General features: G+C 41.6%; 1 long non-coding RNA gene across 1 annotated transcript; it reads left to right on the top strand.

Moving 5' to 3' along the window:
* The first annotated feature begins 26,813 nt into the window (after positions 1-26,813).
* Positions 26,814-31,541, top strand: LOC307030008. The gene is made up of 2 exons (XR_013805473.1): positions 26,814-30,840; positions 31,253-31,541. It is a non-coding gene; the product is annotated as an uncharacterized lncRNA (long non-coding RNA).
* The last annotated feature ends 40,548 nt before the right edge of the window (positions 31,542-72,089 follow it).

The following is a 72,089-nucleotide window of genomic DNA, read 5'->3' as shown; positions in this document are numbered from 1 at the left end:
CAGAAAACACAGAAACACAAAAACACAAAAACACTGAAACACAGAAACACAGAAACACCGAAACACAGAGAGACAGAACCACAGAAACACAGAAACACAGAAACACAAAAACACAGAAACACAGAAAACACAGAAACACAAAAACACAAAAACTCAAAAACACTGAAACACAGACACACAGAAACACCGAAACACCGAGACACAGAACCACAGAAACACAAAGACACAGAAACACAGAAACACAGAAATACAAAATCACAAAAACACTGAAACACAGAAACACAAAAACACTGAAAAACACTGAAACACTGAAACAACACAGAAACACTGAAAAACACTGAAACACTGAAACAACACAGAAACACTGAACAAAACAGAAACATTGAAACACAGACACACAGAAACACCGAAACACAGGGAGACACCGAACCACAGAAACACAGAAACACAGAAATACAGAAACACGGAAACACAGAGACACAAAAACACTGAAACACTGAAAAACACAGAAACACTGAAACACAGAAACACAGAAATACAAAAACACTGAAACACTGAAAAACACAGAAATACAGAAACACGGACACACAAACACAGAACCACAGAAACACAGAAACACAAAAACACAAAAACACTGAAACACAGAAACACAGAAAGACACTGAAACACTGAAACAACACAGAAACACTGAAAAACACAGAAACACTGAAACACCGACACACAGAAACACCGAAACACAGAGAGACAGAACCACAGAAACACAGAAACACAGAAACACAAAAACACAGAAACACAGAAAACACAGAAACACAAAAACACAAAAACTCAAAAACACTGAAACACAGACACACAGAAACACCGAAACACCGAGACACAGAACCACAGAAACACAAAGACACAGAAACACAGAAATACAAAAACACAAAAACACTGAAAAAAACTGAAACACTGAAACAACACAGAAACACTGAAAAACACTGAAACAATGAAACAACACAGAAACAACACAGAAACACTGAAAAACACAAAAACACAAAAACTCAAAAACACTGAAACACCGACACACCGAGACACAGAACCACAGAAACACAAAAACACAGAAACACAGAAACACAGAAACACAGAAAAACACTGAAACACTGAAACAACACAGAAACACTGAAACACAGAAACACAGAAATACAAAAACACTGAAACACTGAAAAACACAGAAATACAGAAACACGGAAACACAGAAACACAAAAACACTGAAACACTGAAACAACACAGAAACACTGAAACACAGAAAAACACAGAAATACAGAAACACGGAAACACAGAAACACAAAAACACTGAAACACTGAAAAACACAGAAACACAGAACCACAGAAACACAGAAACACAAAAACACAGAAACAAAGAAAACATATAAACACAGAAAGACAAAAACACAAAAACACTGAAACACAGAAACACAGAAAAACACTGAAACACTGAAACAACACAGAAACACTGAAAAACACAGAAACACTGTAACACAGAGACACAGAACCACAGAAACACAAAAACAAAGAAACACAGAAAACACAGAAACACAGAAACACAAAATCACAAAAACACTGAAACACAGAAACACAAAAACACTGAAAAACACTGAAACACTGAAACAACACAGAAACACTGAAAAACACTGAAACACTGAAACAACACAGAAACACTGAAAAAAACAGAAACATTGAAACACAGACACACAGAAACACCGAAACACAGAGACACCGAACCACAGAAACACAGAAACACAGAAATACAGAAACACGGAAACACAGAGACACAAAAACACTGAAAGAATGAAAAACACAGAAACACTGAAACACAGAAACACAGAAATACAAAAACACTGAAACACTGAAAAACACAGAAATACAGAAACAAGGACACACAGAAACACAAAAACACTGAAACACTGAAAAACACAGAAACACAGAACCACAGAAACACAGAAACACAAAAACACAAAAACACTGAAACACAGAAACACAGAAAGACACTGAAACACTGAAACAACACAGAAACACTGAAAAACACAGAAACACTGAAACACCGACACACAGAAACACCGAAACACAGAGAGACAGAACCACAGAAACACAGAAACACAGAAACACAAAAACACAGAAACACAGAAAACACAGAAACACAAAAACACAAAAACACAAAAACACTGAAACACAGAAACACACTGAAACACTGAAAAACACAAAAACACAAAAACTCAAAAACACTGAAACACCGAGACACAGAACCAGAGAAACACAGAAACACAAAAACGCAGAAACACAGAAACACAGAAACACAAAAACACTGAAACACAGAAACACAGAAAAACACTGAAACACTGAAACAACACAGAAACACTGAAAAACACAGAAACACTGTAACACCGAGACACAGAACCACAGAAACACAAAAACAAAGAAACACAGAAAACACAGAAACACAGAAACACAAAATCACAAAAACACTGAAACACAGAAACACAAAAACACTGAAAAACACTGAAACACTGAAATAATACAGAAACACTGAAAAACACTGAAACACTGAAACAACACAGAAACACTGAAAAACACTGAAACACTGAAACAACACAGAAACACTGAAAAACACAGAAACATTGAAACACAGACACACAGAAACAGCGAAACACAGAGACACAGAACCACAGAAACACAGAAACACAGAAATACAGAAACACGGAAACACAGAGACACAAAAACAATGAAACACTGAAAAACACAGAAACACTGAAACACAGAAACACAGAAACACAAAAACACTGAAACACTGAAAAACACAGAAACACATTAAACGCTGAAACAACACAGAAACACTGAAAAACACAGAAACACTGAAACACCGACACACAGAAACACCGAAACACAGAGAGACAGAACCACAGAAACACAGAAACACAGAAACACAAAAACACAGAAACACAGAAAACACAGAAACACAAAAACACAAAAACTCAAAAACACTGAAACACCGACACACCGAGACACAGAACCACAGAAACACAGAAACACAGAAAAACAACAACACAGAAACACAGAAACACAAAAACACAAAAACCACTGAAACACAGAAACACTGAAAAACACTCAAACACTGAAACAACACAGAAACACTGAAAAACAGAAACACAGAAACACAAAAACACAGAAACACAGAAAACACAGAAACACAAAAACACAAAAACACTGAAACACAGAAACACAAAAACACAGAAATACACTGAAACACTGAAACAACACAGAAACACTGAAAAACACTGAAACACTGAAACAACACAGAACCACAGAAACACAGAAACACAAAAACGCAGAAACACAGAAACACAGAAACACAAAAACACTGAAACACAGAAAAACACCGAAACACTGAAACAACACAGAAACACTGAAAAACACAGAAACACTGTAACACCGAGACACAGAACCACAGAAACACAAAAACAAAGAAACACAAAAAACACAGAAACACAGAAACACAAAATCGCAAAAACACTGAAACACAGAAACACAAAAACACTGAAAAACACTGAAACACTGAAACAACACAGAAACACTGAACAAAACTGAAACACTGAAACAACACAGAAACACTGAAAAAAACAGAAACATTGAAACAGAGACACACAGAAACACCGAAACACAGAGACACAGAACCACAGAAACACAGAAACACAGAAATACAGAAACACGGAAACACTGAAAAACACAGAAATACAGAAACACGGAAACACAGAAACACAAAAACACTGAAACACTGAAAAACACAGAAACACAGAACCACAGAAACACAGAAACACAAAAACACAAAAACCACTGAAACACAGAAACACTGAAAAACACTGAAACACTGAAACAACACAGAAACACTGAAAAACAGAAACACAAACACATAAACACAGAAAACACAGAAACACAAAAACACAAAAACACTGAAACACAGAAACACAGAAACACCGAAACACAGAGAGACAGAACCACAGAAACACAGAAACACAGAAACACAAAAACACAGAAACACAGAAAACACAGAAACACAAAAACACAAAAACTCAAAAACACTGAAACACAGACACACAGAAACACCGAAACACCGAGACACAGAACCACAGAAACACAAAGACACAGAAACACAGAAACACAGAAATACAAAAACACAAAAACACTGAAAAAAACTGAAACACTGAAACAACACAGAAACACTGAAAAACACTGAAACAATGAAACAACACAGAAACACTGAAAAACAGAAACACAGAAACACATAAACACAGAAAACACAGAAACACAAAAACACAAAAACACTGAAACACAGAAACACAAAAACACGGAAATACACTGAAACACTGAAACAACACAGAAACACTGAAAAACACAGAAACACTGAAACACCGACACACAGAAACACCGAAACACCGAGACACAGAACCACAGAAACACAAAGACACAGAAACACAGAAAACACAGAAACACAGAAACACAAAAACACAAAAACACTGAAACACAGAAACACAAAAACACTGAAAAACACTGAAAGACTGAAACAACACAGAAACACTGAAAAACACTGAAACACTGAAACAACACAGAACCACAGAAACACAGAAACACAAAAACGCAGAAACACAGAAACACAGAAACACAAAAACACTGAAACACAGAAACACAGAAAAACACTGAAACACTGAAACAACACAGAAACACTGAAAAACACAGAAACACCGTAACACCGAGACACAGAACCACAGAAACACAAAAACAAAGAAACACAGAAAACACAGAAACACAGAAACACAAAATCACAAAAACACTGAAACACAGAAACACAAAAACACTGAAAAACACTGAAACACTGAAACAACACAGAAACACTGAAAAACACTGAAACACTGAAACAACACAGAAACACTGAACAAAACAGAAACATTGAAACACAGACACACAGAAACACCGAAACACAGGGAGACACCGAACCACAGAAACACAGAAACACAGAAATACAGAAACACGGAAACACAGAGACACAAAAACACTGAAACACTGAAAAACACAGAAACACTGAAACACAGAAACACAGAAATACAAAAACACTGAAACACTGAAAAACACAGAAATACAGAAACACGGACACACAAACACAGAACCACAGAAACACAGAAACACAAAAACACAAAAACACTGAAACACAGAAACACAGAAAGACACTGAAACACTGAAACAACACAGAAACACTGAAAAACACAGAAACACTGAAACACCGACACACAGAAACACCGAAACACAGAGAGACAGAACCACAGAAACACAGAAACACAGAAACACAAAAACACAGAAACACAGAAAACACAGAAACACAAAAACACAAAAACTCAAAAACACTGAAACACAGACACACAGAAACACCGAAACACCGAGACACAGAACCACAGAAACACAAAGACACAGAAACACAGAAATACAAAAACACAAAAACACTGAAAAAAACTGAAACACTGAAACAACACAGAAACACTGAAAAACACTGAAACAATGAAACAACACAGAAACAACACAGAAACACTGAAAAACACAAAAACACAAAAACTCAAAAACACTGAAACACCGACACACCGAGACACAGAACCACAGAAACACAAAAACACAGAAACACAGAAACACAGAAACACAGAAAAACACTGAAACACTGAAACAACACAGAAACACTGAAACACAGAAACACAGAAATACAAAAACACTGAAACACTGAAAAACACAGAAATACAGAAACACGGAAACACAGAAACACAAAAACACTGAAACACTGAAACAACACAGAAACACTGAAACACAGAAAAACACAGAAATACAGAAACACGGAAACACAGAAACACAAAAACACTGAAACACTGAAAAACACAGAAACACAGAACCACAGAAACACAGAAACACAAAAACACAGAAACAAAGAAAACATATAAACACAGAAAGACAAAAACACAAAAACACTGAAACACAGAAACACAGAAAAACACTGAAACACTGAAACAACACAGAAACACTGAAAAACACAGAAACACTGTAACACAGAGACACAGAACCACAGAAACACAAAAACAAAGAAACACAGAAAACACAGAAACACAGAAACACAAAATCACAAAAACACTGAAACACAGAAACACAAAAACACTGAAAAACACTGAAACACTGAAACAACACAGAAACACTGAAAAACACTGAAACACTGAAACAACACAGAAACACTGAAAAAAACAGAAACATTGAAACACAGACACACAGAAACACCGAAACACAGAGACACCGAACCACAGAAACACAGAAACACAGAAATACAGAAACACGGAAACACAGAGACACAAAAACACTGAAAGAATGAAAAACACAGAAACACTGAAACACAGAAACACAGAAATACAAAAACACTGAAACACTGAAAAACACAGAAATACAGAAACAAGGACACACAGAAACACAAAAACACTGAAACACTGAAAAACACAGAAACACAGAACCACAGAAACACAGAAACACAAAAACACAAAAACACTGAAACACAGAAACACAGAAAGACACTGAAACACTGAAACAACACAGAAACACTGAAAAACACAGAAACACTGAAACACCGACACACAGAAACACCGAAACACAGAGAGACAGAACCACAGAAACACAGAAACACAGAAACACAAAAACACAGAAACACAGAAAACACAGAAACACAAAAACACAAAAACTCAAAAACACTGAAACACAGACACACAGAAACACCGAAACACCGAGACACAGAACCACAGAAACACAAAGACACAGAAACACAGAAATACAAAAACACAAAAACACTGAAAAAAAACTGAAACACTGAAACAACACAGAAACACTGAAAAACACTGAAACAATGAAACAACACAGAAACAACACAGAAACACTGAAAAACACAAAAACACAAAAACTCAAAAACACTGAAATACAGAAACACAGAAAAACACTGAAACACTGAAACAACACAGAAACACTGAAACACAGAAACACAGAAACACAGAAATACAAAAACACTGAAACACTGAAAAACACAGAAATACAGAAACACGGAAACACAGAAACACAAAAACACTGAAACACTGAAACAACACAGAAACACTGAAACACAGAAAAACACAGAAATACAGAAACACGGAAACACAGAAACACAAAAACACTGAAACACTGAAAAACACAGAAACACAGAACCACAGAAACACAGAAACACAAAAACACAGAAACAAAGAAAACATAGAAACACAGAAAGACAAAAACACAAAAACACTGAAACACAGAAACACAGAAAAACACTGAAACACTGAAACAACACAGAAACACTGAAAAACACAGAAACACCGTAACACAGAGACACAGAACCACAGAAACACAAAAACAAAGAAACACAGAAAACACAGAAACACAGAAACACAAAATCACAAAAACACTGAAACACAGAAACACAAAAACACTGAAAAACACTGAAACACTGAAACAACACAGAAACACTGAAAAACACTGAAACACTGAAACAACACAGAAACACTGAAAAAAACAGAAACATTGAAACACAGACACACAGAAACACCGAAACACAGAGACACCAAACCACAGAAACACAGAAACACAGAAATACAGAAACACGGAAACACAGAGACACAAAAACACTGAAACACTGAAAAACACAGAAACACTGAAACACAGAAACACAGAAATACAAAAACACTGAAACACTGAAAAACACAGAAATACAGAAACACGGACACACAGAAACACAAAAACACTGAAACACTGAAAAACACAGAAACACAGAACCACAGAAACACAGAAACACAAAAACACAAAAACACTGAAACACAGAAACACAGAAAGACACTGAAACACTGAAACAACACAGAAACACTGAAAAACACAGAAACACTGAAACACCGACACACAGAGAGACAGAACCACAGAAACACAGAAACACAGAAACACAAAAACACAGAAACACAGAAAACACAGAAACACAAAAACACAAAAACTCAAAAACACTGAAACACAGACACACAGAAACACCGAAACACCGAGACACAGAACCACAGAAACACAAAGACACAGAAACACAGAAATACAAAAACACAAAAACACTGAAAAAAACTGAAACACTGAAACAACACAGAAACACTGAAAAACACTGAAACAATGAAACAACACAGAAACAACACAGAAACACTGAAAAACACAAAAACACAAAAACTCAAAAACACTGAAACACCGACACACCGAGACACAGAACCACAGAAACACAAAAACACAGAAACACAGAAACACAGAAACACAGAAAAACACTGAACCACTGAAACAACACAGAAACACTGAAACACAGAAACACAGAAATACAAAAACACTGAAACACTGAAAAACACAGAAATACAGAAACACGGAAACACAGAAACACAAAAACACTGAAACACTGAAAAACACAGAAACACAGAACCACAGAATCACAGAAACACAAAAACACAGAAACACAGAAAACATAGAAACACAGAAAGACAAAAACACAAAAACACTGAAATACAGAAACACAGAAAAACACTGAAACACTGAAACAACACAGAAACACTGAAAAACACAGGAACACCGTAACACCGAGACACAGAACCACAGAAACACAAAAACAAAGAAACACAGAAAACACAGAAACACAGAAACACAAAATCACAAAAACACTGAAAAACACTGAAACACTGAAAAACACTGAAACAACACAGAAACACTGAAAAACACAGAAACATTGAAACACAGACACACAGAAACACCGAAACACTGACACAGAACCACAGAAACACAGAAACACAGAAATACAGAAACACGGAAACACAGAGACACTGAAAAACACTGAAACACTGAAACAACACAGAAACACTGAAAAACACTGAAACACGGAAACAACACAGAACCACAGAAACACAGAAACACAAAAGTGCAGAAACACAGAAACACAGAAACACAAAAACACTGAAACACAGAAACACAGAAAAACACTGAAACACTGAAACAACACAGAAACACTGAAAAACACAGAAACACCGTAACACCGAGACATAGAACCACAGAAACACAAAAACAAAGAAACACAGAAAACACAGAAAGACAGAAACACAAAATCACAAAAACACTGAAACACAGAAACACAAAAACACTGAAAAACACTGAAACACTGAAACAACACAGAAACACTGAAAAACACTGAAACACTGAAACAACACAGAAACAGTGAAAAAAACAGAAACATTGAAACACAGACACACAGAAACACCGAAACACAGAGACACAGAACCACAGAAACACAGAAACACAGAAATACAGAAACACGGAAACACAGAGACACAAAAACACTGAAACACTGAAAAACACAGAAACACTGAAACACAGAAACACTGAAAAACAGAAACACAGAAACACAAAAACACAGAAACACAGAAAACACAGAAACACAAAAACACAAAAACACTGAAACACAGAAACACAAAAACACAGAAATACACTGAAACACTGAAACAACACAGAAACACTGAAAAACACTGAAACACTGAAACAACACAGAACCACAGAAACACAGAAACACAAAAACGCAGAAACACAGAAACACAAAAACACTGAAACACAGAAAAACACCGAAACACTGAAACAACACAGAAACACTGAAAAACACAGAAACACTGTAACACCGAGACACAGAACCACAGAAACACAAAAACAAAGAAACACAAAAAACACAGAAACACAGAAACACAAAATCGCAAAAACACTGAAACACAGAAACACAAAAACACTGAAAAACACTGAAACACTGAAACAACACAGAAACACTGAACAAAACTGAAACACTGAAACAACACAGAAACACTGAAAAAAACAGAAACATTGAAACAGAGACACACAGAAACACCGAAACACAGAGACACAGAACCACAGAAACACAGAACCACAGAAACACAGAAACACAGAAATACAGAAACACGGAAACACTGAAAAACACAGAAATACAGAAACACGGAAACACAGAAACACAAAAACACTGAAACACTGAAAAACACAGAAACACAGAACCACAGAAACACAGAAACACAAAAACACAAAAACCACTGAAACACAGAAACACTGAAAAACACTGAAACACTGAAACAACACAGAAACACTGAAAAACAGAAACACAAACACATAAACACAGAAAACACAGAAACACAAAAACACAAAAACACTGAAACACAGAAACACAGAAACACCGAAACACAGAGAGACAGAACCACATAAACACAGAAACACAGAAACACAAAAACACAGAAACACAGAAAACACAGAAACACAAAAACACAAAAACTCAAAAACACTGAAACACAGACACACAGAAACACCGAAACACCGAGACACAGAACCACAGAAACACAAAGACACAGAAACACAGAAACACAGAAATACAAAAACACAAAAACACTGAAAAAAACTGAAACACTGAAACAACACAGAAACACTGAAAAACACTGAAACAATGAAACAACACAGAAACACTGAAAAACAGAAACACAGAAACACATAAACACAGAAAACACAGAAACACAAAAACACAAAAACACTGAAACACAGAAACACAAAAACACGGAAATACACTGAAACACTGAAACAACACAGAAACACTGAACAACACAGAAACACTGAAACACCGACACACAGAAACACCGAAACACCGAGACACAGAACCACAGAAACACAAAGACACAGAAACACAGAAAACACAGAAACACAGAAACACAAAAACACAAAAACACTGAAACACAGAAACACAAAAACACTGAAAAACACTGAAAGACTGAAACAACACAGAAACACTGAAAAACACTGAAACACTGAAACAACACAGAACCACAGAAACACAGAAACACAAAAACGCAGAAACACAGAAACACAGAAACACAAAAACACTGAAACACAGAAACACAGAAAAACACTGAAACACTGAAACAACACAGAAACACTGAAAAACACAGAAACACCGTAACACCGAGACACAGAACCACAGAAACACAAAAACAAAGAAACACAGAAAACACAGAAACACAGAAACACAAAATCACAAAAACACTGAAACACAGAAACACAAAAACACTGAAAAACACTGAAACACTGAAACAACACAGAAACACTGAAAAACACTGAAACACTGAAACAACACAGAAACACTGAACAAAACAGAAACATTGAAACACAGACACACAGAAACACCGAAACACAGGGAGACACCGAACCACAGAAACACAGAAACACAGAAATACAGAAACACGGAAACACAGAGACACAAAAACACTGAAACACTGAAAAACACAGAAACACTGAAACACAGAAACACAGAAATACAAAAACACTGAAACACTGAAAAACACAGAAATACAGAAACACGGACACACAAACACAGAACCACAGAAACACAGAAACACAAAAACACAAAAACACTGAAACACAGAAACACAGAAAGACACTGAAACACTGAAACAACACAGAAACACTGAAAAACACAGAAACACTGAAACACCGACACACAGAAACACCGAAACACAGAGAGACAGAACCACAGAAACACAGAAACACAGAAACACAAAAACACAGAAACACAGAAAACACAGAAACACAAAAACACAAAAACTCAAAAACACTGAAACACAGACACACAGAAACACCGAAACACCGAGACACAGAACCACAGAAACACAAAGACACAGAAACACAGAAATACAAAAACACAAAAACACTGAAAAAAACTGAAACACTGAAACAACACAGAAACACTGAAAAACACTGAAACAATGAAACAACACAGAAACAACACAGAAACACTGAAAAACACAAAAACACAAAAACTCAAAAACACTGAAACACCGACACACCGAGACACAGAACCACAGAAACACAAAAACACAGAAACACAGAAACACAGAAACACAGAAAAACACTGAAACACTGAAACAACACAGAAACACTGAAACACAGAAACACAGAAATACAAAAACACTGAAACACTGAAAAACACAGAAATACAGAAACACGGAAACACAGAAACACAAAAACACTGAAACACTGAAACAACACAGAAACACTGAAACACAGAAAAACACAGAAATACAGAAACACGGAAACACAGAAACACAAAAACACTGAAACACTGAAAAACACAGAAACACAGAACCACAGAAACACAGAAACACAAAAACACAGAAACAAAGAAAACATATAAACACAGAAAGACAAAAACACAAAAACACTGAAACACAGAAACACAGAAAAACACTGAAACACTGAAACAACACAGAAACACTGAAAAACACAGAAACACTGTAACACAGAGACACAGAACCACAGAAACACAAAAACAAAGAAACACAGAAAACACAGAAACACAGAAACACAAAATCACAAAAACACTGAAACACAGAAACACAAAAACACTGAAAAACACTGAAACACTGAAACAACACAGAAACACTGAAAAACACTGAAACACTGAAACAACACAGAAACACTGAAAAAAACAGAAACATTGAAACACAGACACACAGAAACACCGAAACACAGAGACACCGAACCACAGAAACACAGAAACACAGAAATACAGAAACACGGAAACACAGAGACACAAAAACACTGAAAGAATGAAAAACACAGAAACACTGAAACACAGAAACACAGAAATACAAAAACACTGAAACACTGAAAAACACAGAAATACAGAAACAAGGACACACAGAAACACAAAAACACTGAAACACTGAAAAACACAGAAACACAGAACCACAGAAACACAGAAACACAAAAACACAAAAACACTGAAACACAGAAACACAGAAAGACACTGAAACACTGAAACAACACAGAAACACTGAAAAACACAGAAACACTGAAACACCGACACACAGAAACACCGAAACACAGAGAGACAGAACCACAGAAACACAGAAACACAGAAACACAAAAACACAGAAACACAGAAAACACAGAAACACAAAAACACAAAAACTCAAAAACACTGAAACACAGACACACAGAAACACCGAAACACCGAGACACAGAACCACAGAAACACAAAGACACAGAAACACAGAAATACAAAAACACAAAAACACTGAAAAAAAACTGAAACACTGAAACAACACAGAAACACTGAAAAACACTGAAACAATGAAACAACACAGAAACAACACAGAAACACTGAAAAACACAAATACACAAAAACTCAAAAACACTGAAATACAGAAACACAGAAAAACACTGAAACACTGAAACAACACAAAAACACTGAAACACTGAAACAACACAGAAACACTGAAACACAGAAAAACACAGAAATACAGAAACACGGAAACACAGAAACACAAAAACACTGAAACACTGGAAAACACAGAAACACAGAACCACAGAAACACAGAAACACAAAAACACAGAAACAAAGAAAACATAGAAACACAGAAAGACAAAAACACAAAAACACTGAAACACAGAAACACAGAAAAACACTGAAACACTGAAACAACACAGAAACACTGAAAAACACAGAAACACCGTAACACAGAGACACAGAACCACAGAAACACAAAAACAAAGAAACACAGAAAACACAGAAACACAGAAACACAAAATCACAAAAACACTGAAACACAGAAACACAAAAACACTGAAAAACACTGAAACACTGAAACAACACAGAAACACTGAAAAACACTGAAACACTGAAACAACACAGAAACACTGAAAAAAACAGAAACATTGAAACACAGACACACAGAAACACCGAAACACAGAGACACCGAACCACAGAAACACAGAAACACAGAAATACAGAAACACGGAAACACAGAGACACAAAAACACTGAAACACTGAAAAACACAGAAACACTGAAACACAGAAACACAGAAATACAAAAACACTGAAACACTGAAAAACACAGAAATACAGAAACACGGACACACAGAAACACAAAAACACTGAAACACTGAAAAACACAGAAACACAGAACCACAGAAACACAGAAACACAAAAACACAAAAACACTGAAACACAGAAACACAGAAAGACACTGAAACACTGAAACAACACAGAAACACTGAAAAACACAGAAACACTGAAACACCGACACACAGAGAGACAGAACCACAGAAACACAGAAACACAGAAACACAAAAACACAGAAACACAGAAAACACAGAAACACAAAAACACAAAAACTCAAAAACACTGAAACACAGACACACAGAAACACCGAAACACCGAGACACAGAACCACAGAAACACAAAGACACAGAAACACAGAAATACAAAAACACAAAAACACTGAAAAAAACTGAAACACTGAAACAACACAGAAACACTGAAAAACACTGAAACAATGAAACAACACAGAAACAACACAGAAACACTGAAAAACACAAAAACACAAAAACTCAAAAACACTGAAACACCGACACACCGAGACACAGAACCACAGAAACACAAAAACACAGAAACACAGAAACACAGAAACACAGAAAAACACTGAACCACTGAAACAACACAGAAACACTGAAACACAGAAACACAGAAATACAAAAACACTGAAACACTGAAAAACACAGAAATACAGAAACACGGAAACACAGAAACACAAAAACACTGAAACACTGAAAAACACAGAAACACAGAACCACAGAATCACAGAAACACAAAAACACAGAAACACAGAAAACATAGAAACACAGAAAGACAAAAACACAAAAACACTGAAATACAGAAACACAGAAAAACACTGAAACACTGAAACAACACAGAAACACTGAAAAACACAGGAACACCGTAACACCGAGACACAGAACCACAGAAACACAAAAACAAAGAAACACAGAAAACACAGAAACACAGAAACACAAAATCACAAAAACACTGAAAAACACTGAAACACTGAAAAACACTGAAACAACACAGAAACACTGAAAAACACAGAAACATTGAAACACAGACACACAGAAACACCGAAACACTGACACAGAACCACAGAAACACAGAAACACAGAAATACAGAAACACGGAAACACAGAGACACTGAAAAACACTGAAACACTGAAACAACACAGAAACACTGAAAAACACTGAAACACGGAAACAACACAGAACCACAGAAACACAGAAACACAAAAGTGCAGAAACACAGAAACACAGAAACACAAAAACACTGAAACACAGAAACACAGAAAAACACTGAAACACTGAAACAACACAGAAACACTGAAAAACACAGAAACACCGTAACACCGAGACATAGAACCACAGAAACACAAAAACAAAGAAACACAGAAAACACAGAAAGACAGAAACACAAAATCACAAAAACACTGAAACACAGAAACACAAAAACACTGAAAAACACTGAAACACTGAAACAACACAGAAACACTGAAAAACACTGAAACACTGAAACAACACAGAAACAGTGAAAAAAACAGAAACATTGAAACACAGACACACAGAAACACCGAAACACAGAGACACAGAACCACAGAAACACAGAAACACAGAAATACAGAAACACGGAAACACAGAGACACAAAAACACTGAAACACTGAAAAACACAGAAACACTGAAACACAGAAACACAGAAATACAAAAACACTGAAACACTGAAAAACACAGAAATACAGAAACACGGAAACACAGAAACACAAAAACACTGAAACACTGAAAAACACAGAAACATAGAACCACAGAAACACAGAAACACAAAAACACAAAAACACTGAAACACAGAAAAACAGAAAAACACTGAAACACTGAAACAACACAGAAACACTGAAAAACACAGAAACACTGAAACACCGACACACAGAAACACCGAAACACAGAGAGACAGAACCACAGAAACACAGAAACACAGAAACACAAAAACACAGAAACACAGAAAACACAGAAACACAAAAACACCAAAACTCAAAAACACTGAAACACAGACACACAGAAACACCGAAACACCGAGACACAGAACCACAGAAACACAAAGACACAGAAACGCAGAAAACACAGAAACACAGAAATAAAAAAACAAAAAAACACTGAAAAAAACTGAAACACTGAAACAACACAGAAACACTGAAAAACACAGAAACACTGAAACAACACAGAAACAACACAGAAACACTGAAAAACACAAAAACACAAAAACACAGAAACACTGAAACACAGAAACACAGAAAAACACTGAAACACTGAAACAACACAGAAACACTGAAACACAGAAAAACACAGAAATACAGAAACACGGAAACACAGAAACACAAAAACACTGAAACACTGAAAAACACAGAAACACAGAACCACAGAAACACAGAAACACAAAAACACAGAAACACAGAAAACATAGAAACACAGAAAGACAAAAACACAAAAACACTGAAACACAGAAACACAGAAAAACACTGAAACACTGAAACAACACAGAAACACTGAAAAACACAGAAACACCGTAACACCGAGACACAGAACCACAGAAACACAAAAACTAAGAAACACAGAAAACACAGAAACACAGAAACACAAAATCACAAAAACACTGAAACAAAGAAACACAAAAACACTGAAAAACACTGAAACACTGAAAAACACTGAAACACTGAAACAACACAGAAACACTGAAAAACACAGAAACATTGAAACACAGACACACAGAAACACCGAAACACAGAGACACAGAACCACAGAAACACTGAAACACAGAAACACAGAAATACAAAAACACTGAAACACTGAAAAACACAGAAATAAAGAAACACGGAAACACAGAAACACAAAAACACTGAAACACTGAAAAACACAGAAACACAGAACCACAGAAACACAGAAACACAAAAACACAGAAGCACAGAAAACATAGAAACACAGAAAGACAAAAACACAAAAACACTGAAACACAGAAACACAGAAAAACACTGAAACACTGAAACAACACAGAAACACTGAAAAACAAAGAAACACTGAAACACCGACACACAGAAACACCGAATCACAGAGAGACAGAACCACAGAAACACAGAAACACAGAAACACAAAAACACAAACACAGAAAACACAGAAACACAAAAACACAAAAACTCAAAAACACTGAAACACCGACACACCGAGACACAGAACCACAGAAACACAAAAACACGGAAACACAGAAAACACAGAAACACAGAAACACAAAAACACTGAAAGAGAGCTACACAAAAACACTGAAAAACAATGAAAGACTGAAACAACACAGAAACACTGAAAAACACTGAAACACTGAAACAACACAGAAACACTGAAAAACACAGAAACACTGAAACACAGACACACAGAAACACTGAAACACCGAGACAGAGAACCACAGAAACACAGAAATACAGAAACACAGAAACACTGAAACACAGAAACAGAGAAACACAAAAACACTGAAACACCGACACACCGAGACACAGAACCACAGAAACACAGAAACACAGAAACACAGAAAACACAGAAAACACAGAAACACAAAAACACTGAAACACAGAACCACAGAAACACAGAAAAACACAGAAACACAGAAAACACAGAAACACTGAAAAACACAGAAACACTGAAACACCGACACACAGAAGACTCTGCTGATTGCGGGAAGTGCAAAAACATTTTAAATAGCGCATTTCAAATCAGAATAACTCAGTGTGCTTCCAGAATCGGCGAGGACACTATCGATACTGACTCAGCAATCACTGTAAGTTATATTCTTGTTTAAATAGACTTCTCTGTTTCATTTATTCTACTCTGTATAATTGTTCTGTAGTTATTGTAGCTAAAACGGCGATTTCTGAGAGATTTTAAAATCTCAGATCTGAAGATCAGAAACACCGAAACACAGAGACACAGAACCACAGAAACACAAAAACACAGAAACACAGAAAACAAAGAAACACAGAAACACAAAAACACAAAAACACAAAAACACAAAAACACTGAAAAACACTGAAACACTGAAACAACACAGAAACACTGAAAATACTGAAACACTGAAACAACACAGAAACACTGAAAAACACCGAAACAATGAAACACAGACACACAGACACACAGAAACACAGAGAGACAGAACAACAGAAACACAGAAATACAGAAACACGGAAACACAGAAACACAAAAACACACAAAAACACTGAAACACTGAAAAACACAGAAACACTGAAACACAGAAACACAGAAACACAAAAACACTGAAACACCGACACACCGAGACACAGAACCACAGAAACACAGAAACACAAAAACACAGAAACACAGAAAACATAGAAACACAGAAAGACAAAAACACAAAAACACAAAAACACTGAAACACAGAAACAAAGAAAAACACTGAAACACTGAAACAACACAGAAACACTAAAAAACACAGAAACACTGAAACACCGACACACAGAAACACCGAAACACCGAGAGACAGAAGCACAGAACCACAGAAACACTGAAACACAGAAACACAAAAACACAGAAACATAGAAACACAGAAAGACAAAAACTCAAAAACACTGAAACACAGAAACACAGAAAACACAGAAACACAAAAACACAAAAACACGAAAAAACACTGAAACACCGACACACCGAGACACAGAACCACAGAAAGACAAAAACACAGAAACACAGAAAACATAGAAACACAGAAAGACAAAAACACAAAAACACTGAAACACAGAAACACAGAAAAACACAGAAACACTGAAACACAGACACACAGAAACACCGAAACACTGGTACACAGAACCACAGAAACACAGAAATACAGAAATACAGAAACACGGAAACACAGAAACACAAAAATACACAAAAACACTGAAACACTGAAAAACACAGAAACACTGAAACCCAGAAACATAGAAACACAAAAATACTGAAACACCGAAACACAGAAAAACACTGAAACACTGAAACAACACAGAAACACTGAAAAACACAGAAACACTGAAACACCGACACACAGAAACACCGAAACACCGAGAGACAGAACCACAGAACCACAGAACCACAGAAACACAGAAACACAGAAACACAAAAACACAAAAACACTGAAACACAGAAACACAGAAAAACACTGAAACACTGAAACAACACAGAAACACTGAAAAACACAGAAATACAGAAACACGGAAACACAGAAACACCGAAACACCGAGAGACAGAAGCACAGAACCACAGAAACACTGAAACACAAAAACACTGAAACACCGACACACCGAGACACAGAACCACAGAAACACAGAAACACAAAAACACAGAAACACAGAAAACATAGAAACACAGAAAGACAAAAACACAAAAACACAAAAACACTGAAACACAGAAACACAGAAAAACACTGAAACACTGAAACAACACAGACACACTAAAAAACACAGAAACACTGAAACACCGACACACAGAAACACCGAAACACCGAGAGACAGAAGCACAGAACCACAGAAACACTGAAACACAGAAACACAAAAACACAGAAACATAGAAACACAGAAAGACAAAAACTCAAAAACACTGAAACACAGAAACACAGAAAACACAGAAACACAAAAACACAAAAACACGAAAAAACACTGAAACACCGACACACCGAGACACAGAACCACAGAAAGACAAAAACACAGAAACACAGAAAACATAGAAACACAGAAAGACAAAAACACAAAAACACTGAAACACAGAAACACAGAAAAACACAGAAACACTGAAACACAGACACACAGAAACACCGAAACACTGGGACACAGAACCACAGAAACACAGAAATACAGAAATACAGAAACACGGAAACACAGAAACACAAAACACACAAAAACACTGAAACACTGAAAAACACAGAAACACTGAAACACAGAAACATAGAAACACAAAAATACTGAAACACCGAAACACAGAAAAACACTGAAACACTGAAACAACACAGAAACACTGAAAAACACAGAAACACTGAAACACCGACACACAGAAACACCGAAACACCGAGAGACAGAACCACAGAACCACAGAACCACAGAAACACAGAAACACAGAAACACAAAAACACAAAAACACTGAAACACAGAAACACAGAAAAACACTGAAACACTGAAACAACACAGAAACACTGAAAAACACAGAAATACAGAAACACGGAAACACAGAAAAACAAAAACACACAAAAACACTGAAACACTGAAAAACACAGAAACACTGAAACACAGAAACATAGAAACACAAAAACACTGAAACACCGACACACCGAGACACAGAACCACAGAAACACAGAAAAACAAAAACACAGAAACACAGAAAACATAGAAACACAGAAAGACAAAAACACAAAAACACTGAAACACAGAAACACTGAAAAACACAGAAACACTGAAACACCGACACACAGAAACACCGAAACACAGAGACACAGAACCACAGAAACACAAAAACACAGAAACACAGAAAACAAAGAAACACAGAAACACAAAAACACAAAAACACAAAAACACAAAAACACTGAAAAACACTGAAACACTGAAACAACACAGAAACACTGAAAATACTGAAACACTGAAACAACACAGAAACACTGAAAAACACCGAAACAATGAAACACAGACACACAGACACACAGAAACACAGAGAGACAGAACAACAGAAACACAGAAATACAGAAACACGGAAACACAGAAACACAAAAACACACAAAAACACTGAAACACTGAAAAACACAGAAACACTGAAACACAGAAACACAAAAACACTGAAACACCGACACACCGAGACACAGAACCACAGAAACACAGAAACACAAAAACACAGAAACACAGAAAACATAGAAACACAGAAAGACAAAAACACAAAAACACAGAACCACAGAACCACAGAAACACAGAAACACAGAAACACAGAAACACTGAAACACAGAAACACAGAAAAACACTGAAACACAGAAACAACACAGAAACACTGAAAAACACAGAAATACAGAAACACGGAAACACAGAAACACAAAAACACACAAAAACACTGAAACACTGAAAAACACAGAAACACTGAAACACAGAAACATAGAAACACAAAAACACTGAAACACCGACACACCGAGACACAGAACCACAGAAACATAGAAAAACAAAAACACAGAATCACAGAAAACATAGAAACACAAAGACAAAAACACAAAAACACTGAAACACAGAAACACTGAAAAACACAGAAACACTGAAACACCAACACACAGAAACACCGAAACACCGAGAGACAGAACCACAGAACCACAGAAACACAGAAACACAGAAAAACACTGAAATACTGGAACAACACAGAAACACTGAAAAACAGAAACACAGAAACACAGAAAAACACTGAAATACTGGAACAACACAGAAACACTGAAAAACAGAAACACAGAAACACAAAAACACAGAAAGACGGAAAACACAGAAACACAAAAACACGAAAAAACACTGAAACACCGACACACAGAACCACAGAACCACAGAAACACAAAAACACAGAAACACAGAAACACAAAAACACAAAAACACTGAAACACAGAAACACAAAAACACAGAAAAACACTGAAACACTGAAACAACACAGAAACACTGAAAAACACAGAAAAACTGAAACACCGACACACAGAAACACCGAAACACAGAGACACAGAACCACAGAAACACAAAAACACAGAAACACAGAAAACAAAGAAACACAGAAACACAAAAACACAAAAACACAAAAACACAAAAACACTGAAAAACACTGAAACACTGAAACAACACAGAAACACTGAAAATACTGAAACACTGAAACAACACAGAAACACTGAAAAACACCGAAACAATGAAACACAGACACACAGACACACAGAAACACAGAGAGACAGAACAACAGAAACACAGAAATACAGAAACACAAAAACACACAAAAACACTGAAACACTGAAAAACACAGAAACACTGAAACACAGAAACACAGAAACACAAAAACACTGAAACACCGACACACCGAGACACAGAACCACAGAAACACAGAAACACAAAAACACAGAAACACAGAAAACATAGAAACACAGAAAGACAAAAACACAAAAACACAAAAACACTGAAACACAGAAACACAGAAAAACACTGAAACACTGAAACAACACAGAAACACTAAAAAACACAGAAACACTGAAACACCGACACACAGAAACACCGAAACACCGAGAGACAAGCACAGAACCACAGAAACACTGAAACACAGAAACACAAAAACACAGAAACATAGAAACACAGAAAGACAAAAACTCAAAAACACTGAAACACAGAAACACAGAAAACACAGAAACACAAAAACACAAAAACACGAAAAAACACTGAAACACCGACACACCGAGACACAGAACCACAGAAAGACAAAAACACAGAAACACAGAAAACATAGAAACACAGAAAGACAAAAACACAAAAACACTGAAACACAGAAACACAAAAACACACAAAAACACTGAAACACTGAAAAACACAGAAACACTGAAACCCAGAAACATAGAAACACAAAAATACTGAAACACCGAAACACAGAAAAACACTGAAACACTGAAACAACACAGAAACACTGAAAAACACAGAAACACTGAAACACCGACACACAGAAACACCGAAACACAGAGAGACAGAACCACAGAACCACAGAACCACAGAAACACAGAAACACAGAAACACAAAAACACAAAAACACTGAAACACAGAAACACAGAAAAACACTGAAACACTGAAACAACACAGAAACACTGAAAAACACAGAAATACAGAAACACGGAAACACAGAAACACCAAAACACCGAGAGACAGAAGCACAGAACCACAGAAACACTGAAACACAAAAACACTGAAACACCGACACACCGAGACACAGAACCACAGAAACACAGAAACACAAAAACACAGAAACACAGAAAACATAGAAACACAGAAAGACAAAAACACAAAAACACAAAAACACTGAAACACAGAAACACAGAAAAACACTGAAACACTGAAACAACACAGACACACTAAAAAACACAGAAACACTGAAACACCGACACACAGAAACACCGAAACACCGAGAGACAGAAGCACAGAACCACAGAAACACTGAAACACAGAAACACAAAAACACAGAAACATAGAAACACAGAAAGACAAAAACTCAAAAACACTGAAACACAGAAACACAGAAAACACAGAAACACAAAAACACAAAAACACGAAAAAACACTGAAACACCGACACACCGAGACACAGAACCACAGAAAGACAAAAACACAGAAACACAGAAAACATAGAAACACAGAAAGACAAAAACACAAAAACACTGAAACACAGAAACACAGAAAAACACAGAAACACTGAAACACTGGGACACAGAACCACAGAAACACAGAAATACAGAAATACAGAAACACGGAAACACAGAAACACAAAAACACACAAAAACACTGAAACACTGAAAAACACAGAAACACTGAAACACAGAAACATAGAAACACAAAAATACTGAAACACCGAAACACAGAAAAACACTGAAACACTGAAACAACACAGAAACACTGAAAAACACAGAAACACTGAAACACCGACACACAGAAACACCGAAACACCGAGAGACAGAACCACAGAACCACAGAACCACAGAAACACAGAAACACAGAAACACAAAAACACAAAAACACTGAAACACAGAAACACAGAAAAACACTGAAACACTGAAACAACACAGAAACACTGAAAAACACAGAAATAAAGAAACACGGAAACACAGAAAAACAATAACACACAAAAACACTGAAACACTGAAAAACACAGAAACACTGAAACACAGAAACATAGAAACACAAAAACACTGAAACACCGACACACCGAGACACAGAACCACAGAAACACAGAAAAACAAAAACACAGAAACACAGAAAACATAGAAACACAGAAAGACAAAAACACAAAAACACTGAAACACAGAAACACTGAAAAACACAGAAACACTGAAACACCGACACACAGAAACACCGAAACACCGAGAGACAGAACCACAGAACCACAGAAACACAGAAACACAGAAAAACACTGAAACACTGAAACAACACAGAAACACTGAAAAACAGAAACACAGAAACACAAAAACACAGAAAGACAGAAAACACAGAAAGACAAAAACACAAAAACACGAAAAAACACTGAAACACCGACACACCGAGACACAGAACCACAGAACCACAGAAACACAAAAACACAGAAACACAGAAAACACAGAAACACAAAAACACAAAAACACTGAAACACAGAAACACAAAAACACAGAAAAACACTGAAACACTGAAACAACACAGAAACACTGAAAAACACAGAAAAACTGAAACACCGACACACAGAAACACCGAAACACAGAGACACAGAACCACAGAAACACAAAAACACAAAAACACAGAAACACCGAAAACATAGAAACACAGAAAGACAAAAATACAAAAACACTGAAACACAGAAACACAGAAAAACACTGAAACACTCAAACAACACAGAAACACTGAAAAACACAGAAAAACTGAAACACCGACACTCAGAAACACAGAGAGACAGAACCACAGAAACACAGAAACACAAAAACACAGAAACACAGAAAACACAGAAAACACAGAAACACAAAAACTCAAAAACACTGAAACACCGACACACCGAGACACAGAACCAAAGAAACACAGAAACACAGAAACACAAAAACACAGAAACACAGAAACACAGAAACACAAAAGCACAAAAACACTGAAACACAGAAACACAGAAAAACACTGAAACACTGAAACAACACAGAAACACTGAAAAACACAGAAACACTGAAACACCGACACACAGAAACACCGAAACACCGAGACACAGAACCACAGAAACACAAAAAAACAGAAACACAGAAAACACAGAAAACACAGAAACACAAAAACACAAAAACACTGAAACACAGAAACACAGAAAAACACTGAAACACTGAAACAACACAGAAACACTGAAAAACACAGAAACACTGAAACACTGACACACAGAAACGCAAAAACACAGAAAACACAGAAACACAGAAACACAAAAACACAAAAACACAGAAACACAAAAACACAAAAACACAAAAACACAGAAACACAGACACACAGAAACACAGTAGTATGGTTTTTGATTAAAAACATCAGTATTTTAAAAAGTCAAATTGTATCAGCCTCCCATCGACTTTTTTAAATACTGATGTGTTTATTCAAAAACCATAGTAGCACACAAGCCTGTTTTTTTTGTGTTTTCAGTATTTTCGGTGTTTCTGTGTGTCGGTGTTTCAGTGTTTTTTTGTTTTTGTGTTTTTGTGATCTGTGTTTCAGTGTTTTTGTGTTTTTGTGTTTCTGTGTTTCAGTGTTTTTGTGTTTTTGTGTTTCAGTGTTTCTGTTTTTTTGTGTTTCTGTGTTTCTGTGGTTCTGTGGTTCTGTGTCTCTGTGTTTCTGTGTTTCTGTGTGTCGGTGTTTCAGTGTTTCTGTGTTTTTCAGTGTTTCTGTGTTGTTTCAGTGTTTCAGTATTTTGTGTGTTTTTGTGTTTCTGTGTTTCAGTGTTTTTGTGTTTCTGTGTTTCTGTGTTTCTGTTTTTTCTGTGTTTCTGTGTTTTTGTGTTTCTGTGTTTCTGTGTCTCTGTGGTTCTGTGTCTCGGTGTTTCGGTGTTTCTGTGTTTCTGTGTTTCAGTGTTTCTGTGTTTTCCAGTGTTTCTGTGTTGTTTCAGTGTTTCAGTGTTTTTCTGTGTTTTTGTGTTTCTGTGTTTCTGTGTTTCTGTGGGGGTATAATACGCACGTTTCAATACACTTGTATCATACATCTTCCCTGTTACCCTCCCCTTGTTATAATGAAGACAACAGTGCATGTGAAGGACTCTAATACACATGTATCAGACACGCTCCCCTTGCTATAATGAAGACAACAGTTTTTAAAATGTAAAAACTTTTTTTTATTTATTTCCTATTTACATTTTTTTTTTTCCCACACAAAATCAATAGTTATACTGATTGTAACATCCCCAGGACCGTCTCCAGCTTAGAATTCCCCAGATTACTGGAAATATCATGATGGAGTTTTTTCACTTCAGTCAAAATATTCATGTGTATGCTGTTTTTCACACAAAGATGCATTACATCTACAAACAGAGCATACAATGAGAGCACATGATACACTTTTGGTGTTTGTTTTATTTCTTCGGTAATGTTACAGAATGTTTCGGAAAATGAAGATTCCAGGACCACTTTAAATGTTTCGTTTACAATACTATTACTATACATGAAAGCAAAAATAAAAGACATTTTCATTTGTTTTGGTTGTTTAACACTCGAACCGCCAACGGGTAAATTTTACCCGCAGCTGTTTTTTGATTGTATGTATCTTTTGTTCAATAACATATTAAAGTTTCCCAGTCCGTGACTTTTCCTGAAAGTGTGTTATGTAGCACCCTCTGTTGTTAACAATTGTCAATATGAAGTCAGATTGAAAAAATCGCCAAATAAATTGCCATTTATACCTATATCCGCCAGCGGGTAATATTTACCTCATAGAAAATGCAGCGTAAACATGACGTGTTGCTATAGCAACGCCTTTTGTCTTCTGCGGTTCCTTATAGATAGAGAGAGATATTGAGAGAGATAGATAGATATGAAGCTCAGCGCAAGTTCAGGCAGGAAGACCTATCACTTCGTATTGCGCGTCATGGCAATACTCGCTCCCTTCACTAAAGGATAGGGAGCGCCACTCCCCACTCCTCAGCTAACCTATCACTTCCCTCCATTCACAAGCCTAATCATCGCACCTGTTAATCCCTCTATATATGCTCTCCCCTTTTCCATCAGCTGTCTTCCAGGTGTCAACGCGCAAGCAGCAGCAGGGCTTCGTCCCAGCTCCGGGTATTGATCCATCAACTCCGCAGTCTTGCGGATTAAGCTACAGGGGGCGTTCCCCAGTTGGCTAGCGGTTCTAGCCGGCCACCCCGCAAACCCGGATGCGGAAGAAAAAGACAAGGATACTGAGCTCCACGGAAGTTCCTCCGGCTTAATGGAAATGAGCTACTTCAGGCAAACAATTGACACACGCCTTCAGTCTCTCGAGAGGGCATCACTGGCATCAGGGCCGCTCAAATGCGGCGCTTCCGGCCTTCACGCGGAACGGGCCCTCATCGCTTGCGAAGCTTCACCCACTTCCGGCTTCAACCACAACCCCTCTTGCAGGCAGGCAGGGCTCAAGCTACATCTCATCGAAGCTACTCCTCCTCCCGGCTCAGTAGCAGTACTGGTCTCTAAGTGCGTCTTAGGTGGCAAGCAGGTAGTGATGGCGAGATGAAGCCTTATGAAGCTTTGAAGCTTTCCAGCAATTGGTTCGCAAAGGGTTCATGTCATGAGGCTTCATCATGGGCTTCATTTGAACATAAACCCCTGTTGGTCAAAGCGTGTAAAACAGGCAAATTGGAAATCTCAACAGTTGCGCTCTATCTCATACCGAGTTTCCAATGAGTAAAGCCTTAGAATAACTCTAAACAACGGACATAAAATCCTATTTTCATGTTAACAATATTGTTTTCATTCCAGTTGAACGATTGTGATTGAAAAGCCGATAGGAGGCTGGTAAACATTGCAAAGAGGGATTCGTATTCCTTAATATTATTCATAAACTTAACCACGTTATAGCCTGAGAAGGCTAAACCATATCAGGAATACATTTATTAACTGTATTATCTCATTTAGCTGTAGCTTCTATAAGCAAACCCTGCGGTCGTGGGTCGGCTGCTTTCCAGCGAGCCACAGCCCACACGCTGAATCTACCCAAAAAAACAAACAAAACAAAAAACACTGGATATATCTTATCTGCATTTATTCATTTACTTATTCATGTTTTATTCTTACATTTATTTATGCTGTATCTATTTATACTTATGACATTTTCCGACCTCTATATAAGTGAGGGTCTGAGCTCTTTTAATTCCATCGTGTCACCAGCGGACCCGGGTACAGGAGGGGTAATATGGTTTTGTTATACATCCATGGGTATTATGAGCGTTGTGGCTCAACGGTTCAAATGAATCGCTTCCCGAAGCAGTCACGTGGTATCGACAGGCAGCGAGGTTCGCTTGTCATCGATGACGTCACTGGCCCAAAATGATACAAGCCTCGATACATGCTTCACAAAAAGATTGGGGATTACTCGACACACGCTCCGAAGCCTCGGCGCAATACGTAACATCACTACTAGCAGGTTCAGCGCACAGCAGGCTCGCCTCCTTTCCCTGCGCCTCACTGCTAAAACAGGTAAGAAAAGAGAAGAAAGAAAAGAGAGAAAGGAAAGAAGGAGAAAAGAAGAAGAAAGAGAAAAGCAAAAGAAGAGAAGAACGAAGAAGAAGAAAGAGAAAGAGAAGAAGAAAAAGGAGAGGAAAAAAGAGAGAATATCGTTGCTTTAGTTTAGGGTTAAGGTGAGTTCCAGGCAGTGTCGGGTGTAACGCGTTACAGCATGAGTTATGCAGTTCGGGTAACTACTACCCGTCACAATGCTCAGTAAGTACCGCAGTTTCAAGCTTCACACAGCCACGGATGCTGCCCATCCGTTGTTTTTTGGGGGTTTCTTTCAGGGAGAAAGAGATGTTCATGTAAGATGATAAAAGACAGTCTAATCACCCAACCAGCACATCAGCATCTACGTCTCACCGTGGCGTAATTAAACTGCTAATTAAGCTAGTCCTATACCAGGGCTCGATAGTAACGGTTGCCATTGGCAACCATTTGGAAATGTCAACCACTTCTTGGACTTTGGTTGCCATCAGTGGCAACCAGTTTTTAACATAAGAAATAAGGACAGCAAACGTGCACCCCAAAATAGATAAATGTTCATATTCGTTTTTAAGAGTGATATTTAATTGTTGTGACCAGTCGGAACCTGATACTTAAATTGCACGTGCATTGGCGTGATTACAGAGCCAGAAGCGATGCACGTTTACTCGCGTGCGCGGTGCGCCGCGCGTTTGTTTTACAACAAAATGGCGAAGCAAAAATAAGTTGCTTGACTGTGATAAAAGTTCAGCCAACACCTCAACTTCTCCAATGAATGTTCAAAGTGATTCAACTGATGGAGCGTAAGGTAAAACCCGAACGAAAAACAAAGAGGAATGTTTTCTATTCACTTCCGGTAAAAGTTCCTTCAAAATAAGAGTCCCGATCTTATTACTACAAAATAAAAGTGCAAAACGAAACTTTACCATAGAAAATGGTTGCTTTAAATTATAATCACTCTATAAAAAGGTAACACATTTTAAATATAGTTAGACATATTAAAGGTAATTTACAGCATCAATAATTAATATCAAATGTTTAACTATGAATGGTTTTCATTTATTTAACATTAGAAATGTATTAGTCTGGCCAATCCAAGACTTCATGCTGAAGGGCCAATGGGTCTATGGTGGGGGTCAGCACAAAGATCAAGAAAACCCACATTTGAAAGGGAGACAACGGATGATCAAGAAACTGGTGACTTGCTCAATTCATTTGTGAGGGATCTACGAAGACAGGACAACAGCAGCACTACTGGTATTTTGTATACCAGCAATTGAGGGTGGACAAGTTTACTACCACTTAGGTTCAAATAAATGCGTTAATTACTATTGTAAAGCATTTGAACATTCTCGTGTCACATGTTCATTATTAAGTGGATGTATAACTGTATAGCATCTTAATTATTTAAAATATAAGGTATCAAAAAGGGCAACCGTATTTTCAGTTGGCAACCAAAAGCGGATGCCTGGTTGCCAGCCTGGCAACCACTTTTAAAAGTTAGTGTTGAGCCCTGCCTATATCATGGGTCATGTCTCAGCATTTACCTAAGCAAATATTATTTCATGCTGCTCATATTGCACTCATATTTGGTTCATGCTCACATGGCTTAAGCAGGGTATGATATTCATGCATCATTGTACTCAAGCCAACAGCCGCATTACATTGTCTACATCTCCCTCTTCGCCGGGCATCGGCTCGTGCCGGCTATCCAAGATCTCTCCAGTTTACCTCTGGTAAACATGCATATAACTGGTGGTGGTGTCTTAAGAGCATTTCAGGGCTCGTTCAGGATAGGTGCAGCAAACCTGCCGCAATCAAGGTAATTGTTCCTCTTCCCTACAACAACCGCTTCTCATCCTACATTTGTCCGAACGCCAGTGCCGTGCTGGCTATCCAAAGGTCTCTCCAACCTTCAAATTGGTACGTATCCATATAACTGGTGGTGGTGCTTAGCATGTCAGCACGTATATTCGCCCCGCGGCTCATGTTTATCCTTGCATGTCTAACCCTGTACGTCCAGGTTGTAACCTTCGGGTCTGTATAAAATGTGTCCCTGCGAAGTCAGGTTGCCCCGTACGTCCGGGATGCCCTGTACGTCCAGGATGCCCCGTTCGTCCGGGATGCCCCGTACGTCCGGGAAGCCCTGTATGTCCAGGACGCCCTGTATGTCCAGGATGCCCCGTACGTCCGGGATGCCCCGTATGTCCGGGAAGCCCCGTATGTCCGGGACGCCCTGTATGTCCAGGACGCCCTGTATGTCCAGGATGCCCTGTACGTCCAGGAAGCCCTGTACGTCCAGGGAGGATGCCTAAATCCCCACATGTACTAACCTCTCTTTTCATCCATAGATTTCCACTGCATCCCACAAGGTAAGATTTCATCACGTTCAGTACTTCATACCTTCACTTCTTTTGGGGGTTCATCGGAAACGCTTCTTCCCTTCCCGAATGACATCCTACAAAACCTGGGCCTAATCGCCAAACACCATTTCATTCACTTGTTATAAACTGTCATCATTATGTTTCATTTATATAATGTGACCCGATAATAAACATGTATTCCATACATCACGTCTCTCCTGAGTGAAATGAAGCTCAGCGCAAGTTCAGGCAGGAAGACCTATCACTTCGTATTGCGCGTCATGGCAATACTCGCTCCCTTCACTAAAGGATAGGGAGCGCCACTCCCCACTCCTCAGCTAACCTATCACTTCCCTCCATTCACAAGCCTAATCATCGCACCTGTTAATCCCTCTATATATGCTCTCCCCTTTTCCATCAGCTGTCTTCCAGGTGTCAACGCGCAACCCTCCTCCACCCCTTCGCCTCCTGCTTCCAACTCAGGGCCAAGCTCAACCTTCTCCCTTCCAACCGGACCTAACCACTTATCACCACCACCAGTGTCTAGACCCAGGGGGGTTCATCGGAAACGGTTCTTCCCTTCCCGAATGACATCCTACAAAACCTGGGCCTAATCGCCAAACACCATTTCATTCACTTGTTATAAACTGTCATCATTATGTTTCATTTATATAATGTGACCCGATAATAAACATGTATTCCATACATCACGTCTCTCCTGAGTGAAATATAGATATATTGATAGATGGATAGAGAGAGAGATAGACAGATAGATAGTTATAGATAGTGTAACATCTTGGAGAATACAAGATCTTGGATGACTGAGCTCACGTTGAGGACGTAATGCATGTGTGCAGGTTACGTGCCGGTTGAAGAAAGATGGACACTCGGAATGAGAGAAGTAGTCCGCCTCGTCTATTTATGTAGACAATTATATGTTCATAGAACAGAACATTACAGATATATCGATAGAGAGAGATAGAGAGATTTGTACCTAAACAAAACACAAGTCTAACACCAAGTATTTAAATCAGCACTCTTAGCGATATTTTAAACTTTATGCTATCTGCACAACGTATCTTATGAAAAGCTGAGAGTCCACAGATTCTATTGGTATAAGTTTCATCCCTGTGCGATCAAAACTCACTGTTCTGTATGATAAATAAAAGAACATTGTACCTTGAAAATCTATAGCGGGTACATTTTACCCGTTGGCGGTTTTAGGTATACAGCGACCTCTGGCGGTTCTAGTGTTAATTGAAAACACAACATTCACCCCATTTTCAGAAAAACATATTACATCTTACCAAGTTAATGTCGTAGTGCATACAAGGTAATAGACTTAACGATTTGCACTGCTGCTTCTCTCCGCGTTTCATTTAAAGTGATCGGTTTATCGTTCAATTCACATTGCCCAAGTAGATGTTTAGGGGTCTCTTGGAAGTAAACAAATGCATTTTTTATATCAGATAAATTCATTAACATCACTTGCAAATTCTCTATCCTTTCACCCGCACCGATTATAATATGCTTTGCTTCTTCTTTGGTTTCACCATTATTAGCTCTGAATGTAATCCTTTCTGGGGCTTCTTGTGCTTCTTGTGGTCTGTTGAATACCTGGCATATGATTTGTTTAGCTGTAAGGACAGGTACCATATAATTGTCTTCAAAGGCTTTGTCTATGTCGTCACACGTTTTGGCATATCCTTCGATGTAATGGCAACCGATACTAGAATAGAGATCCTCCAACAGTCTTTTAAAACATGCTCTGGCACTGTCGCCAATTTGGGCAATTCCGTAGTATCGTGCTTTTTCTCTCATTATATTGAAGCAAAGCTCTGCCATTGCTTTTGGTATTTGTTCAACACATTCGCAGCAGTCGGTTAGCGGTAGATGATCTATAAGATTATTATGATCCGGTAATGGGTCTACAACACCATCCTCTATAGTTAGTTGACATTTCTTAACTTTGTTCCTTTTTCTTTTCACCTTCCTTCTTTTTGTCTTTTTCGTTTTCCGTCCTAGGGTCCCTTTTCTTTTCATTCGCATTCTGCGTTTGCTATTCGTTTTTCTTCTCCTTTTCATTTTGCTTTTTCTTTTTCTTCAGTTTTCTTTACTTTTGATTTTCTTATCTGCTAAATGTCGTTTGCGATCTTGGCGAGTGGTATGAGATATATTGTTTCTATAGAGGTTATCTATAATACCATTTTTTAAAGAAAATATATTCTTCATATTTCATGTTATCATAGTCCTCTTTTGTCCTAAAGACCTTACATGGATATGATATAGAGGAGAGCTCTTCTTCGGGAACATCCTCTCCCCTACTTTGTAACATCCATTCATTAACCCCATATCCGTTATCCTTGTGATAATAAGGGTAGGTTACATCAGACTTGGTTTTTCTCAGATCCATGGCTAGTTTTCAACGGTCGTCTTAGTGGAGTCCTTCGTTTTAGATGATTTGCTGAGTGGGGTGGGACTTATTGTGTGGGGGGAGTCATCTGTGGAATTGAGAGTTTTTTCACCAGTATAATGTCCTTCTCTGTTTGACTCTTTTTAAAAAGTTATTTTTCATCTATCATTTTCAACCAAGCAGCAAGAGGTCAAATTTAAGAATAAGTAATAGTTTGTCACGATTTTATGGGGAATAGTCAGAGCGCGATGTCACATCTTAAAGGCAGCTTGAACTTGTTTGTAAAACGGACAGCACGTCAGTTTCAAGAAAAGATGACACCGTGTTTATGCATGACATGCAAAATATCTTGAAGCCCTACAACCACAACAAAAAAAAAAGGTACAAGTATATTGTGTTAAAAATATGGCAAAAAGTCGTAATATTGTATAATGTATTGTTTCATCGAAACAGTGTTAAAATCACAAACTTGCCTTTTGGAGTCGCAGTCTTTTAAAAAAAATTGTTTTGTTAAGAGCTACCAAAACATAGTAAACATCGCAATTATTCCCATAACAAACTGAGAATGGGGACATCAATAACATATTTTAATGTTTAATTTTCTTCAGGGCCACCGTAGTGCACATTGATGAACACTTTAAAACAAAAATAATGCTTACAAGTGTAAATGAGCCGGATTTTAGCTTTGAGCTAATTTCCATCTGTAGTCCCATCACATACAGCATATAAAAACATGACATTTATATATATATACAGCAAAAATAAATAAATGATATGCAGAAAGAGCATGAGTAGCATACAAGCATTTACCACATGGCAGTACAATGTAGCAGCTATGATATATAAAGTGCAAGATAAGATAAAAGCGCTACATAAAGTGCAAGAGGAGATACCCCTGTGTTAAAGTGCATTTATTTAGCGGTGATTACACGTCTGTTTATTGCTCAACCATTCTTTAAGTTGACCTTTAAAACTATTGAGAGTGGGACAATCCCTTATCTCAGTTGGGGGGTTATTCCACAATGAGCTGCCTTTAATGGAGAGGACATTTTGTCCAAAGGTGGTCCGTCTGTGGTGGACTTCACAGTCTCCTCTGGTTTCTGACCTAGTGCTGCGTCCAGTGTGTTTTCTGTGGATGAATTCCCGCAAGGGGAGGGGGGCCAGCCCATGTAAATATTATTTTAAAAAAACACATACTTTTAAAAGACTTAAAATTGTCAAAAACTCAAGAAATTGTGATTTTCAAGGATGGTAAAGTGGTGGTATGACTGTGGCTTTCTGTCAAACACCTGGATAGCTCTCTTGAACAGCTGTTCTATGGGTTTCAGGTGTGTGGCACAAGCAAACGACCAGTTTGTAAAACAGTATTCAATGTGGGATAGAATCATACAGTGGAGGTATGACTTTACAGCATTGACAGTTAAGAAAAGGTCTAATTTGTTTAAAATGTTGCAAGTTGAATTTAATGGTATTGTATACTTTCTGGATATGTTTCTTAAAAGCCAAGTGCGAGTCCAATATGACACTCCCTGTTCAAGATACTTGAACTGGGAGACTAGTTCTATTTCTGCTCCATTTAAAAATACATTGGATCCTTCGATTTTGATTGATCGTTTACTGAACATCGTCGTTTGCATCAACATGCATACTGTTTTTGTTGTACTCATACTGTCAATATGCAGATTGTGTTATATAGCTTTAGATAGAATGTTTTGTCTTCCTCTTTGCATAATTTGCATCCACAATCCTTTGCCAGTAGGTTTTTCCACAGTCCTTGCGGTTTTCCAATTGTTCAACTAATTGGGAGCTACTGTAAGCTGTTTGTATTTGCATTTTAGCACATTACTTCCTGCAGTGATTCAGAAAGTATTGTGTTTGGGCTTTTATTGTGAAAGGGAGAACACTACTCAGAGCCAGACATAATTTCATAGAGAAAGCGAGTCTTATAGGGAGCCAATTTAAATGCTACATATTTGTGCAATCAACTACTTCATTATGATAAGTTGTCTACAGCCACTTTCAATGCAATCAAATGTATACTTCTAAGTGTTTACAACTTAAAAAATCTTTACGTACAAATGACTGTATATTGAATATATTTCTGTACCCAGTGTTGAACAGGACCCAAACCTTTGAGAGATGAAAAAGGACAAATCTGCTTAATCAACTGCCAAGTAGTCAAGTCTGCATTTGTGTCTGTTCATTTGTAAAACGTGGAATTCGGTTTCTTTTTAATGGCCTAGGCGGATTTTGGCTTTTTTCTCTTGCCAAGATACTTTTAGACACACTTTGAGGTATGCAAAACCTTAAAACTAGAACACTGATGGCTGGCTTACGCTGCAAACTTCATCACCTTTTAACAAGAGAGTAAGTATATAAAACGTTATTTTGTATATTTTACACACCAGCAGAAACAGAGAGAGATGGCAGGAAGGGGGGGAGACAGTCCCCGCCTTTACAGACACTTAGTTTTAGAGAGAACAAATACAAGTGTAAGGTAAGTGTTTTTAAAATCCATCCCCCCTCTGTCTAGTGATAAGATGGCAGGAAGGGGGGAGGAGGGGGCAGGGCCAGGCTCACACAGTCACCCCGCTGTCTGTTGAAGAAGGAAAGTGGTAACATACATCAATACTATTTTTAATTATTATGTTTATGGTGGGCTTTTCTTTAGGGGCTAAAATAAGATTTGATGTAGCCCCGGTCCACAGCAGGGGTTAGGGGAGACCGTCACACACACACACACACACACACACACACACACACACACACACACACACACACACACACACACACACACACACACACACACACACACACACACACACACACACACACACACACACACACACACACACACACACACACACACACACACACACACACACACACACACACTTGGGGGCGGGCCCCCCTGTCAGTTTTTATGCATACTAATGTGATTGAAACAGCATTTTTTTTATTTTATTATACACCATAAGGTGCAACAGTGGGGGCTTTTCACACCTGTGAATACACATCACCCCCCTCCTATCGACGGATCTCACACCTACTTGGGATATCACAACTACTTGAGATCTCACACCTCGATCAAAGGGGAGGCGGGACTTAGCTCATTTGCATAATTGGGGGAGGTGTGACCTGTTTGTGGAGAGAGAGACAGATACGCGAGGAAACAAATAAGGAAATGAGTACTTTGGTGCACACAGATCAGCTGGCACGGAACCGTTATTACGTGTCAGCTGTCGTTGATATTATAGCTTTTTTTTTAGCTGTCAACCAACTCCCTCTCAGAGGTGACCACGATTCACTCCACAGCATGTCCGAGTCAGGCAGTGGGCTCTTCCTATCGCTGTTTGAGTATACGCTGCACTAAATAATGTTCTCATACTTGCCAACCTTGAGACCTCAGAAATCGGGAGCATTTCAAAATGCAAAATGGGGGGGGGGGGGATTAACATTAACATGCTTATTGTAGTTCCAAGTGCAATGCCTTGCGGCCTGTAGCACCATCCTTGATCGAGCATATGTGTGGGCTGGTCCTGTATTAAATACAGGAAAGGAGTGAGCAGAGGGTAGAGTTGTCGATTCTTGTTCTGTTTTCTGTGATATATTTTACTCACCCTCAGTTGCTCGCGCTACTAAAGAGACGCGCTACCATGGAAACCAAACAATCTGTCCGAGTGCAACAATCCATCCTTGCCATCCTTAACCAGTGTGCCTTGCTCGTGATTTACCAGTGTTTGTGTTGCCACACAAACAATGTTTTTAAAGTGGTTTCTATATTGCCCTTTATTTGTGTATGTATTTGCGATAAGTGTGCGTCTTTACGCAATGCTGTTGGCCTTGCTGTTTGATATATTGTGCCGCAGGCCCGCAGCACGTGACGGTTTTGTGTGCCCTCCCATGAAAATCATATGCCCTCCCTTTAGATTAGTTCTGGCGCCGGGTCTGCACCCTCATGGCTGGAATGAACTCCACCTGCACTCTGGACCCATACCAACAACATGTGTCAGGGAGTGCCTCCCTGCCATCTCCCAACTCATAACCACAATCATTAACTCCTCCCTCTGCTCTGGATCAGTCCCCCCCTCACTCAAACTGGATCACTAACGACCTCCTCCTCTCCTCTGACTCCGGAAACCTCAACATCCTCATCCTCCTCAACCTCACAGCAGCGTTCGACACCATCAACCCAACCTGATCTCACCAGAATGCGTGACTCCACCACGACTCCTTAACACTGCATTGCGTGGTGGAGTCACGGACTTTGATACATTTACGTGTCTGCACCACGCAAACAACCCCAATGTAAAGTGAATGAGGCTCCTTTGTCGTGGTGCACACACGCATTTCTACAACGTCTAGCATGAGCTTTTTATTCTATAAAACTTTTTTTAAATCTACTTTATAGCTTGTAGTAGGCTAACTCACGGGAGGCTTCTTTTATTTGATTTGTATTCATAATAATTTTTATTTTTCGTCAGAATGTATTACGGCAACCCTGTCTCCTAAAAATTACGTTCCCACAGAACTAAACTGCATTCTCAATTACGTTTAGCGAGAAACGTATTTTCTCCCACATTACGTTCATTATGAACGTATATCAAATACGTTTATTTTCTACATATCTTTGCCATTTATTGTCTTGCTTATAATAATGATAATAGTCATTTATAAATATCATTTTAGAGCACACATTTGAAATCAGTAGGCGAGGCTGTAATTTCGCCAGCTGTTACTCATGAGCGATGCAGAAAATAATAGTTTTAACATGCCAAAAAGCTGCTGTGTCATTTATTGTGCCTCAAGCATTAAAAATAATCCAGAGTTAAGTGTTTCTGTACTTCCTCTAAGAACAAAGGACAGTAAAAGAAGATCTCTGTTAATGATCGGTCGTTCGCGAACGATTCGTTCTTTTTGAACGAATCTTTGAAGTGAACGAGATGAACTGATTCCTCCCACAAAACAATTTGTTTGCTTGAGTCGCTGCCTTCCGCCAAAAGATAAAGAGAAGCTGTTCGCGATTGACGAACTTAAAGAACTGGGGGAAACAGTTCAGAACTGTTGCCTACAGTGCTTTTATCTTATATCCCTTTCTTTCAAGAGGAGGGTCCCATTAAGGCCCCTCCGAAATACTGGATGTTCCATCTACAAAGAGTTGGACTCAGTTAGACAACTACCACAAATACAATGAAGTACTTTACTGTTGGACTCAGTACTAGTTGGACTTCTACCACAAGTAGGCTACTATGAAGTTATTTTACTGTGTACTTTTTCAGTTATTCTCTGTCAAAATCCTGTGGCAGAAAATCATTTTATCTCTCATCAAATATGGCAGAAAACATGCAGTTTGACAGAGGATTAAAACTGTAATCAGAGCCCTCTCATCTGAGCTCCGTTACACACACACACACACACACACACACACACACACACACACACACACACACACACACACACACACACACACACACACAGGAGCGGGACATCCTCCTCAACCTGTCTGCCATAAATGCCTCAGAGGAAGGATACCTGAACCGTAGCGTCCAGCTAGCTTAGCTGCTAGCTTAGCGATAATTGCACACAGCATTGTATTCTCCTCCCCCTGTCGGCCCTAAAAGCTTCAGAGGGCGGATACCTGAGCTCCATAGCGTCCCGCTAATGTGAAACACACACACACACACACACACACAGCGTTAGGGGACATTCTCCTCCCCCTGTCGGCCCTAAAAGCTTCAGAGGGCGGATAGCTGGGCTCCGTAGCGTCCCACTAGCTTAGCCGCTAGCTAAAGGTAAACATAGATGGGTACATAGAATATGAATAAATCTTCACCGATGTAGAAGATATATTTTTTTATTCACTTTGAACTCGGCCAAATGGAGTTTAATGCTTTGGGATTTAAGTTAGGCCACAGTACGTGCATGGGTTTGAAAGTATAAAGTGCTAGCCTGCTGTAATACATCGTATAGTCAGGCACAAATGTATGAGATTTAACAATTTCCAATTATATTTCTTAGATAATATGTAGCCTATTCCCAGAGCATAATTAATGGGGCAACAAGGTGAGGTGAAAAATGTGATTTAATATCATACATTTTACGCCAGCAAACTTCTTATACGGACTTCGGCAGTAGTGAAGACTCACTGAACTAATTAAGTACAAAGACGAATCGTTCGCGAACGTGCAAATCACCAGAAGTCGTTCGCGAACCGGTGAACGAATCAGTGAACGAATATTTAAAGTGAACCGAATCAAAAGATTTGTGTCCCCGAAGGGAAAGGAAATGCCCATCACTAATCTCTGTGGCTTCAGGCTTGATCGCCGTTCAAATGACATCGTTGGTTTCCCCAAAAGTTGGCGGGGCTGTGAAGTGACGTAGATTTTACTCTCTTATATTATTCAAAACCATTCTATTTTTTCTAACGTAAATTGCATGCCAGTGTTTTATCTTTGTATTTATTTGTTTTTATTTTAAATCGTATAATGTCAGACTTTTTTTGCCGTCTGTGAGGAAAAGAAATGGGGCTCAGAGCCTCAAAATACTGAAATCTTTATTTTTTTTAATCTTTTTTTCCTTCTAATTTGTTATTATTTTCTAAATTACACACTGTTATTTACTCAACAATAACACACACTTATCCTTGTTTTTATTCATTCGTTTAATTCTATAATCTTGGGCTTTTCAGCATGCTTTTTAGCCGTAAATAAAGTCACCGGAAACAGACATAGGCCTATATGGGACATTTTGAGCGATACACACCACAAACCCACTGAACAGATTACCCAAGATCCTCAGCTTGAAACTCGTTGATTCGATGTTTTAGCCGCAATGCATGTTAGGATATGATGTTAATGCGATATGATATCCGAAAACATTTTTTTAAAATACTTTATTCCAAGTGTTCTTGCTTTTCTTTTTGGAAGTCATCACATAACTGCATTGTAATACACGGTTCGGCTGCATTAAATATTACAAATCTGCCGTAGTTCTTTATTTATAGAGCCCTGATGAGAAGACTTCTGGACAAACAGGAGAACTGCCGCCAAAACTGAATATGTGACGTGGATCATAAATATATCAACAATTAAACAACATATTGCATTTCTTTTCACAAAATACGTCTCCTTGCAGTATCAATAGTAATTCGGCTGACTTTTATATTTGATCAAATTGGTAGATAGGTTATATTTACACCATAACGGTGCACAGCTGATAGAAAAGGACTTGCAGTTTTTAAAGATATTACTGATTTTCTTTGAATATAAGAATGTAAATACTGAGTTGAGAGAATAATCAGGGGATTTGGTTGATGGGAGACACATCTATTGAATCACAATTTCAATAGCTTACCATTAAATGAAGCTTTGCGTAAATTCTTTCAGGAAGACTGGTATAAATTCAGTCCGCAGCTGCTTATAATCAGATCATCACGGGCGTTCTCTTTAACCTATTACACTCACCTCATTCTCCAGCAGCCAATCACTGTGCTGCAGCCAAACTTTCAAATGGTTCTCCTCTCTCCTGCAGTCAGCTGTGATTTCAGGTTGTCATGCTGCCGCCATACCCGTTCCAGATCCTCGTAGCAGATATCAAGTCTCGTCCAGCCCTCGCAGCACCATTCAAAAACCCAGCGTGTGGTTAAACCGGGGCCACCATAATGCTCTGATGATCAATAACGTCCATGCGCAGCCAGCGCAGCTCCAGAAAATAATGGGGAAAAGACACTCATCTCTAAGCCTCACCAACCTCTCAAGAGCGAGAGGAGAAGACCTCCATCGGCAGAAACACGGGTACAGTCCGGCCGTCTAGGCATAGTGAAACGAACCGATCCGGGATCAGAACGGAGTCGAGGCTCTCGGATCTCGAACACGGAAGTTGCATTACGCACAAGCCGACGCGAGCAGGAGAGCAGGCCCTCTACGCCGCATTCAATTCCTCCCGGAAAAATTCAAACAGCAGAGAAGTGACGTTTATCCTTTTTCTCAGTAACGTTAGGCACGATCGCCTCAGTGTCTCATCAGATCGTATCTTGCACCCCTTTGTGGTTGGGGGCATAAATACAAGTAGCCTACAGACATGTTTAGTCTTGCTGCACCTCGTAACAACTACCGTATTCTCTGATAGAGGCGCATTGTCTCTCTGATCCCTCTGTAAAGGGCTCTCTAAAGCGTCCCCTCCTCTCTCTTAGGTTACAAATAAAATAGATAATATGGATATAATGGATAAAATAGATCAAATTAATGAAATGAATAAAATAAGATAATAATATATTTAAAAATGAATAAATATAAAGAAGAAAGTATGCACAGGTTCTCCTTCATACTTTCATGCATATAACTGGTGGTGGTGCAAACCGTGCTCTTGCTTTACATGATCATACGATCCCTCTATCTGGTTCTTTAATATGTCTCAGTTCACACTTTTCCATCAAGCACATAAGAATAGATGCAATATAACAACTCACGTCAATGTGGTCTTACAGTGCACGCTTACAGCAATGAGTCACTCACTCAGCGTTCGTTTTAATCATCTGCAGAATACCTTCTTGCATTACATTATTCATTAATCAGCACTCCTTCGAACGGTTTAATCTAGTCATAGCGATGGCGAGATGAAGCTTTCCAGCAATTGGCATGCAAAAGGGTATCTCATGAAGCTTCACTTCAACACTATCCCCCTGCTGGTCAACACGCATAAAACAGGCAGATATATCTCAACAGCGTGATCTTCTCGTACTAAGTTCCCATGAGTAAGCCTTAGAATAACCCTCGACAATGAACACGAAATCATATCACATGTGTATCAATATCGTACGCATTATTTATTCGTCTATTTATTACTTATTTTATTTATTCATTGCCTTATTTATTCATCACCTTATTATTAATGTTGGTATTCATACATTCATTATGCATTTATTTAGTTATACATACGGGATGTTCCTTCCTCTATACGTGAGGGTCTGAGCTCTACACGAGGGGTAACATGAGTGTTTTAAAACGTGAAGTGTCAGTGGTTCAACAGATCTGAGCACTATCTGAAGCAGTCACGTGGCGTAGACGGACAGCGAGGCTTCTAACGATACAAGCCTTGATACACGCTTCACTGGATTACTCGAACCACGCTCTGAAGCCTCGGCGCAGCACGTAACATCACTACTAATCGTATCCCTGTCTGTACATATTTGTGTTTATATGGTATGCTTATTTCTGCCTACCTCATCACTGTTTCTTGCACGTATACTTCAAGTTGAAATGCTTCTCTTAGAGGTTTTACTCCATGCAACATCAGGGGGCAGGGAGATCAGACCCTATAACATATGCCCCAGCGTCAGCCAAGCTAACAGGAGTTATTCTCCATGCAACATAAGCATCAGGGGGCAGGGAGATCAGACCCTATAACATACTGTACGCCCCAGCGTCAGCCAAGCTAACCAGAATCAGAATACCTTTATTAGTCCCACAGAGGGGAAATTTGCAGCGTTACAGCAGGAAAGAGCCACAGACAGCTTAGTTAGACCCTCCAGAAAAACGCGGGGAAAAATCCTTGATTATGCGGGCTAAAATCCTTGATTATGCGATTAAACATGCTAGGTTTTTATGTGATTTTATGCGGTGAAATTGCGGGAAGTTGTGAAATATGCGGAAAGTTGCGAAAAAGCATAGATTTATTTTTAAATATTGGGCTGTCTTATTTATTCTCTCTCACACACAACCTGCCACTAACGTTAAACTCCTTTCCTATTCAATTAAACACATTCAATGTTTATTTATTGTAAAAGCAATTGGGCTATTTTAATCACACTCTCTCTCTCACACACACACACACACACACACACACACACACACACACACACACACACACACACACACACACACACACACACACACACACACACACACACACACACACACACACACACACACACACACACACACTTCTCCGCCTCATTCTGTTTTCATTTACTCGTTCGTTATCTGACCAGCTTCAATCTTGTAGGCTACTCACTTCGTTTCTTGTAGCCTTCGAAAGGGTTTTGGCGGTTGATGCCTCGGTGAACGTGAGTTGTTTGGCTTTCTTGTCCGCAGCAGCAGAAAGCATTTTCAAATGTTTGCTCTGTGAATCAAAGTGGGTCGTCACCGTCGATTTTCTTTAAGACTTATGCTCCAACACACAGTTGCACGGGGTGCAGAATAGTTTCCCCCCATTTTCGTGAAAGACATCGGGGTACTGCTTTGCCCCGGTCTTTAGCAGAAATGTTCGTCGGTAAATGAGATGGATCAGATTTTTTCATCTTGGTGTTTTCTCTCTCGTGTGAGTTCCACACATTCACTCTACGATGTTTGTTTACCTTCTGTGATGCGCGAGCTGATGACGTCACTTCATCATCATCACTACTTCACGTCAAGACGAGTTAACTTTTTTTTTTCTCAACTTTGTGTGGAAAAATGCGGGGATTATGCGGCCTTTTGATAAATATGCGGGCTTTTAAAAATCTGCGCCATTTTGCTGATTATGCGGTAAATTCTGCGATCACAGAATCAGGTTTTTCTGGAGGGTCTACTTAGTGTTGCATATCTTAAATGCGTTAAAAAAAAAGTAAAAAAAAGTAAAGGAAAAAAAAAAGTACCAAGTTATAATATAATAAACAATATGCTAAAAAATAAAATAAAATAAAAAAATAAATAAAAAGTTACATAATTTTCAAAAATACAGATCAACAGGAGTTATTCTCCATGCAACATAAGCATCAGGGGGCAGGGAGATCCTATAACATACGCCCCAACGTCAGCCAAGCTAACAGGAGCCATTCTCCATGCAACATAAGCATCAAGGGGCAGGGAGACCAGACCCGATAACAAACCCAGCAGATCAGCAGAGCTAACAGGAGCCATACTCCATGCAACATAAGCATCAGGGGGGGCAGGGAGATCAGACCCTATAACACAAGCCTCAGACCCTATAAGGGAGATCATAATAATAATAGATTTAATGTGTTTGCGCTTTTACAGGTGCTCAAAGACGCTTTACAGATAATAGTGAAGAAAAAAAAGAAAAGAGAAGAAAGGAACAACAAATAAATATATAGTTAAAGTTAAAGTCAAATAATACAAAAACAATCACACATTAAAAGCCAGATTGAAGAGGTGAGTTTTTGTGAGTTTTTTGAAGGTGGTGAGGTCAGTGTAGTCTCTGATGGGTTGTGGGAGTGAGTTCCAGAGGGAGGGGGCAGCGAAGGAGAAGGCTCTGTCCCCCCAGGTCCGGTGATTGGTGCGGGTGGGGATGGATAGGAGGTTGGCTTCTGATGAGCGGAGGCAGCGGGAAGGGGTGTGGTGGTGCAGCAGGTCTGTGAGGTAGGGGGGGGCCTGGTTGTTGAGGGCTTTGTAAGTAATGAGGAGAACTTTGAAGTGGATTCTTTGACGGACGGGCAGCCAGTGGAGGTTCTGGAGGATGGGAGTGATGTGGTCTCGGGAGCGGGTGTGGGTGAGGAGGCGGGCAGCAGAGTTCTGGATATGTTGGAGTTTATTGAGGAGGTTGGATGGTATGCCATAGAGGAAGCTATTGCAGTAGTCGAGTCGTGAAGTGATGAATGCATGAATCAGGATTTCAGCAGTAGAGGAGGAGAGTGATGGCCGGAGACGGGCAATGTTTTTGAGGTGGAAAAAGGCGGTCCTGGTGATGTGATTTATGTGGTGGTTGAATTTGAGCTGACTGTCGAAAATGACTCCGAGGTTGCGGATGTGAGGGGGGGGATAGAGTGTGGCTGTCAATGGTGAAGTTGAAATTCTGGATGTCTTTGATACGGGATGGGGGGCCGATGATGATGATGTCTGATTTGGCACTGTTCAGTTGGAGATAGTTTGTTTGCATCCATGCTTTTATTTCTGAGAGACAGTTGGTGAGAGTGGAGTGTGTTGTGGGGGTGATGGTTTTTGTTGAGATATAAAGTTGGATGTCATCGGCGTAGCAGTGAAATTGAAGGTTGTGGAGACTAATTATTTTGCCAAGGGGGAGCATGTAAAGGATGAAGAGGAGGGGGCCAAGCACCAAACCCTGGGGGACACCTTGGGACAGAGGAGCAGTGGAGGAGGTGCAGTTGTTGATGTTGATAAACTGATGTCTGTCGGTGAGGTAGGATTTCAGCCAGGAGAGTGCAGTGTCAGTGATGTTGAGTGATGATTCGAGGAGGGACAGCAGGATGGTGTGGTTGATGGTGTCGAATTTTGCGGTGAGGTCGAGGAGGATGAGGATGTTCAGGTTGCCGGAGTCAGAGGAGAGGAGGAGGTCGTTTGTGATTTTCAGAAGAGCTGTTTCTGTGCTGTGTTTTGATCGGAAACCGGATTGACATGGCTCAAAGAGATCATTGGAGCTGAGGTGGGATTTTAGTTGTGAGGCAATGACACGTTCAAGTATTTTTGACGGAAAGGGGAGATTTGAGATGGGCCGGAAGTTGGACATGATGTCAGGTGTGAGTCCAGGTCTTTTGAGAATGGGTGTGACAGCAGCCAGTTTGAGAGAGGGGGGAACTGATCCAGATCTGAGGGAGGAGTTAATGATGGTGGCGATGAGCTGGGACATGGCAGGGAGGCTCTCTTTAACAAATTTGGAGGGCATTGGGTCAAGTTTGCAGGTGGAGTTAATTCCAGTCATGAAGTGGGACAGTTGCATGGGGGTCACAGGGGAGAAGTGGGACAGGGGCTGTGAGGTGAAGGGGGGGGAGCCAGGAGAGGAGGTGGGGGGTGCTGATGAGGGTGTCAGATTGCTGTAAATGTTGTTGATTTTGGTTTGGAAAAACGAAAGGAAGGAGTTGCACTGTTCGGTGGTGAAGGACGAGGTGGCGTTGTCACAGGGTTTGAGAAGTTTGCTGATGGTGGAGAACAGACGCTTGGGGTTGCTGGAGCCAGACTGAATGAGTTGTGAATAGTAATTAGACCGGGCTGCTTTGAGTGCATTACTGTACTGCTGGAGATAGTCTTTGTAGATTTGAAGATGGACTGTTAGTGTGGTTTTCTTGTGTTGGCGTTCAAGTTGACGTTTCCTTGATTTCATTTGGCGGAGTTCGGGGGTATACCAGGGGGCGGAGTGTATGAAAGAGACATTTTTTGTTTTTGTGGGGGCCAGTTCATTGAGACAGAAGGAGAGGGTGCTGTTATAATAGTCCACAAGTTCAGATGGGTTTTCAGAAAGTGGGGGGGGGGGAGGCAGACATCTTGCAGGTAATGGAGGCAGTGATTGCTGAAGGTGAGATGGATTTTTGAGGTTTCTGTAGGTTATTGTGCGTTTTTGCTTTTGGGCGGGGATGGGGATGTTGATATCCATGATGATGGCCAGGTGATCAGAGATGTGGAGATTGAGGCTGGACAGATGATGGATGGTGAGACCAGTGAAGCAGACCAAGTCCAGGATGTGACCACGGCTGTGTGTTGGGAAGTTGATGTGTTGAGAGAAGTTGCAGCAATGAAGGGTTTCCTTAAATTCAGAGGCATATTTGCAGGTCGGGTCATCAATATGAATGTTAAAATCCCCTAAGAGGAGAACAGATGGGGATATGGCAGAAAGCTGAGTGAGAATGTCAGAGAGGTAAGAGAGAAAGGAGGGGTTTGGCTTCGGGGGACGGTAGATGATGGCTGTGAGCAGGGGAGTGGGACCAGAGAGTTTAAAGATCAGGTGTTCAAATGAAGAAGCATCAGGGATGGGGATTATGGTAGCTTTTATTTCCTTTCTGATAATAGCAGCTATACCACCACCCCGCCCTTGTGGGTGAGGTTTGTCAATGTATGTGAATCCTGCTGGGGTGATTTGATTTAAAGAAAAATAGTCCAGGGGCTTTTGCCATGTTTCGGTCAGATACAGAAAGTCCAGGTTATTGTCTTTAATGAATTCATTCAGAATGTGGCTTTTATTGTGGATGGAGCATGTGTTGAGCAGGGCTGCTCTGAGGTGACGTTACATTGGGGGGGGTTGTGTGGACCGGGAAAGTGGAAGGAGATTGGTCAGATTCACGTGTTTTTTGGTGTGATGGCGTAGTAATAATAATAATAAATGGGATTTATATAGCGCTTTTCTAGACCCAAAGACGCTTTACATTATGAGTCAGGTCGACAAACAAAACAAGAACAAAAACACAAACAAAAACAAAACAAAAACAGAAAAGCAGTCAGGAGGATGTTGGTTCAGAGGGGGGAGGGGTGGGTTTAAGGATAAGCAGAGTTGAAGAGGTGGGTTTTGAGACGGGACTGGAACAGGGTGAGGGAATCAGACTCACGGAGGTCTTGGGGGAGGGAGTTCCAGAGCTTCGGGGCTGCCACAGAGAAGGCTCTGTCACCGAAGCTCCAGAGTTTGGCCTTGGGGATTGAGAGCAAACCGGCTGAGGTGGATCTGAGGGACTGGGGTGGTTGGTAGAGGATGAGGAGGTCAGTGAGGTAGGGGGGGGGCAGATGGTGGAGGGCTTTATAGGTGAGGACCAGGAGTTTGTAGTGAATGCGGTGTGAGACGGGAAGCCAGTGGAGTTCTTTGAGGACCGGGGTGATGTGATGCCATGATTTGGTGTGGGTGAGGAGTCTGGTGGCTGCGTTCTGGACACGCTGGAGTCTGTTGAGGGATGTTGTGCTGATGCCGAAGAGGAGTGAGTTGCAATAGTCAAGGCAGGAGGAGAGGAAGGCGTGAATGAGTCGCTCAGCTGCGGGGCGGGTGAGAGAGGGACGGAGTTTGGCGATATTGCGGAGGTGGAAAAATGAGGTTTTTACAACTTGGCGGATGTGGGGGTCGAGGGAGAGGGTGGGGTCGAATATCACGCCAAGGTTGCGTGCCTGGGTGGAGGGGGAAACAGGGGTGCCATCGATGGTGAGTGTCAGGTTGGGATTTTTGCTGAGGGTGGATTTGGAGCCGATGAGGAGGAGTTCAGTTTTATTGCTGTTGAGTTTGAGGAAGTTGTGTTGCATCCAGGATTTTATTGCAGTCAGACAGGATTCAATGTGTGTGAGAGGGGGGTTGTGGGGGGATTTGGTGCTGAGGTAGATCTGTGTGTCGTCAGCATAGCAGTGAAAGTCCAGGTTGTGATGGCAGAGAATCTGACCAAGGGGGAGGATGTAGATGATGAAGAGGAGGGGGCCAAGTACTGAACCTTGGGGAACACCTTGGGTGACTGAAGCTGTGGTAGAGGAGTGATTGTTGAGGGAGATGAAGTGGGATCTGTCGGAGAGGTAGGACTGGAGCCACCTGAGTGCAGTACCTTCGATACCGATATCCCGGAGTCGGGTAAGCAGGATGGTGTGGCTCACGGTATCGAAGGCTGCACTCAGGTCAAGGAGGATGAGGATGTTGAGGGAACCGGTGTCAGCAGAGGTGAGGAGGGAATTGAGGACTTTGATGAGTGCCGTTTCTGTGCTGTGGTGAGGACGAAAACCAGACTGAAGGGGTTCAAAAAGGTCATTTTTTTGGAGATGGCGGTGGAGTTGTTTGGAGATGATGCGTTCTATTGTTTTAGAGAAAAGGGGAGGTTGGAGATGGGGCGGTAATTACTGAGGGAGGAGGGATCCAGACCGGGTTTCTTGAGGATGGGAGTGACAGCAGCAGTTTTGAAGGCAGAAGGAACGGTTCCTTGGGACAGGGAGGAGTTGAAAAGGTTGACAATGTCGGGGCAAAGGACGGGGAGGCAGGACTTCAGAAGAGGGGTGGGTAGAGGGTCAAGCGAGCAGGTTGTGGGTTTGGAGGAGCTGATCAGTTGGAGTATTTCAGGGGGGGTCACCAGAGTGAACTGGGAGAGAATGCCGTGGGGAGGAGGGCTCGGGAGGTCAAGGGAGATGGAGGGAGGAATTGTGGCGGTGGATGTTGGGGGAGATGTTTGTGTGTCAGATGCAGCGGATAGGGAGTGATTAATGGCAGTGATTTTGTCAGAGAAAAACTGGAGGAATGAACTGCATGTGGAAGTGGAGGAAGAGAGGGTGTCAGCACGGGGTTTGAGGAGCTTGTTGACGGTGGAGAAGAGGGTCCTGGGGTTACAGGAGGGGTCGATGAAGATGGTGGAGAGGTAAGCAGATTTTGCGGCATTGAGGGCGTCTCTGTAGGTAGTGAGATGGAGTTTGTAGGAATCATGGTGAACTGTGAGGGATGATTTCATGGTTAGGCGTTCAAGCTGGCGGCCGGTTTGCTTCAGTTTACGGAGTGCAGGGGTGAACCAGGGTGAGGAGGTTTTAAAAGTGACATTTTTCCTTTTGAGGGGGGCCAAGCTATTGAGGGAGGCGAGTAGGGTTGAATTAAGGTGGTTGAGTTGATCATCGGGTGAGCTGAGGTTCGAGTCCAGGGGGAGAGTAGAGGATAGCAGATCGGAGAGGTGCTGGGGATCAACAGAGCGTAGATTATGGAAAGTGATGTTCCTGGATGGGGGGGGGCGGCGGACGGGGGAGGCGGTGGTGAACTGTATGAGTTTGTGGTCAGAGAGGGGAAAGGGACAGGGGTGGAGGTTGAGTACTGTGAGGTTGGTGGAGCAGACAAGGTCAAGGATGTGTCCTTTATCGTGGGTGGGGAAGGTGACATGTTGTGTAAATGAGAAATTGTCCAGAAGGGAGGAAAATTCAGAAGCGTGTTTGCAGGTGGTGGAGTCCATGTGGATGTTAAGGTCACCGAGGAGTAACAGACGTGGGGAGAGGGATGAAGCAATGGTTAAGAGTTCAGTGAGATCAGAGAGGAAGGAGGGGTGTGGTTTAGGGGGGCGGTAAATGAGGATAACTGTCAGTGAGGGAGGGGTTTTGAAGGCGAGAAATTCGAAGGATGGTACTGAGGGGAGGGTGAGTTCTGTAGTCCGGATGTTCTGGTTGTAGATGACAGCCAGCCCACCACCACGGCGTGAGGGGCGGGGTTTAGTGATGTAATTAAAACCAGGGGGGGATGTTTGATTAAGCGAGAAGAAGTCATTGGGTTGTTGCCAGGTTTCAGTGAGCAGAAGGAAGTCGATGGATTTGTCCAGGATGAGTTCGTGAAGGATGTGGGCTTTATTGTTGAGTGACAGTATATTTAGAAGGGCAAAATTGGTCAAGTGGGGGGTTGTGGGCGCGTGACAGGACCGAATGGACGGGATGGAGTGTGGAGACGTGGAATGAAATAAAAACTTACGGCCAGAGCCTCTGTGTGGAGGATGGCGTTTGCGGAGTATTTCGTTATCTGCGAGGATGTCCATGCAGTCCGGAGGCAGGCGGTTATTAAAGGAGTGGAGATCTGACAGGGAGTAGAGCGGAGGCATGATCCCGTGAAGTGGCGCTAGCACGAAGCTAGCTAATGCTGGGGACCCGGGCAGCAGAGACCAGGAGCCGGATGACCGTAGAAGAAGGAGCGGTGTGAGTCAAGATAAAATGAGAGTGATAATCCACAGCATATCAGGAGAATGATTCCAGTGGTTTCCGGAGGAGAATCGTAGGAGGGGCTGACAGCCTGGTGCAGAGTGGGAGCCGGGTGACCAGCCTACTAGCTTGTTAGCTAGCTTGTTAGCCACCGGCTGTAGGCGGCAGGGAGAGACGATGTCAGCGGGGAAGCCGGCTGATCGCAGCGGGATGGGAAGACCCACATGGGCCGCGGAGTTAGGGTGGAGTTAGGCTGGAGTTAGGGTGGAGTTGGGGTGGAGACAGAATTGTTAGCTCGGCAGACTTCAGGGAGCCGAGGAGCATCTAGGTAGCAGCCTGCTAGGTCCGATAATGCTAGCTAGCTAGCGGGCTAGGGACCGATGAGCAGGAAAGAGCCAGCAGGTTGGAGATGACAACACATCTGCTATTTTTGCTGATGACTGACGTTTCAAAAGTAGAGAGCCAGACAGGAGAGGTTCTAATCTGGACTAAAGAACAATATTTGGGGCGGATGAGTGGCGAACAAACAACGCCAGCATCCTCGGCGACCCGGGAAAAACAGACCCTATAACACAGCCCAGCAGCTCAGCGAGCTATCGGGAGCCATACTCCTTGCCACATAAGCATCAGGGGGCAGGGAGTCAGACCCTATAAACACGCCTCAGCAACACAGCCAAGCTAACAGGAGCAAACATGATCATTATAGAAGTCAGGGAACTTCTTCCTCAGCTAATGTCCAGTAGAGTCGGGTGAGTCTGATTCATCCGGATCATTAACACGGATCCTAGTATGACCTGGGAGTGACGAGTCTCCCCTCTCTAACCCGAGTCCCTGAGTCCTACACGGGACGTACAATTAAACTATTTTGTGTCACTCGCTACCAGTGTTGGGCAAGTTACTTCCAAAATGTAATATATTACATATGACTTATTACTCTCTTTTGAAAGTAATAAGTTACATTACAATATTACTGTCTCTGAAATGTAATGAGTTACACTACTTTAGTTACTTTTTAGTTACTTTCACCAAAGTAACTGCAAAAAAATGGCTATTTTAAATGCTAAAATGTAGTTATTGTACATCCAGTGAAGGGCAATGTGGTATAGCATAACAACTGTAGGTCCTTAAGGCTACTAACAACTTTTATTACACGGCTTAGTTGAATACTCGATTCTGATTGTAAATTCTTAACATGTGACACGTTGTTAATACAGCAGTGCAGGCCACTGTCAAGGACTATAATGAAGATTTCTAAAGAGGATCAAGAAAGAGAAAGGAAAAGAGGTTAAAAGACGGAGCGCTGGACGTCAGATAAATCACCAGAAGAAGGCAGAGAGGAAGTAAACCATAACAGGACACGGAATGGGCTCTGTAGTTTGTTTAGTATATGGCCATGTACAGGCCCGGTTCCAGAACAAAATGACTCAGGGTGCATCTGAGATTACAGGGGGGCAGCAGTAGTAGGTTTACATGAGCAATAGTGGCCGGCAACAGCAATGAAAAATAGCATTGATGGTCCCCAATGAACAGATTATGGCATTTGTTATGTTTTGAAACCAAGCAAGTGAGAACATTTCAAGTGAGTTAAAAGTGCAATCCTGAAATATTTCATATAGTCCAATGTGGGCTATGGCAAAGAAAAGCACAAAAGCTTCAAAACTGTACTGATAAAACAAATGAGAACATATTCTAAATCAAGGCAAATATTATTTGAACCATCTCATGGTTTGAAATGGCAAACATTGAAAAGCAAAATTATTATTAAAACCATGTACTACATCATCACCTTGGTCCCATCTCTGGGAAGAGAATATTTACTGTGTTTAAAAACTGGTATCACATCATCATGTGAGGTTGACTTTGTGACCTGGAGAACATTTCAGCTGCAACATTAGCTCGTTGATAAGCTTGGGATATGAGATATTTTTGTAGCCATTCGTGGTGAAGGCATCTGTGCTATTGTATGCATTATTTTTGACCCAACATTTATACAGGCATGGCAGAATATGGCACTATTTTCACATGAATATTCCATTGTGTATTTGTATACCACGAGCTGCAAAATGACCGCCTAACCCCACTGTACATGCGGGTGTCGCCAGTAGGGATGGGATTTTTGTATGTCAAATGAGGATGCATTGTGTGTGTATATATACTGTGTGCATATGTATTTTAATCGGAAGTGGTGACAAATGTGTGTTTCCATTCATAAAAAGAGTTAGCCTGTCAGGCGGGAGGAGATGTGTGTTTTCGCAGCTGGTGTGAATCAGCTGGATGGGGGGCAGCTGATTGGCTGCTGCCTGCCCAGCCTACCAGGGAGCTACGTTGATTGGCCGGTGGTTGGTTAAAGCAAGGAGCCGGGGGAACGGAAAAAGGGGGGGAAACTACGAGGCGAGGAGGGAACGGGAAGCAAGGCGCTGGACGGATCTACGAGGAAGCGACCGGGAGGCGAAGGTCCACTGTGGAAGTTCTGCTACGCTGCGACGTGCTGCACGGGTGCCAGCTGCTGATCGACGGGTCGGTTGAAGGCAGAATTGCCACGCACTCAAGTTCCTGTTTATTGCAACGCACTCAAGTTCCTGTTTATTGCAACGCACTCAAGTTCCTGTTTATTGCAACGCACTCAAGTTCCTGTCTGTCGCAACCGCGCGCTGGTTCCTATCAGGGCAGTGCGTTTAAGGAAGGGTGAGCGAAATAACTTTTAACTCCTCTCGGTCTGAGGTGTTCCTGACCGAGAGCGGACCCATAACTATTTTAACTCGGGCCATGTCTTGGCGGGCTGTCACTGGTTAGAAGCACAGGGGAAGTATGGAGTGCCAATAGTGCCACTCATTGTCATTTGCCCACCAGTGCCAGTGACTGTTCCATTTTTACTCCTGAGCAGCCAGTGAGTGGGAGAGCATGTTCATTGTGTGATGTGTTTAGTGTTTTCTTTAAATAGAAGTGCCCTGTGTTCGCGTTGTTTGCATGCTTTGGATATTTTACTGTTAATTGTACCATTGATAGTCCCTCCGGCCAGCCGGGGGTGGGGTAGAGCAGTAACAGCCTGAATGACGGGGTGGTCGATAGGCACGGCATTACTTGTCCCTGTGTAACGTGTCCATGTGAGAAGCTTGACTGATATGGTCCCCGACTATTAACTTAATTTATAATAAAGATCATTTTGTTACCTGATATCTGCCTGCTCCTCGTGTGTGTGTGAGTTCATTGGGGGATTAAAAGAACTGGGTGCCAGCAAGTGGGCCATTACATAGAGGGCTCACTCGCGACACCTTAATTTTGGCGTTGTCGGCAGGATCTCCCTTACACACACGGTCAGCATGTCGGTTGAGGGTAACGATGGACTCGCTGGCGCTGTTAATCCAGCTCCCAATGTTGTAAATCACATTATGTTACCTTGGTACATGGGGGGGCCATGGCTTCCTATGTTTGAAGGGAAAGCCGGAGAGAAGGTTGGGGAGTGGCGGGCAAAAATTGAAATGTTTGTACGGGCTCAGGGTCTTTTGAACGAACAAATAGTTGACTTTATCTTAAGTGCTCTGGGTGGTGAAGCAAAACGGGAAATTGCACTATTACCCCTTAGTGAGCGGGACACTGGGAAGAAAATATTAGATCGTCTGACTTCATTGTATGCGGCAAGTCAGTCACTGGCAACACTGAGGGCTCAGTTCTATGAATGCAGGCAGGGCGCAGAGGAGGGAATAGGAACTTTCATTCTACGCTTTTGTGAGCTTTATCACAAGTGGCAAGCGAGGGAACCACCAGCTGAGGACATTGAAGATGAGCTTCTAAAGACACAGTTTATCAGGGGACTACAAGAAAGCCTGGTGAAACAAGAATTGAAACGACTTCTTCGTCGCACACCGGGGATGAAATTTCCTGCTATCTGCACCGAGGCCAAAGCGCTTGAAAGAGAGCAGGCTAAAGATGGAACTGAGACATGGGCCTGTCGCACTTATGCCCCCAGGCCTCCACCAACCCAACCGCCTGCCACGCCTTCATGTTCCTTAGTACCCCCACCTGCCCAGGACAGCCAGGCATTATGGGACTCCCTGCGGGCAGAGCTCCAGCAGGACCTTAAAGACCAGATGTTAACACTGGGCAAGTCTCTCATGGAAGAGATGCGTGGTCAAATTGCTAACCTCTCTCTGGGGCCTGTTGACTCGACTGTACGGAGGCAAAACCCACAAGCAGGGCCCGCATTTCAGCCTCATCAACCACCCCCGGGCACAGCCAGGACTCAGTTCCAGTGGAACCCCCAAGGTCGGCCAATCTGTTTGGAGTGTGGGAAGGCGGGCCACACCCGCTGGTTCTGTTCCAAACGACGCTCTGGACCTTCGGATTTTTAGTCTCCTCGGTTGCTGCCGGGCAAGCGGTCAAGGAGGGGACCTAGACCACGCCCCCAAAGAAAGCCTGCATTGATTGGTAACTGTCCAGAGGTGGATGTAATTATAAGCGGTGAACATATTCCTTGTATATTGGACACTGGTTCGCAAGTCACTCTGTTCAGTTACACTCTGTTTCAGGAGAAGTTTGGAGAAAGATTGGTCCGAGGAGACATCCCCTGGCTCACTCTGAAGGCTGCAAATGGACTTCATATCCCATACATTGGATATGCGCTTTTGGACTTTGAGATCAATGGGGTGAAGGTAATGGGGAAGGGTGTGGTGGTGGTAGAAGATTCCTGCCTGCAACAGGAATGTGCCTTATTGGGGATGAATGTGATCGGGGACTGTTGGCAAACTATCTTCCAGGATGGCCACCAAGGAGAGGTGGCCTTCAGGTCAACACTGCCTCCTACGGTCAGCACAGCCTGGGGAAAGGCTTTTGCTGTTTGTCGACGAGTGGGCCGTGTTGGATCCCCCACCGAACTGCATGGGGTTGCTAAACTGCCCCGTCAGTCCGCTGTGTTGGTTCCCCCAGAGACAGAAATGATTATCTGGACCCAGGTGCCTCAAGCAGTTGGCACCCCAGACTGCTGTGTTATGGTGGAAAACCTCCAGAATGATGACCAGGAGTGGCGGGTGGCGAGGACACTGAGCTGGGTAAGGAGTGGAAGAGTGCCGATAAGAGTGTGTAACCCCCATCCCTTCTCCATAGAGATCCCCCAGCGTCGTGCCCTGGCTGCAGTGTCTCAGGTGGATCCTCAAGCTGTGAAGACCGAGGAGGAGTTGGTGTTGACCCACACGGGGCCATCTGCGGTGGAGGTAGAGGTGAGGAGTATAAGCAGCACTCCAGTCCCGAATGCTACTGTACCTCCAGATCATCCGGCCCTGGCATTGCAGGGAGAAGACCTCAACCATAACGAGCAGCAGCGGTTAAGTGATCTACTTCGGAGGTGGACCAAGGTTTTTGCAGCCAATGAAGATGATTTTGGCCACACAAGTGCAGTCTTGCATCAGATCCCTACCGGTGATGCACCTCCCATCCGACAGAGACACAGGCCAGTTCCACCAACACTCTATGCTGAGCTGCGAGGCCTACTAGAAGGTATGTTGGAAAATGGAGTTGTAAGGGAAAGTTCCAGCCCCTGGGCAGCACCTGTAGTGTTGGTAAGGAAGAAGGATGGATCGTGGCGTTTTTGTGTAGATTACCGGAAACTGAATGCCATAACTCACAAAGATGCTTTTCCTTTGCCCAGAGTCGAAGAGTCGCTCACCCACCTCAAGGAGTCAGCTTGGTACTCCACACTGGATCTGGCTAGCGGGTACTGGCAGGTTGCGGTGGACCCCCGAGACCAGGAGAAAACCGCCTTCACAACACCAGTGGGCCTTTTCCAGTTTGAGCGGATGCCGTTTGGTCTGTGCAATGCTCCAGCCACATTCCAGCGGCTCATGCAACGCTGTCTGGGAGGGCAAGTAAATGACTTTCTATTGATATATCTGGATGATATCATTGTGTATTCTCCCTGCTTTGATAGTCATCTCAAGCACCTGGAACAAGTGTTTGGTAGACTGCACCAGCACGGCCTAAAGCTCCAGCCCCACAAATGTCACCTGTTCCAGAAGGAAGTGAAATACTTGGGACATGTGGTCAGCAAGACAGGGGTGGCCACGGACCCAGAAAAAACTGCAGCTGTGCAGGAATGGCCGGTCCCCAAGACAGTCACTCAAGTCCGTTCTTTCTTGGGCTTTGCGGGCTACTACCGCCGATTCATCCCTGCCTTTTCCCGGCTGGCAGCTCCCCTGAATGTTCTGCTCAGGGGTACTGCAGGGGTTAAATCAACAACAGTTAAGTGGTCTCAAGAGTGCCAGGGTGCGTTCGAGGAACTGAAGCGAGCTCTATTACAGGCGCCTGTGTTGGCGTATGCAGATTTCAAATTACCCTTCCTGTTGTATACAGATGCCAGTTTAGATGGGCTGGGTGCAGTACTATCACAGGTTCAGCAGGGGAGGGAACGAGTGATTGCATATGCCAGCCGTAGTCTAAGCCCTAGTGAAAAGAATGACCAGAACTACAGTTCTTTTAAGTTAGAGTTTCTGGCGCTATTTTGGGCAATCGCAGAGAAGTTCAAACACTACTTGTGGGGCACAGAATTCACAGTGTTTACAGACAACAATCCCCTGGTACACCTGGGGACAGCTAAACTGGGGGCCGTGGAACAGAGGTGGGCAGCCCAGCTGGCAAACTTCACCTTTACAGTCAAGTATCGACCCGGTGTGGAAAACCGGAATGCAGATGCCTTGTCCCGGCTCCCAGGGGAAGTAGATGTCAAAACAGTCTACAACGTGCCCGGAGCTCAGGGAGGTCTAAGAGTGACGGATCCACTAGCTGGACAGGACTGTGATCCAGGGTCTTGGCTGGAGCGCCAACAGGGAGACCCGGAGTTGGACATGGTGAGACAATTGATAAACCAAGGGTTAAATGTGTCTCAGGTGCGACGGTCTGAGTGCCCCCAAGTGGACGGGTGGTTGCAGACATGGGGTCGGCTGGAACTTCGTGACGGAATCTTGGGGCGCTGCATTCAGGAACCCAATACGGGCCAGCAGGCTTTCCAGTTGATTGTCCCAACCCAACACGCCCGGGAGCTGTGGGAGGATTACCACAAAGCGGCTGGACATGCCAACAGCGAAAAAGTCTTGAGTATCCTGCAGCGCAGATTCTACTGGCTGGGGATGGCTAAGGACATAAAGTCCTGGACCGTAGTATGCCCATAATGTGTGACAGGGAAGGCTGGTCCCAAGGTGAGGGCCCCTCTTCAGCCCATTGTATCCAGTTACCCATGGGAGGTTGTAGCCCTGGACTATTTATCATTGGGACGGCCAACCGACACCCACCAGTATATCCTGGTTATGACAGATCTGTTTTCTAGGTATGCTGTGGCAGTGCCCACCAAGGACCAGACAGCCCAGACTATGGCGAGACATTTGTGGACCGCTCTCATCCAGCCTTTCGGGTGCCCAGAACGGTTCTTGACGGACCGAGGAGGTGCCTTTGAGTCTGAGGTAATGCGGCAGCTCTGTGAACTGTATGACTGTACAAAGAGCCGCACTACCCCATACCATCCCCAGGGAAATGGGGCCTGTGAGCGTTTCAACAGAACTTTGCTGTCATTATTGGGCACACTAGAGGCAGAGGAGCAGGTACGGTGGAGGGAAAAGCTGCCAGCTTTAGTTCAAGCTTACAATAACACTGTACATTGTAGCACTAAATTGACTCCCTACTTTGTACTGTTTGGCCGTCACGCCAGATTGCCTGTTGATCTGTGTGTAGGTGTTGTCCCCCCACAGAAAAAGGGAACAATTAATGGCTGGGTGAGAACACACCATCAGACACTGCTTGAAGTGTATAGCCGGGTACGAGCTCATACCAAGCAAAGGCAGAACTGGGACCAGGCACGGTATGATAAGAAGGCCCATGCTATCCCCTTGTTGCCCGGAGGGAGGGTGCTGGTCAGGAACTTTAGACGGAGAGCCAGAGGCAAGTTGGAACCACATTGGGTGCCGTCTCCCTATGTTGTTGTCTCACAGGTACGGCCTGGCCATCCAGTGTATAGTATCCGGCCCGAGGGGAAGGAAGGACAGATACGGACGATGCACCGCAACAACCTGCGTCCCTGCCCAGCAGGATTATGGACTGAGTCTCAGGTGTGTCCTCAAGAAATTGATTCCCAGCCTAAACAGCCTGTATTCTTGTTGCCTTTTGCCCCTGTAGCTAGGTGGAACTCTCGGCCTACTCCAGTCATACCAGGCCTAGTGCCTGAGCCAGAGCAGTTGGGGGAACTAGAGCAGGTCCCAGCCCAGTTGGACCCTGAGCCTCAATTGGAAGGTGGGTTTGTGCCAGGGGAGGGACAGAGCCCTGTGAGAAGGTCGCAGCGTCGACATTTTGGGGTGCCTCCACAAAGGTACCAGGTCTAAGGGGTAGTCGGGACGACCACCAATATCGGGGGGGGGAAATGTCGCCAGTAGGGATGGGATTTTTGTATGTCAAATGAGGATGCATTGTGTGTGTATATATACTGTGTGCATATGTATTTTAATCGGAAGTGGTGACAAATGTGTGTTTCCATTCATAAAAAGAGTTAGCCTTTCAGGCGGGAGGAGATGTGTGTTTTCGCAGCTGGTGTGAATCAGCTGGATGGGGGGCAGCTGATTGGCTGCTGCCTGCCCAGCCTACCAGGGAGCTACGTTGATTGGCCGGTGGTTGGTTAAAGCAAGGAGCCGGGGGAACGGAAAAAGGGGGGGAAACTACGAGGCGAGGAGGGAACGGGAAGCAAGGCGCTGGACGGATCTACGAGGAAGCGACCGGGAGGCGAAGGTCCACTGTGGAAGTTCTGCTACGCTGTGACGTGCTGCACGGGTGCCAGCTGCTGATCGACGGGTCGGTTGAAGGCAGAATTGCCACGCACTCAAGTTCCTGTTTATTGCAACGCACTCAAGTTCCTGTTTATTGCAACACACTCAAGTTCCTGTTTATTGCAACGCACTCAAGTTCCTGTTTATTGCAACGCACTCAAGTTCCTGTCTGTCGCAACCGCGCGCTGGTTCCTATCAGGGCAGTGCGTTTAAGGAAGGGTGAGCGAACTAACTTTTAACTCCTCTCGGTCTGAGGTGTTCCTGACCGAGAGTGGACCCATAACTATTTTAACTCGGGCCATGTCTTGGCGGGCTGTCACTGGTTAGAAGCACAGGGAAAGTATGGAGTGCCAATAGTGCCACTCATTGTCATTTGCCCACCAGTGCCAGTGACTGTTCCATTTTTACTCCTGAGCAGCCAGTGAGTGGGAGAGCATGTTCATTGTGTGATGTGTGTAGTGTTTTCTTTAAATAGAAGTGTCCTGTGTTCGCGTTGTTTGCATGCTTTGGATATTTTACTGTTAATTGTACCATTGATAGTCCCTCCGGCCAGCAGGGGGTGGGGTAGAGCAGTAACAGCCTGAATGACGGGGTGGTCGATAGGCACGGCATTACTTGTCCCTGTGTAACGTGTCCATGTGAGAAGCTTGACTGATATGGTCCCCGACTATTAACTTAATTTATAATAAAGATCATTTTGTTACCTGATATCTGCCTGCTCCTCGTGTGTGTGTGAGTTCATTGGGGGATTAAAAGAACTGGGTGCCAGCAAGTGGGCCATTACATAGAGGGCTCACTCGCGACACGGGTACTTGTTTGCATACCTGGGCAGGCTCTGTCTTGCCGTGGTATCCTGGCACCTGCGGGCCGCAGAGGGGCGGCGTAGTTTCGGGCAACGAAGACTGCTGCTCCGGGGGCGAGGGCGGCGAGTCAGGTAAAGTAAGCTAGTGTCCACAACGGAGGGTAACGTGATGTCCCCATCTGACCTGTTGCTACTGTCTGCAGTAGATGCAGTGTTGCTGGCGTTTAGTGATGGTTGCTTTAACCATTTTCGTATTTGATTATCCACAGATCAGATGTGTGTCACTGCTGTGGAAGCACTTTTTAAATGATGCACGCGCAGCAGAGCAGGTCACGCGCACCTGACACAATTTTTAGTTTGTATTTTTCGCTCTGTTCTCTTTTTTTAATAGAGGGTGCATAACATTCAACTGCCCCGAAGATCCCGACGCAAAGCCTGAAGGGTAAACAGACCAGGTTTACTAATCTACCCGCATAATTTGTCTGGTGTCGGAATATCTCGCTATGTTAGTACATTCAACAAAACACCATTTCATTTCAGGTTAAAATGTGTTGTACCTGCGTTACTGAGCATTGTAACGGGTAATATATTACCCAAATGTCCTTAGTAATGCGTTACATTACTTTGTTACAGCAAAAACTAATATATTACTGTAATTCCGTTACTTTTGTAACGTGTTACACCCAACACTGCTCGCTACTCCCTATAACATGTAAATCATTTTTCAGCGTACCCCAGTCATCTGCCTAGCTTCAGCAGTAGAATAGCTGCAGAAGTGTTGTTCGATTCAGGGGATGCAGATCAGTGAACTTCCGCAGACTGTACCGTAGCAGATCCAGAGATTCAGACTCATCATACACGAGTCAACAGCAGACTCAGATTCTCAATCCTGACTGAATCAAGGTAACTTCCTTTACTGCGCTAACATAGCAGTCTCTGAATCAACGAAAGCAACTAATGACTCGAGCGACGAGTGAGTCAGTGGAACTCACAGACACAGATTCGGGCGAGCGGGCCGAATGAGCGGATTACTCCACTCAGCGCGGAACAGCAAACTTGTCGGGTGGTCTCGTCATGGTTTTCAGACCCAGTGAGCGTCAGCTGTCCCGTACACAGATCATTCGACAACTTCTCAGTCAAGTCTAAGAATCTATGCTGCAATTAACAAGCATTAAGATACAAACATCGTTACATCTTGTTTGCGTAGCGGAGGTTAATGTAACGCTGGTTTAATATGCTCGCGAAATGCAATTCAAATCACAATACACAAAGAGTGGACTGCCGCCCTCACTAGTTGCGCTATACGTACGTTTTCATTTGGATACTATGAGCCCCGTCTCACCGGTAGAATCCTACGCTTGGTGATGCTGACTCATACGACTCAAGGACCCGCATGATCCGGATCTCCTCAATGACTAACTCAGAAGACCTTGAGTCAGTAAAGGATCCATATTTGCATCTTCATGTCCAGCAGCCTTCATACCGGCTGCAGTCAAGCTCCTTATTTATATTATTTCTATACTTCTTCCTCTCTCTGCATAAGCCTCTGTCTAACACTCGATTAATTCTTTCATCATATGTATTCGCCATCACGTACGTAAAGTCCTACGTTCATTTACAGGCTTGTTTCACTCTGGTAAAACAACAAGCTCACCTCACTAATGTATTTCTCGTATCATCATGTGATCAACATTTACTATTTCAAATGACTCACTCCGGAGGAGACAGTGAAGGATCAATCATGTCTCAGCAGAATCCACGCCGTGATGGAATATGGTGATCTAATTTTTATGAATGCACCTGCCCATTACCTGAACAAGTTAGATGCTGCCTATCACAGTGCACCGAGATTTGTTACTAATTGTAAAGCACTTACTCATCACCGTACCCCGTTGCAGGGCAGGTTTGCTTCACTAACTGTACGGAGGCTCAGCCATTGGCACATGTTCATATGCCACGTCGGGTAACTCCCATCTATATCTGCTCTCTGATCACAGAGAGTTGCAGGTTATTATAGATATTAGGTATTGCTGATATCACACGTGATTTTGTTAGACGTGCCAGTTGCAAAGGCTGACTTAGGCTCGAAAGCTTTACGCGCGCAGCTCCCCTTGCTTGTAACAGTCTCAAGATCGAAACCGAGCAATTTGGTCCACTGCACGCTTTAAGCTCGGATAGGTGCAATGCCATTTTATATTGTTGGGACTTGTCAATGTCGATAGGCATGGAAATGTAGCCCTGTAAATATGATGTTTGATGTCTTTATTGTTTTCTGTCGTTCATGTTTCCATGTCATAACCTACTTGCTGCAGGTCTCCCTCGGAAAAGAGATCGATGATCTCAATGGGACCACCTGGTTAAATAAAGGTTTGAGATTAAAGGAAATGTCACCTGGTAATTTAAAGCCCTATATGCTCACGGCTGCAATTCCCCCTTTAGATATAAGATTTCAGGATCGGGGTCTAATCGCCAAAGACTTAGCATTTATCATGTGACATGTGTCAATAAATGTTCTTGTACAAAATGAAGTCGCTCCTGATTGAAATAACGGATATACCTTTCTGTCTGTGATGTTTTACAAATCAGATATTAATGTGTAGAAGTAAAACATGAGAAATAGTATAGCAATATCCTGTCAAATTATGTAAAAACATGAATAAAACTAGTAAACTACACATCTGCAGATGTTATACATACATAAGTGTCCTACACTAATAATACAAAGTTATTATTAGTATGCTGTGTGTACCTTGTGTGCACCGCCTGGTGGTTAAAGCACGTTATTGAATTATTTTGTTGAATAATGTTATTTTTGTTGAATAATGTTATTTGATGAAAAGAATATTAAGAGTACATACTTTCAGAGGGGGAAAGTAGAAGGTCAATGATAGAAATATAGAATATAAAAAATCAAGAAGATACTGTAAGTGATCTCTACAATAAAACAGTTTAGTGCTGGATGTACAAAGATATTAATATGAGGATGTGCAAAACAGACAAACTAATTAACCTTTATTAACACATTAAAGAATACTTTAGATGAACGACTTTTTTCAAATAAGAAAACTTTGGGGGTATCTATCTACAGATAAATATTAAGCCTGACGAAGTACTTAACGTCTAATATATTGCTTTCCTGCAATGTCAACTATGTTGAAGCACTTATTTTAACTGATATTATACACATTAATTATACTCTTATGTATGTAGATAGAATAAGAAATGTGCAGACTTTGACAGTTTAATGGTGGAGGTATACACACATATTGATAGATGTCTTGTAATGCACTGTTGAGGAACCTGTGACCCAAGTTTTTCATTCATTGCATAACTACACTGTAGTTTTGTATATGATATGTCAATAAACCTTAGAAAATCTTGAAATCTTGAAAGGGATGTGCAAAATAGCAATTATATACAGTTTTTAATTAACTATTAGTAGAAAATAACGAGTAATTAATATACTTTATAGAGATCTGCAGATAAATGTTTAGTCTTCTCAAGCACCAACTATCAAATATCTCTCCTGATTGTTGGCACTTGACAATCACCTTTCCCTGAATATTACTCAGGTGTAACATCATTAATCAGAATCTTCAAAGTAACTAAAATAAATGTAGTGGAATAAAAATACCAGGTTAACCTATGAATTGTAGTGGAGTAGAACTACAAAGTAACAATGAGCTGTCATGTGGGTATATATTAATGCTGCCCATTATGGATAGGGGAGGGTGGGGTAAGTAGTGCCAATTTTTACTTAAAGTGCCTTTACAGCAAGGGGATTACAGTAATGCCTCCAACTAAAATATGTACATATAGTTTAGGATGTTGTGCATCCCTGGGAACAATCACTTCGGATCTTAAATAAACTGTTTGAGAAATATAGCTTTAGAAAAAAATGTGGTTTTGTGGCACAACTTGCCCCCGGTGCGGGGTAGGTTGTGCCATTAGAGACAATACACTGGGGTAAATTGTGCCATTGATAATTGAAGTAAAACAGATCATTTTAATCTCACAAACAATAATGCTATATAAAAGCAAGACAAATTCAATACAAAATTATTTATTTAATGTTTATTTAAAGTTTTAACAACATCAAAGGCCACTTTTCTATAACAAGGCCTATGAACACCTAACATCCTACTTGTCCGATGCTGCAGGGAAATATGAACTTCTGTTCCCTTCTGGCTGTACCACCAAGTTTTGTGGTGAGGCCAATTTGCTTAAACAAGGCCTAGCGCCACAACATTTTAATTCCAAAATGAGCACCTAATCATCTGCAAATCATTTGCATCTGAATCTCTTCACAGATTCGGCCTACTACTGACCATCCCACTTGTCAATGCTGCAGGGGAATGTGAACTTATACTCCCTTCTGGCTGTACCACCAAGTTCTTGTGGTGTGGGTAGTTTCTTGAGCACATCACCTCTAGGGATGACTCCTTCATCATTCTCTCTAAATGTGAAGATGGGCTTTCCATCAACAGACCTCTTGCAACTTTGCTTCAGAAGCGTTGCACTGATCTCGTAACCTTCAACATTCTCCACCAATCCAACATAGTTATAGGATTTGGATTTTTTACCTGCAAACTTCACAATGACAAAGTCACCAGCAGACAGATCCTTGCCACCATCATCATCATCACTCTGGACATCTGAACTCTCATAATGAGTGGCATCGCTAAGTGGAATCGGAAAGTCACTCTCTTCTGAGCTACTGGAGAGCACTTTCTTTTTGGGCTTGGTTGGTTTTGACCCTTTCAGAGCCCCCTTCTTATTTCCACTCCTTTTCTTCTTTTCAGCCCGTTCCTTTTCTCTGCTGTGTGTCTTCTCCAGGCCATCTTCTGCCTCATCATTGGTGGTGGAGCTTTCTTCTGAGCTACTGTACACAGCTGTTTTCTTCTTGGTTTTGGTTTGATTTGCAGCTTTCAGAGCCCTTTTCTTCTCTCTTTCATTCTTTTTCTTTGTGAGCCTTCTCCAACTCCATCTTCTCAGGTGTGTCGGTCACGATTCTTTTTTTCACTTTCTTTCATACCACTTTTTTTTTTCTTTCTGTGGCTTTTGGCAAGGGAAGAATTACTTCTGGAGACACATAACCCAAGTGAGCAGATGAACCAGATTTGTCACTTGATAAGTGCTCGGAATTTGTCAGATTGGCTCTCCTGGGTCTGGATCTGCTTCAAGGAAAGGAAAGGAACTTTATTGTCATTGAACACAGGGAACAACAAGATTACGTGGTCAGGTGGAGGGTAAGCCTGAGCCATGCCACTATGCACACCGCCACTATAGGCCTACCAGACTTTTTTTTTAAATACCTGTGACATGTGTTGACTCATGAGATGATCCAGGCAGGTGAGCAGCTGCACTGGTGGAGGGCTCTTCTCCAGGCAGGTCAGCAGTGGCACTGGGTTCATCTTCTGGATTTGCCCTGTCTGTCACCATTGATGGTGCATAGTCTTCTTCCGGGAAGATGTCCCTGTTGAAAGGGTATATGCCTGTTGCTCTGAAACCTTAGGTTATGTTTGTTGGTGACATTGCAGAGAGGAACGCTTGCTTCACAAGTTCCGAGACCTCATAGATCGATACGGTTCGCCCAGGATGTGATCGCATCCACCCATCCATTGCTCGGTTATAGTAGGTTTTGAGTGGTCCATAGACAGTTTTGTCTGATGGTTGCAAGCGGTGTGAGGTGGCAGGGTGAGCATAATGACCCCATTCTCTTTAGCAATTGTCACTGACTTGAGTGAGATGTGAGACTCATGGTTGTCCAGAATGAGCAGGACTGGGTATGAGCAGGAATGAAGTGCTTCAGGAAGATGAGGAAGGCGTCTTCATTCATCCATCCAGACTTTGTACAATGACCAATGGAACCTGCTGGTGATCCATTGAGGAGGCTGTCCTTGAAGCGGACACGCGGGAAAATGAACATGGGTGGGACTGCATTTCCAGTGGCGTTTACTGCACAGGCCACAGTGACGAGCTCTCCTCTTTCGGCAGATGTTACTGAACCCACTTGTTTCTTCCCTTTCTCTGTGACAACCTGCTTGGGTGTCTGCACTGTCGTCACACCAGTTTAATCCATGTTGTACATCATATGTGGAGTGAAGCTGTACCTGAAATGAAATAAAAGGTAGTGCTGATGATCAGAGACGTTTAAAGCAGTTTTAACATACTTGGATGTGGTTGTGTGTGTAAATGTCAACTCTGCTGCCGAGGACAGAAGACCCTCTAGAGATGCTGTGCCCTCTCGCCAGGCTGCTAGGCTACCTAGTCAGGGTGTGGGTGGGTGGGTGGGTGTGTGAGAGAGAGAGGGAGAGAGAGAGAGAGAGAGTGTGTGTGTGTGTGTATGTGTGTGTGTGTGTGTGTGTGTGTGTGTGTGTGTGCGTGCGTGCGTGCGTGCGTGCGTTTGTGCGTGTGTGTGTGTGTGTGTGTGAGAAAGAGAGATGGGGGGGGTTCGGAGTGTTCATGTGATCATATCAGCATGTCAAAGCCAGATGATTGTTAAGTTACCTGTCCATCACTTTAGAGTGGTTATCAAAGAACTCCCCCACGTTGTGCTTATTAAAGGCAGTAGCTCTTCCAAGAGAGGTTGCTTCAGGAACGCGGCATGCCAAATGGTAGCCTGCTTTAAAGGCGTTGAACCAATCAAGTCCTAGAAAAGGTTAAAAGTTTATCAGCACATTGCAGTTTACATTCAGATAAGTTGAAGCTATCCGCTCCAAATAACTATCCAATAGTCGATCTAACCTGCTTTTTCGTCTCTATTCCAGCTGGCAGGCATGTCAATGCTATTTATTTGTGCGAACTCAAAAGCCAGTTCACGGCATTTCATGACACCTATGCCATGAAACATTGCTGCTAGTGTCATTATGGTCAGCCAGCTCTTTCTCCATGTTCTCATTGAAGACTCGTTTGGCGACTGCTGTTCTTTCATAGCCAGGCTTTGTTACTTCTCCTATTTTTTTCTTATCCATATATCTTTTTATGGTCATCCTGCAGATCTTCATCTCCTTTCCAACCTGACGTATGGTCTTCCCCTGTTGCACCTCTTTCACTGTTCTTTCCAACTCCTCAAGAGGAGTTGAAACCCTGTCTGTCTTCCTTTTGTATTTGCGTTGCATGATGGATTTTGGTCTAAAATTAAGAATGTCACATAGTTTTAGTGATCAAATGTAAGAATACAATGTACAATAAAGTAATATGTAGTAAATAATCATAAGTTGGGGTAGTGCCACTGGCACAACTTAGCCCAGGCCCTTCGTCACAAATCACCACAAGCCCACCATTTTGAAAAAAATGCTTCCCCCAGCTGTTTTGAGCTAGCATCATGCTAACTGTATAGACTCATGGTGTAGCGCACTAAAACATGTGTGAACTGTTTTCAAAGTTGTCTAAATTGTTCAAACACAGCAATCAAAAAACCTTGATCATAGAAATGTTACTTTGGAGGGCAAAAAATTGTTTTTTTAACTTAAATGTGCTTACCTCTCAAGCCATGTGTCTCCCTTCTTTGCAGGATGATTGAAATGGATGCCTCTTCAAAAATATGTGGTCACATGACCAACTTCTTCTATGGTTTTCTAGATAACAGGGGTGGCAATACTTGCCCCTTGGCACAAATTACCCCACTCTCCCCTACAAGCGATGTTCACCCTTTTAGTAATTACATATTTTAAATGTGTACACACCAATTTGTTTCCTATCGCCTAAACCTCCAGGGTTGTACACAGTTTAATACTGTCAACTTCTAATTTTGGGAAAAACAAAAACGTCTTTTAAAACTACAATTCCCAGTAGACGTGCCATAGAGAACATGTTGCGAAACACAATAGCCAGCATGTGTAGTTCTGGTGGGGTGTTCGAGTCCAGTTTTGAATAGTCTGCCGTGGTTTCGTTCCATTTCAAAGAGCTTGACGCTCGGCGTAACCTTGGCGCAACCGCCACTCCAACATCCAATCCCAGAGCTTGAAGATTAATCACGGGGCTCGCGCCCGCGAACATTTTTTCTTTGTTAAGTGATACAAGACAGAATGATATGATGATCTCCGCGCTACAGCTGCTCCGTGCATGCATGCAGTGACATGTAATATCAAAGGATTAGAGAGCGTTGGATGCTGCTGTACTGAGCATTGCAATATATTTATTTTCACTATTTTATTTATTTATTTATGATTATCTTTAGGCTCAGCAAAGATTTGATGTCAGCTGTTGCTGTCTTTTATTCTTTAGTTAATACTGAAATAGAGCCCTGCTATTTTGTTAGGGTTTTTTTATTTAAATATAGATACAGTAGCCCCTTTTTTTGAATGTCTATGCATTACTTTACATTACATGTCACTTGTTAGATGCTTTTATCCAAAGCGACTTACATACTCAATACTGTGGGCAATCCCCACAGGAGCAATTTGGGGTGAAGTGTCTCAGGGACACAACGACATGCTGACTGCAGTGGGGTTTGAACCTGTGCCCCCCTGATCCGAACACCAACGCACAACCCACTGCACCACACGCCTCCCTAGAAGTAGAAGTATGCTTAAGTTTTTATAGGTGTTGCTAACTGCTTTGTGTAGCGTTGTTCTACAAGCAAGTCAGTGCATTCATGGGGTGGTATCAGAGAGATACAAGGGTCTTTAAATGCAATGAAAACAATTGGCCACAGCAAATAATTGATATTAAGCATGTCATTTTTACTTTTATGATATATGTGTACACATATAAATCATTAGTCAAAGCAGGGCTACATTTGATTGAATTATAAAAGGTATATGTGGTCAACTCAAGAGCCGTTTGGGAGCCGAAAGAGACGGCTCTTCTTGGTGAGCCGAGCCAAATGATCCGGCTCGCCAAGAATAGCCGGAATTCCCATCACTAATGGGCAGCAGTAATACCCACATGACAGCTAAGGTCAGAATAGCTTTATTTAATAGCTGGTCTTATGTCTGTGACCCCTGTTGTTGTTAATTGATTCGGCTCGCCAAGAAGAGCCGGAATTCCCATCACTAATGGGCAGCATTAATACCCACATGACACCTAAGGTCAGAATAGCTTTTTTTAATAGCTGGTCTTATGTCTGTGACCCCTCCTGTTGTTAGTTGATAAGCCTGAAACATGCATTTTTCAAGGTTCAGAGGCACATTTTGCAAATATGGCAGTAGCCATCGATCATCTTAAGATAAGATATACTTTATTGATCCCAAGTTGGGAAATGTTTTTGTTACAGCAGAATGTACAACATGCAATTTATTGTTACTTTGTAATTCTACTCCACTACAATTCAGAGGTTAACCTGGTATTTTTACTCCACTACATTTATTTTAGTTACTTTGCGGATTCTGATTAATGATGTGAAATATAAACAACTCTTGAATCAGACTTTAGTTACAACTGAGTCAAATTCATGGAAGGTGATTGTCAAGTGCCAAAATAAACTAGGCAATATATTAGACGTTAAGTACTTTGTCAGACTTCATATTTATCTGTAGATACCCCCAAAGTTTTTTTCTTATTCAAATTAAGACCTTAAAGTATTCTTTAATGTTTAAATAAAGCCTTATTAGTTTGTCTGTTTTGCACATCCTCCTGTTAATATCTTGACGTCCTGCACTAAACTGTTTTATTGTAGAGATCATTACAGTATCTTCTTGATATTTTCTATTCTATATTTTCTATCATTGACCTTCTACATTCCCCCTATTTTGTATGTAGGCTACTCTTAATATTTAAAAATGTTCATCAAATATAACATATTCAACAAAAGAATTAAATAACGTGCTTTAACTTGGCTTACAGATCTGGTGACGTGGCAGCTCCTAGAACAGCAAGAGCCAACCTGGACCATGCCATCAGAGATGCAAAGCTCGCCTATAGCCAACAAATCCAGAGTTTCTTCCATGACCCCATGGATAGCAGGCGCATGTGGCAGGGCATTCAGTCCATCACTGGATACAAGGCTGCTCCACCACCCTGTGACAATGATACTATATTTCTCAACAACCTCAATAATCACTTTGGTCGCTTTGAGGCACTTAATAACACCACTGCAATGAAAACTGTCCCCAACCAGGGGGAACAAAGACTTCGCCTTGACACAGCTGAAGTTCGGAGGACCCTGAGGAAAGTCAACCCCCGGAAGGCAGCAGGCCCCGACCAGGACGGGTGCTTAACCAGCTGGCTCATGGCCTCACAGACATCTTCAACACCTCGCTGGACCAGACCATTGTTCCATCATGTTTTAAAGACCCTGTGAAGTGTGCACCTGTGCATGATCTGTTATGATAATACGTATAGTAATGACCAAAATTGTCCATTGGAACCCATATCAAAAGATGTTGGAATAGCAACGAATTTGACGAGTTTTGAATTTTCCGGGGAAATCTGCAGTCGACCTTCGCCTTCGTGGGCGTGGCTTGCGATCTACTGCGTGACGTCACGAGATGGACGCCGCCGCACTGTTTACATTCACCACCGTTCATTTTTTCTCTTTTTCAAAGTCGAATTTCTCAACGTTTTTGAGCTAGTATTTTCCTGGAAAGTGTGTCGGAGTCGACTGGAAGTGATTGCCAATCGAGAAAACCTGACAATGGAGGCGACAGTGAAGAAAGAGGGATGAAAAACACAGGGGAAACGATGCATTGCCGCTGGCTGTAGTAATGTCAAGTCTGCCGAAGTGGCAATGTTTCTGTTCCCAAAAGATGAAGGTGAGCCTGGCAGGTGTCATTGTTTCGTAGATTCTTTGATTGATCATGATAAATAAAGGCCACTGGTCGATTCGAGAGAGAGAGAAAGAGAGACTGAGAGAGTTACAGGGTTGTTGTTAGCATCTGGTGCTAGCTCGGAGCTAACGGAGATTAGCTGTTTCAACAATAAGGAGAGGGAGAGTGCTCTCCTGTGGGACTGAGAGAGATAACGTCAGCTCAGGGAGGTAAACTGTAGCCTAAGTTATCTCAGTGGGTTTGGTCATCTATGTAAACAAATATTTCCATCTATGTAATATTAATTGTATAAAATAGGTTAAGAAATCCTTCCAATGTTTTTTGATTATTGAAATATATGTTTCATATGAGTGTTGAGAGCTGTATCCATAAATCTCTTAATGTTGCCCTCAAAGTGCACCAGATTGATCACTTTCCTCATCTATCCTGTCCGAAAAGCTGTCCAAATCAATCATTTCTCTCACACTAGTATCACTTTCCAGAGTCTCCGCCATGTTTACAATCGCAATTGGGTACATCTTGTGACGTCACAGCCACTATCGTCTGCAACTTCCGTTAGGCTCAGACGGCAAAATTAATAATTCATTAATTCATTAATTATGAATTATTAAATATTATTTTAGCCATGAACAGGCACAATGATATGTAAGGAATGAAACTGCCATTTCATTTTGGTGCAAAAACATGCACTTCACTGGGCCTTTAAGACAGCAGCCATTGTACCTGTGCCAAATAAATCCTCAGTGACCTGTCTGAATGATTACCAGCCTGTGGCACTCACCCCCATCATGATGAAATGTTTTGAGATGCTGGTAAAGAACCATATCGTCTCCATACTTCCCCCCACACTTGACCCGTTCCAGTTTGCTTACCGCCCTAACCGCTCTACAGAGGACGCTATCTTCTCTGCGCTCCATGTGAGCCTGGCCCACCTGGAGGAGAAGAACACCCATGTGTGAATGCTGTTCCTGGATTTCAGCTCAGCGTTCAACACAATCATCCCCCAGCATCTGGTAAACAAACTGGGACCCCTGGGACTCAACGTAGGGCTGCATTCTGAGTCCACTGCTGTTCACCCTGATGACCCACGACTGCTGCTCCAAGTTCAGTACCAACCACATCATAAAGTACGCGGAAGATACGACAGTGGTGGGACTCATCAGAGACAACAACGAACAGGCCTACAGGGAGGAGATG

Source organism: Notothenia rossii, assembly GCF_949606895.1.
Source record: "Notothenia rossii genome assembly, chromosome: 2".
NCBI classification, from domain to species: Eukaryota; Metazoa; Chordata; class Actinopteri; order Perciformes; family Nototheniidae; genus Notothenia; species Notothenia rossii.
This window is presented reverse-complemented; position numbering and strand designations above follow the sequence as displayed.